The sequence below is a fragment of the Nerophis ophidion genome, linkage group LG09 (assembly GCF_033978795.1).
Source record: "Nerophis ophidion isolate RoL-2023_Sa linkage group LG09, RoL_Noph_v1.0, whole genome shotgun sequence".
Classification (NCBI taxonomy): domain Eukaryota; kingdom Metazoa; phylum Chordata; class Actinopteri; order Syngnathiformes; family Syngnathidae; genus Nerophis; species Nerophis ophidion.
In genome coordinates, this window is record NC_084619.1 from 16718101 (window position 1) to 16790189 (window position 72089).

Here is a 72089-nt window from a genome sequence, read left to right on the forward strand (position 1 = left end):
TATTACGGACCTAAGATGGTGAAATCCCTAATTTCCTTGCAATAGCTTGTTGAGAAATGTTGTTAAACAACTTGCTCACACATTTGTTTACAAAGTGGTAACCCTCGGCCCATTCTTGTTTGTGAATGACTGAGCATTCCATGGAAGTTGCTTTTGATACTCAATCATTGCACCGACCTGTTCCCAATAAGCCTGTTCCCCTTTGGGATGTTTCAAATAAGTGTTTTATGAGCATTCCTCAACTTTCTCAGTCTTTTTTTCCACTTGTGCCAGGTTTTTTTTTTTTAAATCTTGCAGGCATCAATTTCTAAATGAGCTAATATTTGCCAAAAATAGTGTTTCTCAGTTTGAACGTTAAGTATCTTGTTTTTGCAGTCAATTCAATTGAATATAGGTTGAAAAGGATTTGCAAATCATTGTATTTTGTTTTTATTTACGATTTACACAACATGCTAACTTCACTGGTTTTGGGTTTTGTCGACTACCTGTCTAATCATTCATGAAATGTATTAAATTGTACGGTAGTGATGCTGACAAAATAAAATTGGGATTAAGTCTAAGCCTTATTTTAATGTAAAATGGGACTTTTTACAATGTTGAAGTATTATGCGGCCCTGTGATGAGGTGGCGACTTGTCCAGGGTGTACCCCGCCTTCCGCCCGATTGTAGCTGAGATAGGCGCCAGCGCCCCCCGCGACCCCGAAAGGGAATAAGCGGTAGAAAATGGATGGATGGATGGAAGTATTATGCTATGGTGCTGTTGGTGTTGCATTTCTACCTTTCTGGCTATTTAAGTTAATCTATCAATAGACCACCGCTATCACTAAAGGATTAAATATCCGCATCAGCGGGAGTTTCTGAGTTCAATACTTAGTAACTGTTTTCTAATAGCCCCAAACAGCCCAAGTGTTATTGCCAGATATATGTATATGCCACATAAATATTCATGCTGTTAATAAGCAATATCCCCCTTGAGCGACCAGCAAATTATGAGATATCTACTCAAATTCAAAGAGGGCTCAATATGTTTTTGCTTACCCAGAAAATAACACTTTTCCACAAGAGACGCTTGTCCTGAAGGGCCAACAAACTGATATTTTACCCCGTTTAACTGCTATTTGTAGAAAGACCTTGTTATAGTTTGGTTTATTATCAGTTGCCAACATGTTGATGTAAGTGTTTGACACTAATAGGCATTTTAGAAGAGTTTATAAACCTCTTCTTTAAAATAATATACTAGTGCAAAAAACATGCAACAAAGAGTACATACTCAAATATCCATAGAAGTAGTGAAGGACCGGTGTTGACCCGATACCAACATTTTTTTGATAGTTTTCTAAATAAAGGGGATTGCATTATTGGCTTTAATTGAACAAAAAAAATTGACGGTACGTTAAACATACATTTTTTACTGTAAGTTTGTGAAAATACAAGACAGCTTGTGTTTTATTAGTAAGTAAGCAAACAAAGGTATGTCATAATATATTGTGTCATTTTCCATTCTATTATTTTGTCAACATCATCAAGGACAAGTGGTAGAATATGAATTAGTCATCCACTTGTTCATTTACTGTAAATATCTGCTTACTTTCTCTTTTAACATGTTCTATCTACACTTCTGTTAAAGTGTAATAATCACTTATTCTTCTGTTGTTTGATACTTTGCATTAGTTTTGGATGATACCACAAACTTTTCAGAGGCGGTGCAGTACCGAATATGATTAATTAGTATCACGGTACCATACTAATACCGGTATACAGTACATCCCTATTATGGACATTAGTGTCTCTCACAAAATGTTAACAAGAACCATTTTAGGAGACATTTTATGTACAGTGTCATCTGCAACTTCAATATATCAGCACTTGTGTTTAATGGTGGCACTTATTTTGAGTCACTATAATGATACCGCATTTAATACGGTGCGGTATAACAAAAACATTCCGTTACTACAATCGTCATCATCAAATGTTATTTCTTTTTTTCACAATGCACAATACTGTAGGTTGAATCCCAGTTACTGTGCTCAGAACATCAGCCAGGCATGAATTAATTAAAGCCTTCTGCTCTGATAAGTACCAGCCAAGGAGTGAGGGTGCCCTGTTTCATCTTACCGGAGTTGTTAAATGTACAATGAAGGGAAAACCACTCTTTACATTTGCTTCCTCAGGAGCAGGATTAAAAAGAGAAGAAAAAAAGACTTGAAAAAGAAAAAACAATCTTCAATAAAAGTAAAACAAAATGTAAAGTTTTCATTTGTTCATTTAGTTTATTATTTATGTACATATTGCATTGCTTTCTGCATGTAAAACATATGGCTTGCTATATATATATATATATATATATATATATATATATATATATATATATATATATATATATATATATATATATATAATGTTTATGTGTTAATATGTTAGGGTGCCAGGAAAAAAAAAATATTGGATTTGCATTGTTTCATGTTGTCAAAATAGTTTCAGTTTTCATATGATACCTTTTTAAAATAAAAATTTTGTGAATACATGAAAATGTGCTGATGAGCAGCGTTGTGTGAGTTCAGGGCATTGTCCTGATAAACTTATTTTGACTAAGACTGCGTGTACAGTTAATAACACGTGCAAAAGTGGTGCGGACCAACCTATTTAGATTAGGTTTTCACTTGTTTACCGGCTGTCACCATGGAAACACTCATTTCCCTCCACATTTATGGCATTATATTCTCCAACCTACAAACCCCGTTTCCATAAGAGTTGGGAAACTGTGCTAGATGTAAATATAAACGGAATACAATGATTTGCAAATAATTTTAAACCCATATTCAGTTGAATATGCTACAAAGACAACATATTTGGTGTTCTAATCGATATTTTTTTTTTGTGCAAATAATCATTAACTTTAGAATTTGATGCCAGCAACACGTGACAGAGGGTTGGGAAAGGTGACAATAAATACTCATGAAGTTGATGAATGCTCATCAAACACTTATTTGGAACATCCCACAGGTGTGCAGGCTAATTGGGAACCGGTGGGTTACCAATTGGTAAAAACAGCTTCCCAAAAAATGCTCAGTCTTTCACAAGAAAGGATGGGGCGAGGTACACCCCTTTGTTCACAACTGCGTGAGCAAATAGTCAAACAGTTTAAGAACAACGTTTCTCAAAGTGGAATTGCAAGAAATTTAGGGATTTTAACATCTACGGTCCATAATATCATCAAAAGGTTTTAGAGAATCTGGATAAATCACTTCACATAAGCGGCATGGCCGGAAACCAACATTGAATGACCGTGACCTTCGATCCTTCAAACGGCACTGTATCAAAAACCGACATCAATATCACCACATGGGCTCAGGAACACTTCAGAAAACCACTGTCACTAAATACAGTTCGTCGCTACACCTGTAAGAGCTAGTTAAAGCTCTACTATGCAAAGCGAAAGCCATTTATCAACAACATCCAGAAACGCCGCCAGCTTCTCTGGGCCGGATATCATCTAAGATGAACTGACGCAAAGTGGAAAAGTGTTCTGTGGTCTGATGAGTCCACATTTCAAATTGTTTTTGGAAATATTTGACACCGTGTCATCCGGACCAAAGGGGAAGCGAACTATCCAGACTGTTATGGGAGTGCATTAGTACCCAAGGCATGGGTAACTTACACATCTGTGAAGGCACCATTAAGCTGAAAGGTACATACAGGTTTTGGAACAACATATGCTGCCATCTAAGCGCCGTCTTTTTCATGGACGACCCTGCTTATTTCAGCAAGACAATGCCAAGCCACTTTCAGCACATGTTACAACAGCATGGCTTCATGAAAAAAGAGTGTGGGTAGTTTCCTGGTCCGCATGCAGTCCAGAGCTGTCTCGAATCGAAAATGTGTGGCGCATTATGAAGCGTAAAATACGACAGCGGAGACCCCTGACTGTTGAACGACTGAAGATCTACATAAAACAAGAATGGGAAAGAATTCCACTTTCAAAGCTTCAACAATTAGTTCCTCAGTTCCCAAACGTTTATTTAGTTTTGTTTAAATAAAATGTGATGTAACACAGTGGTGAACATGCCTTTTCCAACTACTTTGGCTCGTGTTGCAGCCATGAAATTTTAAGTTAATTATTATTAGCAAAAAAAAAAAAAAGTTTATGAGTTTGAACATCAAATATCTTGTCTTTGTAGTGAATTCAATTGAATATGGGTTGAAAAGGATTTGCAAATCATTGTTTTCCGTTTATGTTTACATCTAACACAATTTCCCAACTCATATGGAAACGGGGTTTGTAAGTTCATGAATCCAGATGGATCTCTATTACAATCCCCGAAAAGGGCACTTTAAGTCGATGACTACTTCTGTGTGTCGAAATCTTTATTTATAATTGAAGTATTTGTTTATTTTTCAACATGTTTTTAGTTATTTTTATATATTTTTTTCCAAATAGTTCAAGGAAGACCACTACAAATGAGCAACATTTTGCACTGTTATACAATGTAATATATCCGAAACTGATGATATAGTGCTGTATTTTACTTCTTTATCTCTTTTTTTTTCAACCAAAAATGCTTTGTTCTGATTAGGGGGTACTTGAATTAAAAACAAATGTCACAAGGGGTACAATCACTGAAAAAAGGTTGAGAACCACTGCGGTAGAATGCGGATGGATGGATTAAATGCATGAGAATGTTTTATTTTTTGAATGTTGTTTTTAACACTGGATTACCAGCGGAATTATTCATTACTTATCGTGTTAAGCAATGTCAGCTAAGATTTATTTGAGAGCCAGATGCAGTCATCAAAAGACCCACAGGTTCCCTACCCCTGCTCCACGGTCATAATGTTGTTTTCCAATAACAAGCATCATACTACTAAGCATCAGTGAAGTGATTATTTTCTGATAAAATCCCCAAATTGTTGTGTTTTGCTTCAAGCTGGCCTATTTCATGTTATTCAACGTGCGGCTTAAATCTCTAACTTGAGTCCACTCTTCAACAATGGTGTTTCTTAATGCTTATTCACCGTGTAATTAATTTTTTTTTTTTCATTTGTGTAACAGGTGTGAGCTTGTGTTGAATTACAGGAAGGCACCAGAAGGAGGATTCACTGATAAATAGGCTTATCTGTCAGACAAACACAAAGTGATAACTGCCGCCACATTTTAATCCCCATGTATTCTGCACGGTAACCATCGCCATAACTGCCAGCTCTAAGTCAGTGCAAGTTTGTGAATACAGATCCAACTGTTTTATCATCCATGCTTCTTCTCATTGAAAACATGCGTCATAGCACAAGTTAATATGAATTTCTTGCTGCCGTAACTGTGGAAATAATCATTTCAAATAATAGTGAGGGGAGGAGGTGAGGGGTTTGTTACTCAGACAGAAACTATTTTAATCTTTGTCCTTGAGAATAATCTTGCCCGCGTTCACAATGACTCACTTTATCAACGTGGTGGCAGGCTGACCCGCCTGTAGTCTGAAGATGGCTAAGCAACACCAGCGAGGCTTTTTATCAAGAGAGCTCATGCGGAAGCAGGCTATCACCTTCTCCTCGGGGAACACAACTTCACCAAGAGTGTCTATGTTGCTTGCATGCTCTCGCTTATCCATCAAGGGATATAACTGCTGTCAATGGAAGTCACTTTCAATTCGATCATAGGTTGCTTGGTCCGTTCCCATGTTTGATGGAGTTGTGATTAAACAAAAAGGAATAAGTCGTGTTTCACAGATGGATGTGATACAGTCTCAAATTCATTTATGTTCATGTTTTGGTATTTAATATTTTACATCTTGTAAAACAAATTTGTTAAAAAGCAAATTGGAGCAGGGTTGGCAAAGTTTTTTACATGCGCTCTGAATACGCACTGTTGATTGATTATTTGAAACTTTTATTAGTAGATTGCACAGTACAGTACATATTCCGTACATTTGACCACTAAATGGTAACACCCCAATAAGTTTTTCAACTTGTTTAAGTCAGGGTCCACGTTAATCAATTCATGGTAAAAACGTAATGAGTGGATTTGAACCAGTGCCCTAAGGAACTCAGCATAAGCAACTACAGTCCTCCACTCTACCAACTGAGCTATCGAAAAGATTCGCTGTTACTGCTTTTTAATGTAAGCAGATGGTTGTGTGGGCGGGACAATGCTGGGTGCTGAGGCAGAAGAAGCAAAGCAGGTTGTTAAGACTTTAGCTTAGAAAACCCCCCGTACCGAAACAGTTCAATACAAATACACATACCATTACAGCCCTACTACTAACAGATCGAGTCGAAACTTTGACAGAACAGGATAAAACGACAAGGAAATGAACACAAATATTTTTTTCCGATAGATGAGTAAAATATTCCCACACGGCGGAAATGATCACCGACGACGTTAAATTACAAATGACCAACGACAGAAGTGTGGCGATTCTGTTGGCAGCAGCATCTCGTTGACAGATGTGCTTCCTTATAAACACAGTTTGGCGCGCACGAGTCAGTGCGACACAGTTCGCATATCGGTCACGTGACTTTCGAATGCATCACTACTAGTTTGTATTCCAAAGCCTCTTGAGAAGAACCCGTATATGCCACAAAAATAATTTGTTCCAGGGTCAAACTGTAGGGGCAATCGGGATGTTACAAAAACTTTAAACCTTATCACGGGACCCAGGCAGAGTGGACGGACGAACCCGACACGGGGGTACGGCCATGGTACATGCTGACTGAGATCCAAGTGGGCCGCTTTAAGCCGGTCCAACGTGATTCGTTCAGATTGATTCAACCGGAAATCTTTGTCTCTGCTCCCCAAGATGCAAAATGGCCCATCTTAAGGAGGCTGAAGGGGGCGTAGGTGGGCATCGTGGCAAAAAAAAACACATCCCGCCCTTCGTAAAGGAGCGGGAACATGAGACAGCGTTAGGCCGTGTTGGGAAGTGGGGACGGAATTGAGGAGAGCAGCTCGCTGTTCACCGGCGGATCAGGGTGCCGTAGTGTTAGGAATAAAGTCACCTGGCAGTCGCAAAGGCTGGCCATACACCAACTCTGCCAAGCAAGACTGGGGACAGTCCGAAGCCCCGGCATCACCCAAGGGTGTTTGTCTACCCAACCGCTGTCTTTTAGGGACGCCCTGAGTGCTGCCTTCATAGACCGGTGAAACCGCTGACACAATAATCTCCCGTCCAAAGGCAAAACCCAGTAACTCAATTTTGGTCAACACTGAGCTGATAATAATTTTGGAGTTCCTAGGTGATATGCTTTACATTAGTGTATGCGATATTGTAATTTGTTCCGTAAGTAAGCTGTTACGCGCATGGCAGGACCTAGCAACTACCACATAACCGCAAAGATACAACAGAAAAACCTAGTATCTCAAGGGACCAATCAAAGCTTCTTTTACAGTCGCCTTACTGTCTTTAATGAGACATTTGCACGAATGGGGGCCAACGGTCAACCTGATTATGTGATATTATGGCACGAGGGGATATTTGGAAGATTAGCCCAGGACGTTGCAAGCACCTTCATTAAATGTATTGTTCTTGATTCTTCCCCTTGCATACTCTTTTGGCCAGATAACTTTGGAGGTCAAAATAAAAACTGGATGCTGTACACGGCTCTTGCCCAATGTGCAAACGCAGAATGGGGCCCACCCGAGATTGTGATAAAATATCTGGAGAAAGGGCACACGTTCATGAGAGCAGATTCAATCCATGGCTCAATCGGCAAGAAAATGAAAGCTCAAGAAAACATCTATACGTTTGATGACTTTGTAGATCTTTGTAAGACAGCATCAAGATAGATTGGGTTTCCTTTGTTTTCGCAAAATCAGCTAGAAGTGAGTTACTAGGTTTTGCCTTTGGACGGGAGACATACCATTGGACTGTGGGTGATACGCCGTCGTGTGGTGGAGTTTCACTCCCAAGCTCTCCGCCACAGCAGAGCTCAGAAGTGAACTTGGAGTCCCGGTCGGATGAGATGTCTGACAAGGTACCGGATCAGGAATCCCACGTCCCAATAATTGCGCTCCACCCCTGTAGAGGAGCCTGACTTCAGAGGTACTGCCTCCGGCCAGCGGGTGGTCCTGTTGACCATCGTGAGGAGGTATTCGCAGCTGCGCAAAGATGGGAGAGCCCCGACCAGGTCCACGTTGACATGGTCAAAAAGTGAAAGGTACCAGTGGAGCCCTGGTGTGCCAGTCCACTTTTGAGCGCCAGCCCCCAACGTCCTTTTTCAGTCCACGTCAGACGAATTTTGCGGTTACCAACCGCTGGGAAGGTTTCCTCCCAGAATGGGAAAGGCCGTGGATTGAGTCGAACTCTTAGCGATGTCACAAAGAAGCGTAACACGTGTGTCCTCAAATGGAACTTCAGACAACTGTAGCCCTGTTGCGGCAGCCTTCAGAGCTCGGATGTCTGGGTCGTCGGCGTGGTCACCCGCCAAATGTGAAAAATCGAGCCCCACATGGACAGCGCCCGTAATGGCTCGGCAGTGGCAGTCAGCAACGATATTGTTCTTGCTAGCAAGATGCTGAATGTCCGTCGTAAACTCGGAGACTTAGGAGAGGTGCCAAGCCTACCAGAGTTCGGCCGTCTTGGCCATCTCAAAGCATATTTGACACACAAATGTGTGCACCGTTTATTCCAAACAAAGAGCAGAAGTATATTTTTACATAAGGCAACTCAAAATGCCGGTCACAACAAACCCCTGGTTTTGGGTAAAACTCTTGACGGTTACTTAAAGGAGCAGCACCAAATTACTAACTCTTAACTGCTTATACAGTAGGAATGGTAAACAAGAACAACATTGTTATGTGCACAATAGAACAATAGCAGTGAATAATGACAACAAACTCAAGTAAACAGGTGTGGTGAAATTTGTCCTTTAAAGCAAAGCTACATCACTCCATCCATCCATCCATTTTCTACCGCTTATTCCCTTTCGGGGTCGCGGGCGCCTATCTCAGCTACAATCGGGCGGAAGGCAGGGTACACCCTGGACAAGTCGCCACCTCATCGCAGGGCAGCTACATCACTCATATTAACCAAATGTTATGTTGTATGAAAAAAATGTTATGCTATTTTTCTAGTAATGGTTGAATTGACTCTACACTGTTACTGTGTTGGTGTTTCATAATGGTCATCTGTCATCTGATGGATTAAAAAAGACACCACATTTGACTTGCAAAAAAGTTTTTAAATTGGCAAGTATAATTCTTAATCAAACACTTCACCCTTGCTCCTGATGGGTGCTGGTTAGCGCCTTTCTTGGCAGCTCCCTCCATCAGTGTGTAAATGTGTGTGTGAATGGGTAAATGTGGAAGTAGTGTCAAAGCGCTTTGAGTACCTTGAAGGGAGAAAAACGCTATACAACCCATTTATCATTTGTTTATTATTAATTATTTTTAGTTTCTAGTTTTAAGGGTTTTTTTCTTTTATTTTGACTGAGCCAGATTATTGCTCGTGTTTTGCTTCGTACCTCAATGCTACATTACTTTCTCCATGCTACCCTGGATGGGATAGACTTGATTTATCCCCCAATGGGAAAATTGTGTGGTTGCAGTGTGGATTCAAAAAGTCTACAAAAATAAGTAAAAACATATGAAAACAAGAGGGGAAAAAAATCAAAGAACAGAAAGGACAAAAATACATTAAAGAAGCACAAAGTTAATGCAACCATCAGCCACTTCAGTGGCGCCACGTATACATACAACAACAAAAGTAAAACACGATAAAAAAAACAAAAATGTAAACATATTCTACATTTTTGTGTGCACTTCTCTACTGCACTTTTTTAGTTGTGTCATCAAATACATTTTCACTTGCACTTTACCTGCCATCTCTGTGTACCGGGGTCATGACCAACACAACACCAACACAAACATAGCAAAACATATGCAGAATGGAATATGAAATGCACAATTCTGGTTGATGAGCCAAAGAGTAAACAAGAAAAGAATAACATGTTCACTTATTTGGCGCTATAACATCTAAATCATCCCACACTTTGGAATGTTTCCTTTTTTCTTAGTTCCATTTAATTTATTTGTTCGGTTTCTTAGTTCCATTAACACAGTTTGGTGCTTTGCAGTCAAATGTTTTTGATGAGTATTTTATTTTTTGATGCTATGAGGCACACAATATCACTTCTTTGTTTCTCAAGGCATCATACAAGTATTTTTTTAATGTCATTTATCTTCTGATAAGAGAAACAGTCCTACCCATTTTGGACACAATTCTTTTTTTTAGGACAAGCCTAGTTCAATTGATTATTTATGGTTAACCCTAAGAGCTGAGTTTCATGCAGCTGCTCCAAAGAAATACCTTTTAAAGGCTGTACATTTTTAATGTTTTTTTTAGAGCCCAGAATAATGTATTTTGTCACTGTTATTTAGAAGGAGCTCGTTACTGTCAACCCAACTGGATACCCCATCCAATTTACTATTTTTTCCTGGGTGAACAAATGTTTGCTTGACAAATTTGGTTTGAATACACTGGTCATAAAAATATGTTATCCTGTTTTTCAGACTTATTCCATTGTCTGAAATAAAATTAATTTTTCCTCGTCATTGGGTTAATTACATGTTTTGGTGTTACAGTGTGAGCTTAAAGGCCTACTGAGATGAGATTTTCTTATTCAAACGGGGATAGCAGGTCCATTCTATGTGTCGTACTTGATCATTTCGCGATATTGCCATATTCTTGCGGAAAGGATTTTGTCGATAACATCGACGATAAAGTTCACAACTTTTGTTTCGCTAATAAAAAAGCTTTGCCTGTACCGGAAGTAGCAGACGATGTGCGCGTGACGTCCCGGGTTGTGGAGCTCCTTAAATCCTCACATTGTTTACAATCATGGCTACCAGCAGCGAGAGCAATTCGGGCCAAGAAAGCGACGATTTCCCCATTAATTTGAGCGCGGATGAAAGATTCGTGGATGAGGATAGTGAGAGTGAAGGACTAAAAAAAAAAAAAAAAAAAGACGTCAGTGGGAGCGATTTAGATGTTATTAGACACATTTACTAGAATAATTCTGGAAAATCCCTTATCTGCTTATTGTGTTACTAGTGTTGTAGTGATATTATACAGTCGTACCTGAAAGTCAGAGGGGTGTGGCCACGGGTGTGGTGACCGCCATTGTCTCTGAGGGAAGTTGCCTCTTTGACAGGTGTACGATGAACGACGCAAGCTCAGCTCATGTCTACGTTAGGAGCCGACTTATCACCACAATTTTCTCACCGAAACCTGCCGGTTGACATGTGGTCGGGAACTTTGTTCGCTTGACCGCTCTGTTCCATTGTAAAACTTCACCTTCGGGAATGTAAGCAAGGAAACACCGGCTGTGTTTGTGTTGCTAAAGGCAGCTGCAATACATCGCTTCCCACCTGCACCTTTATTATTTGTAGTCTCCATTTTTAATTGAACAAATTGCAAAAGATTCAGGAACACAGACGTCCAGAATACTGTGTAATTATGCGATTAAAGAAGACTACTTATAGCTGGGATCGGGCTGGAAATAAATGTCCGCTACAATCCGAGACATCACGCGTACGTGTCATCATACCGAAGTTTTCAACAGGATACTTTGCGCGAAATTTAAAATTGCAATTTAGTAAACTAAAAAGGCCGTATTGGCATGTGTTGCAATGTTAATATTTCATCATTGATATATAAACTATCAGACTGTGTGGTCGGTCGTAGTGGGTTTCAGTCGGCCTTTAAAGTGGGGTAAGGCAGATAGTCACCTTACTGCGTGCACACACACACACACACACACACACACACACACACACACACACACACACACACACACACACACACACACACACACACACACACACACACACACACACAAGCAGGTAGAAGAACAGTGGAGAAGAGCCTTTAAATCAGGTCACCGTGCCTTTGGAGCAGATTGCTCTCTGCTGGCCTGCATCCCATAACAAGCACCTTTCAAAGGCAGAGAGCTCCGCATGAACACCCTCGTGGTCACCCTTCATATCCCCCTTGTGAGATTAAAATAAAAGCGGGGTGTGGGGGGTTCGATCAAGGGAGCTGCCTCCACCCCCTTAACCTTGTGGTCAAATGGACACCAGCAGGCTTCTTCATGTCCAGAGCCCCCTGTTTGAAGACTGAACCCAATTAAAGCGCAGTGAAGCTTCCAAGATGGATCGGCCTCTCCGCTTGGAACCAAATTGTTCTCGTTTAGTACTCGTGTGACTGCAGGATTGAATGTAAAGCCCAATGATCATTTACATAATGACAATCCTCTCTTTCCAGAAGAAAAAATGTTTCTATAAACGAACGAGCGTTACAGTATAATAGTCCTTACAATGTGTTAGCAATCAGTAAATGTCACATTGAATCTCAAATACCATCTAAAGAGCAACCGGGCTTCACGGGGAATCAGTCTGACATTCCCCTCTGTTTGCTTTGCTGCTGCTTTCAAACTCGTGTGTTTAATCACAGGACCGGTTTGCGGTAAACACATCCAAGACCGGAGTTAGTAAAACACATATGTTTTGTTTTGATCCTATTTGGAGCGTGGTGGAACCGAAATGGTATACAAACATCTGCCCAAAACATCACCTACAGCTGTGGTCAAACGTTTACATACACTTGTAAAGAACATAATGTCATGGCTGTGGTCAGATGAAACAAAAATTGAGCTGTTTGGCCACAATACCTAGCAATATGTTTGGAGGAGAAAAGGTAAGGCCTTTAATCCCAGGAACACCTTACCTACCGTCAAGCATGGTGGTGGTGGTAGTATTATGCTCTGGGCTTGTTTTGCTACCAATGGAGCTGATGCTTTACAGAGAGTGAATTGGATAATTAAAAAGAAGGATTACCTCCAAATTCTTCAGGACAACCTAAAATCATCAGCTTGGAGATTAGGTCTTGGGCACAGTTGGGTGTTCCAACAGGACAATGTGTCACAACATGGCTTGGACGTGGATTGTTTCTTCGATGCAGATGAGGATCAGCACGAGCGAGGCGTGGACGTGAGTACATGACATTTATTTAATAAACAAACAACAAAAAGCGCTCACAATGGAGGTTCAAAACTTGGCTACACAATACAAACGTGAAACAAAAACACCTGCTCGATGGCATGAAATGATGGACATAAACTAAAGGACTTCGCACAAAATCAATTGGCTATGAACTATAAACAAAGACTTACTTGGACAAAATGAACGACGTAGCAAGGCATGAAGCAGATAAACGAGGACGTGAAGGAGGTGCAGCATGGGTAGCGTGTGTGAAGATCCCAGGACGAAGACAAGAAAAAGAGTGACTTAAATAGCTATGATCATTAGTGAAAACAGGTGTGAGGCTGAGAACGGGGACGTGACAGGTGAAAACTGATGAGTTGGCATGGAGACGAAAACAAACCAGGAAGTGCCAAGACAGAACTAAATGTCCAAAATCAAAACATGACAAAACAAAACATGATCCATAGGTGTGACACAATGACCCCAAACACAAATCAAAAGTGGTAAAGGAATGGCTAAATCAGGCTAGAATTAAAGTTTTAGAAAGGCCTTCTTAAAGTCCTGACTTAAACGTGTGGACAATGCTGAAAAAACAAGTCCGTGTCAGAAAACCAACAAATTTAGCTGAACTGCACCAATTTTGTCAAGAGGAGTGGTCAAAAATTCAACCAGAAGCTTGCCAGAAGCTTGTGGATGGCTACCAAAAGCGCCTTATTTTAGTGAAACTTGCCAAGGGACACGTAACCAAAATATTAACATTGCTGTATGTTTACTTTTGACCCAGCAGATTTGGTCACATTTTCAGTAGACCCATAATAAATTCATAAAACAACCAAACTTCATGAATGTTTTTTTGTGACCAACAAGTATGTGCTCCAATCACTCTACCACAAAAAAATAAGAGTTGTAGAAATTATTGGAAAATTAAGACGGCAGTGACATTATGTTCTTTACAAGTGTATGCAAACTTTTGATCAATCAATCAATCAATCAATATTTATTTATATAGCCCTAAATCACAAGTGTCTCAAAGGGCTGCACAAACCACAATGACATCCTCGGTAGAGCCCACATAAGGGCAAGGAAAAACTCACCCCAATGGGACGTTGACAATGATGACTATGAGAAACCTTGGAGAGGACCGCATATGTGGGCAACGCAACAGGATAGTACAGTAAAAATAATAGCTATCAATACTACTTACAGCAATAAAAACTAACAAAAAACTACTAATAATAATCACAACAACAATAGGATAGTACAGTAAAAACAATATCTATCACTAAAACTCACAGCAAAAACAACTAGTAAAACCTAACAAAAAACTAATAATAATAATCACAACAACAATAGATTAGGACAGTAAAAACAATAGCTATCACTTAAACTCACAGCAAAAATAACTAGTAAAACCTAACAAAAAACTAATAATAATAATCACAACAACAATAGATTAGGACAGTAAAAACAATAGCTATCACTACTACTCACATCAGAAATAACAATTAAAACTAATATTACTACAGCTACTGCTAATATCTCAATAACAACATTAATAAATCACTGCAATGAGGTGGCGACTTGTCCAGGGTGTACCCTGCCTTCCGCCCAATTGTAGCTGAGATAGGCACCAGCGACCCCAATTGCAGCGACTTGTCCAGGGTGTACCCTGCCTTCCGCCCAATTGTAGCTGAGATAGGCACCAGCGACCCCAAAGGGAATAAGCGGTAGTAAATGGATGAATGGATGGACATTAATAAATATTATTACCACCACTACTACAAAATAATAATGATAACAATATTAACAATGATCAATCAATCAATGTTTATTTATATAGCCCTAAATCACAAATGTCTCAAAGGACTGTACAAACCATTACGACTACGACGTCCTCGGAAGAACCCACAAAAGGGCAAGGAAAACTCACACCCAGTGGGCAGGGAGAATTCACATCCAGTGGGACGCCAGTGACAATGCTGACTATGAGAAACCTTGGAGAGGACCTCATGAGGGGGAGGGGGTATGGGGTTGACTGTATATGCCTACCCAAACACCAAAAACCAGTGAATAAAAAACAAAAATAACACCCACAGTAAATCAAATGTGTTATAATATGCGACTGAGATTTTGCATTCTTGTAGGAGAAATTCACACCATGGTGGTGCGTTATCATCCAATACATTATTCATCCATTAATCATCACATTTCCATCATTTCAATGTAGACTGTAGAGGCCACTGAGCTAGTTTTGGACTAAATGAGCTATATTTTGTCTCGAGCTGCAGGGGTCATTCTGAGTTCACCTATTTTGGTGCTGAGATGTCGTGCTGCCACCTTCTTCTGAGGTTTGAATATCAGCCTATGATAAAATACAGAAGAATGTCAGAAAAGGTGAAAAGAAAACCACAAAAAGAGAAAAAAATAGCAAAGTGTTCTAAAATGTCAGCAGTATTATTTTAAGTCAGAATACCTGTCATTAGGGTTCAAGGCAACAAAAGCATATTTTTGCCACCTTGCATGCCATAGAAATGTTGGAAATACTAAAAAATATTTAGAAAAAAACTTTGACATAGTTAAATTTGTTAGTCATAAAATGTTTTTAAATGTTACCCAATAATTAATAAACAGTGGAAACTCAATTTACGAATTGAGTTGGTTCATGAACAGGGTTGGTAAATAGAAAAGTGTGTATATCTAAACAAATTTCTTCACAAGAAACGAAGTAAAGTGTTATGGGCTCCCATGACAATTATTATTCGTTTCAGGTATTTTGTTTTATTTTCTGTTCAGCGCTCTTATTTTTGTTTCAATTTCCTGTTTGCCTCTTTTCATCACTGCAGAACTTCTCTTGTCTGAGCACTGGCTTCCTCACCTTCCCCTGATTGGCAATCAAGACAAATTCACTGTTTCCGGTCAGGAGGCTGTTTATGTAAATTTTTTCATCTGAACTGGAATGGATTGTTTTGCTTTTTGCTTAGCTTTGTACCTGAACATGCATAGGCAAGGCAAGGCAAGGCGGGTTTATTTATAGAGCACAATTGGTACAAAGTGCTTTACAGAAAAATAAAAGAAGGCAAAAATAAAAATATAAAATTATATTTTAAGTCTAAGTCAGAAAATACAACGATCGTAAAAACATACAGAATTAATTACAATTAAAATCAATCAAATACTGTGGAAAACATACAGTTGACATATTCACAATTAAATATCAATCAATCAATCAATGTTTACTTATATAGCCCTAAATCACTAGTGTCTCAAAGGGCTGCACAAACCACAACACAAACCACTACGACATCCTCAGTAGGCCCACATAAGGGCAAGGAAAACCCACACCCAGTGGGACGTCGGTGACAATGATGACTATGAGAACCTTGGAGAGGACGAAAGCAATGGATGTCCAGTGGGTCTAACAGCGGAGAGAGCAGGAAACCATCCCAAGCGGAGGCGGATCAGCAGCGCAGAGATGTCCCCAGCCGATACACAGGCGAGCAGTACATGGCCACCGGATCGGACCGGACCCCTTCCAAAAGGGAGAGTGGGACATAGGAGAAAAAGAAAAGAAGCAGCAGATCAACTGGTCTAAAAAGGGAGTCTATTTAAAGGCTAGAGTTTAAAAGGGTGTTCAGCTTGGATTTGGACATTGCCAACAATGAGGCCTGTCTCACATCATAAGCAGACTTTTATTTACGTTTGTTTAATGTTTCAATCAATCAATCAATCAATCAAATTTTACTCATATGGCCCTAAACCACAAGTGTCTCAAAGGGCTGCTTTGAGACATCCTCGGCTCGGATCCCACATCAGGGCAAGAAAAAAACTCAACCCAATGGGATGACAATGAAAAACCTTGGAGGGGACCGCAGAGGTGGGAACCCCCCTGTGCGACCGGTGCAATGAACTTCGGGTGGATCTAACATGATAGAGTTAGAATCCAGTCCATAGTGCATCTCGCCCGGAAAAGGGTGGAGTGCCATCTCCGGGTTGGGGAGGAGACCCTGCCCAAGTGGAGGAGTTCAAGTACCTAGGAGTCTTGTTCACGAGTGGGGAAAGAGTGGATCGTGAGATCGACAGGCGGATCGGTGCGGCGTCTTCAGTAATGCGGACGTTGTACCGGTCCGTTGTGGTGAAGAAGGAGCTGAGCCGGAAGGCAAAGCTCTCAATTTACCGGTCGATCTACGTTCCCATCCTCACCTAATGTCATGAGCTTTGGGTCATGACCGAAAGGATAAGATCACGGGTACAAGCGGCCGAAGTGAGTTTCCTTCGCCGTGTGGCGGGGCTCTCCCTTAGAGATAGGGTGAGAAGCTCTGCCATCCGGGAGGAACTCAAAGTAAAGCCGCTGCTCCTTCACATCGAGAGGAGCCAGATGAGGTGGTTCGGGCATCTGGTCAGGATGCCACCCGAACGCCTCCCTAGGGAGGTGTTTAGGGCACGTCCAACCGGTAGGAGGCCACGGGGAAGACCCAGGACACGTTGGGAAGACTATGTCTCCCGGCTGGCCTGGGAACGCCTCGGGATCCCCCGGGAAGAGCTAGACGAAGTGGCTGGGGAGAGGGAAGTCTGGGTTTCCCTGCTTAGGCTGTTGCCCCCGCGACCCGACCTCGGATAAGCGGAAGATGATGGATGATGGATGGAGTGGATCTAACATAATAGTGTGAGAGTCCAGTCCATAGTGGATCTAACATAATAGTGTGAGAGTCCAGTCCATGGTGAATCTAACATAATAGTGTGAGAGTCCAGTCCATAGTGGGGCCAGCAGGAGATCATTTTGAGTGGAGACAGGTCAGCAGTGCAGAGACTTCTCCAACTGATGGACAGATGAGTGGTTCACCCTGGGTCCTGACTTTGGACAGCTCATCTGTGGTCTACTGAATCTGTGACCCCCCTCTCCACAAAGGAGAGGGGGGTCAAAAATAAACAAGTGATTCAATTATAAATAAAGATGGCTACACATAGAAGAATTCATCAACTTAAAGTGCCCTCTTTGGGGATTGTATTAGAGATCCATCTGGATTCATGAACTTCATTCTAAACATTTATTCACAAAAAAATAGACCTTTAACATCAATATTTATGGAACATGTAGTTGTCAACACTGAATATTGCATTGATGCATTTCTTTTCAGTTTATGAACTTACATACATTTTTTTGTTGAAGTATTAGCCAATACATATATTTGTAAAGGATTTTTGAATTGTTGCTATTTTAGAATATTTAAAAAAAATCTCAAGTACCCCTGGGCATACCTTCAAGTACACCAAGGGGTATGCGTACCCCCATTCGAGATTCACTGCATTAAAGGGCCACACACACATATGCTACTCTCATAACAAAGTGTTTAAAAACGAGTATGCAAGTTAGACAAATGAGATGCCAAATCCAACCACTTTCACGTGGTATTGGACAGAAAAGAGGACTTTTTTTCTCCTCCATTTGAAAAATGCGAAAGTTATCAGCACCACTGTCTGATTCCAATCAATGCAAGTCATCAGAATCAGGTAATACACCAACTTGTATTCTTGTCTTCGTGAAAGAAAGGAATCTATATGTGTTAAACATGCTTGTATTATCATTAAACACCATTAAGTTGTTAACAAAAATGTCCCTTTCATAAATAAACAAATATAAATTATAAATATGAATGAGGTAGATCTCTTCGACTTGGTCAATTGAAAAGTAGCTCGCCTGCAGAAAAAGTATGAGCACCCCTTGGCTAGAGTATACAAATTAGTTTTAAGATGGGACTTACTGTAAATGCTTCTACTTTGGAATGCATAAAAAAAATTTAAAAAAACATCCCATCCTCATGTCTTTTATAATAATTGAAAGTGATAGGAAAAATTCCAGAATAAGTCCAGTACGCCTTTTAAAAGAGCAATCATTTGCCCATTCCTTGAATACTTTGTATAGTTGAAAAAGCAGATGATTGGCCATTTTTCCCCCAGATTTTTTATCTTGCATCATACCCTTTGTGTAATGCTTTACCAAATCTGTTTGTACTGACAGTGTGCAGGTCTTAGAGACAGCACGTCTCTGACAGTAACACCCAGGCTTTTATAAATAATGTGTATCCAATACGTGCGATTTCCTTCTTATGTGTGATCACACTGCAGCCATTTTCTGTCTGCATATTCTGATCAGTCCTCTGAAAGGGCTTGAGCCTATCCCAGCAGGAGGTCCACACCCTGGACTGCAGCGGTGTGACAAAATGTGCACTGAATCACATCATTATTTTTGGTACACGCCTGTAGATACAGTACGGGGGACGGCGTGGCAAAGTTGGTAGAGTGGTTGTGCCAGCAATCTGAGGGTTACTGGTTCAATCCCCACCTTCTACCATCCTAGTCACGTCCGTTGTGTCCTTGGGTAAGGCACTTCACCCTTGCTCCTGATGGGTCCTGGTGAGCGCCTTGCATGGCAGCTCCCGCCGTCAGTGTGTGAATGTGTGTGTGAATGGGCGAATGTGGAAATAGTGTCAAAGCGCTTTGGGCTCCTTAAAACGGGTAGAAAAGCACTATAAAAGTACAACCCATTTACCCATTTTACCCATTTACGTCTTTAAAAGGGAAATTGCACTTTAGTAAAGTCCTTGTGTCAGTTAAAGGGGAACATTATCACAATTTCAAAAGGGTTAAAACCAAGAAAAATCAGTTCCCAGTGGCTTATTTTATTTTTTAAAGTTTTTTTCAAAATTTTACCCGTCCCGGAATATCCCTAAAAAAAGCTTTAAAGTGCCTTATTTTCGCTCTCTCGAAGCCACTGTTCATTTTCCTGTGACGTCATCCAGTGATGCCAATATAAACAAACATGGCGGATACCACAGCAAGATATAGCGACATTAGCTCAGATTCAGACTTGGATTTCAGCGGTTTAAGCAATTCAACAGATTACACATGTATTGAAACGGGTGGTTGGAGTATGGAGGCAGATAGCGAAAACGAAATTGAAGAAGAAACTGAAGCTATTGACCGAATAGCTATTGACGCTATTCGGCCATGTTTGCCTTAGCATCGCCGGTAAAATGTGCAGACCAAACGATCAGGACTTTCGCATTGACACTGGAGCAACTTAAATCCGTCGATTGGTAAGTGTTTGTTTCGCATTAAATGTGGGTGGAAGGAAACGCTGGATGTAAATATAGTTTCAAATGTACATACAGTGAGCCTATATAGCATTTTAGCATCGATTAGCTGGCAGTCACGCCGCGACCAAATATGTCTGATTAGCACATAAGTCAACAGCATCAACAAAAATCACCTTTGTGATTTCGTTGACTTTATCGTTGGGAATGCATCTGCTTTGAGTGTCGCAGGATATCCACACATTCTTGCCATCTCTGTGCCATCTCTGTCGTAGCATCGCCAGTAAAAACCAAACGAGGGACTTTCGCATCTTGTGACACTGGAGCAACTTAAATCCGTCGATTGGTATGTGTTTGTTTGGCATTAAATGTGGATGGAAGGAAAGGCTGGATGCAAGTATAGCTACAAATGAGGCATAATGCTGCAATATGTACATACAGCTGGGCCCAAATAGCATGTTAGCATCGATTAGCATGCCCTGCTAATCGATGCACATTCTACGTAAATCAACTTAAATCCGTCCCTGATCGTGTTGTTACACCCTCCAACAACACACCGACGAGGCATAATGTCTCCAAGGTACCGGAAAACAGTCGAAAAAACGGAAAATAACAGAGCTGATTTGCCTTGATGCGTGTGATGTGGTAGGGAAGAATGGCGTTGACTACCTAGGTGACGTCAAGTTCTGACGTCGTCGCTCAGAGAGTTTAATTTGCCAAAATTCACCCATTTAGATTTCGGAAATCGGTTAAAGAAATATATGGTCTTTTTTCTGCAACATTAAGGTATATATTGACACTTACATAGGTCTGGTGATAATGTTCCCCTTTAAGAACACCTGTGTCTTTCCTTTTTTATATGCAATGTAAATAGTATAAAACTGCTAGTGTAAGGCGGCTAACAATGCCGGTTATTGGGAGTCGTCTATGCAGCCTGTAAAAACTCTCAAAAAACATCCTAAAACCACCAACAATGCTCTCTGCATAGTGACCAAGCTTTAGCAACATTGTTTTTGTAAGAACTAACACAGAGGAACTATTTTTCTGGCGTTGTGACACATTGCTTTGCTGACACTGCTCCTCCCACCACTAGCAAATAGCCAGCTTGAGCTGCTAATAAAATAAATAATAATAATGAGTTTGAGCTGCTTCTGTTTCTCTTGTTTTGCCTTTATCTTAGTAAAAGTTAATTATGGGTTATAAGTCATGCATCTCACGTGCATAGAAGAAGGATGTGCACCAAGTCGACAATTTGGTCAACATTGAAAATCCTCTAACTTAACACTATATGGTTCTCAAGGACTATTGTATAAGGCTATTGCAACATCGCCAAAAAGCCTTTTTTTATCTGAAGAGTGAAGATCATTTTGATTTTTTCTGCTCTGAGATAGGACTGAAATAACTGAAAGATACAACCATCCCATCAATTGGCATCTCGGTGTGAGCGGACAATGTAAATCAGTTTTTTGTTCTTATTTGAAACGTTTAGCAATAGACCCTTTTACAGCCTATGCATGCGGCCCTTTATCACCGCCCAGTTACTCCCTGGAGAATTTTAAAAATGATTAAAAATGGAAAATGATGGTGGCAATATTTTGTTTTAGTATGTTTTTTGTTTGAGGAAGAACATGACACAAACCTTCCCAACTGTTAGAAAGTGTCATGTTTTGTGGTCACGTTCTGTTTTGTTTTGGATTCATTGGGCACTCATGTTTGTTTTTGTCACCATACCAACCAATCAGTTCACTTGTCATGTCATGCACCTGGTTCATTTGGACTCATATACCTGCTAATCACCACAGCATTATTTAAACAAGTAGTTGCCAGGCAGTCAGCCTGGCAAAATGACCTACTGCTCATCCTTGATACACCCTTGTAGTCCATGCCGATGATCCATGTCCCGTTCTCGTTCCGTTCCAAGTACGTTTTTTCGTTATTCATGCCATAGTGCAAGTTTTTGTTTTATGTCCATAGTTTGTTTTATTGCAATTTTTGTTTTCATAGCCTAGTTTTTAACCTCCACTGAGAGCGCCTTTTGTTTACACCCTTTGTTTTTGTAATACCTTTTGAGTGTTAAGATTCAAAGATGCCCTTACCTTCACATCGTGTCCGATCCAAACGCTTTGCACAACGGGAAAACAAACCACACCATAGTCCAAGTCTTGACTGAAAAGCCCACTGTTCAATATGTTTGTGTGTCTACATCACTGATGAGAGTATTTGGTGAACATCGTTATGTCCTACTAACATTGGTGGTTCTTGAACTCACCATAGTGTGGATCGTGAAACAAAAGTTTGTTTACATGTAAAATCTTCCACTCTTTCTTTGTCTCTTTTTGTCCCCCAAACGTGTTATGCTGTGCGTGAATGCACAAAGGTGCACTTTGTTGATGTTATTGACTTGTTTGAGTGGTATATTTGAGGTCATTTAATTTCCTTTACTTTTATCCTCTTATAATTTACTTTTGCATGTATGCAAAACTACATACAAAACTATTCACAATCAAAACTATTCACACATTATTTAAATGTGTGAATGTTCCATTTACACATTTAAAAGAAACACTTTAAGACCAACGTCTTTATCACACATTTAAAAAACACTTTAAGACCAATGTCTTGGAAAAATATATCCCTCTTGAATCAACAAAGTAGTTAATACTATGATCAACGTAAATTACCAACTAAATATGGGATATAAATAATAATGGAAGTATAATTGTTTGTAAATAATATATAATTGGTACAAAGGTTTAACTAACACGTGTACAGGGATATTTCACATGTCTTTACTGTGTATAAAATTGTTATGTTGTATACAATGTGTATTTATAATATGTTGTACAAAGGAAATTTAATAATTTTTGGAAGCTCATATCGTATTTGACATTGTTTATAGGGTTAGGCGCAATAAGTGTTCAACTTCAGCCTAAACACTTTCAACCTGCAACATTTTTAATTTATGAAAGTACAACTGTTTGTTTATGTAAAACTGTTTATTTTTTTGACCACTGACCAAAGAAATAATAAACTAACTAACTAACATATTATCTATATGTAATATTGACTGCATTTCAAATAGTTGTTTGTGTGCCATGTTGTTCCAGACCACAGCAAACATTACATAGCTTGCTAAAGACTGTATTGAATCTATTAGAAGAAGACCGCCTGCCATTACCTTTAACTTGGACACACAACTTTGGCCATTAAGAGCCAGTAATTTCCAGGAGTTATCCAACCTTCTAAGTATCCCCTCATTTACTAATGGTTTCTAATGTTGTAAAAATGTGTAGAATACATATTAGATTTCAATATGTCTGTCAACAAAGATTTGCCTAATCCTGCAACACATAGTCATTTTGATAGTAGGCTATTATAGCTAAAATAGACACTTGCGTCATGTGTTGCCTTCATTATAAGAGTTTTAAACAGTTTTTAATTTTTTTGCGGCTCCAGACAGATTTGTTTTTTGTATTTTAGGTCCAAAATGGGGGCAGCACGGTGGAAGTGGGGTTAGTGCATCTGCCTCACAATACACAGGTCCTGACTAGTCATGGGTGCAATCCCGGGCTCGGGATCTTTCTCTGTGGAGTTTGCATGTTCTCCCCGTGACCGCGTGGGTTCCCTCCGGGTACTCCGGCTTCCTCCCACATCCAAAGGTTGGTTGATTGGCAACACTAAATGGTCCATAGTGTGTAAATGTGAAAGTGAATGTTGTCTGTCTATCTGCGTTGGCCTTGCGATGAAGTGGCAACTTGTCCAGAATGTACCCCGCCCGAATGCAGCTGAGATAGGCTCCAGCGCCACCCAACCCCCAGAAAGGGACAAGCTGTAGAAAACGGATGGATGGATGTATGTCCAACATGGCTCTTTTAATGTTTTGGGTTGCTTACCTCTCGCCTGTGTCATCAAACATGCACACGTATTTAGGTCCGGGAAGTGAAACACTACTCAAACACTATTGCCGTTTATTCTTATGGATTGAGACAAGGAAATCGAGATTTAAAAAAATAGATTTTTTTTTTTTTTTAATTGATCTCAACTCTGTACACTGCTGCTGGAATTTTAATTTTCCTGAAGGAACCCTCCTGAAGGAATCAATAAAGTACTATCTATCTATCTATCTATCTATTAAAAAGTGAGTTCAGAAATATAATGTCAAAATGACAGGTTATTGTGTATAGGTTTTTTCTCACAATTGCCATACGTTTGTGTAAAGCTACAATTATATACCAGTGTATTTGGCAAGGGCTTCACGGTGGCAGAGGGGTTAGTGCGTCTGCCTCACAATACGAAGGTCCTGCAGTCCTGGGTTCAAATCCAGGCTCGGGATCTTTCTGTGTGGAGTTTGCATGTTCTCCCCGTGACTGCGTGGGTTCCCTCCGGGTTCTCCGGCTTCCTCCCACTTCCAAAAACATGCACCTGGGGATAGGTTGATTGGCAACACTAAATTGGCCCTAGTGTGTGAATGTGAGTGTGAATGTTGTCTGTCCATCTGTGTTGGCCCTGTGATGAGGGGGCGACTTGTCCAGGGTGTACCCCGCCTTCCGCCCGATTGTAGCTGAGATAGGCACCAGCGCCCCCCGCGACCCCAAAAAAGGGAATAAGCGGTAGAAAATGGATGGATGGATGTATTTGGCAATGGGAGCAAGGTGGGTGAAGTGTCTTGCTCAAAGACACAATGGCAGCAACTAGAATGGCAGATGCTGGAATCAAACTACAAACCAACACATTTCTGGACGAACATTCTCCCCGCTCAGTGACTCCATTCACACCTTTGTGATACCGTGTAAATGACAATACCATCCTGCCATGCTGGTACGGTTGGCTGTGAGTATGTGATCTTGTGATTTATTTACGATGAGCCGGGCTTCGTACTTGTCCGTCTAGCCTCCTTGTCTTGGAATTTTTGTACACCAAACTCTGACTGCGTGCCATGATATTTTATACTTCATCCATGGTCGCAGGTGACATAGTTATACACATCCAGTATGCCCGCAACCAAATAAACATACTTTAAAAAGGAACGGCGTGGCGCAGTTGGGAGAGTGGCCGTGCCAGCAACCAGAGGGTTCCTGGTTCAATCCCCACCTTCTACCAACCTTGTCACATCCGTTGTGTCCTTGAGCACGACACTTCACCCTTGCTTCTGATGGGTCGTGGTTAGCGCCTTGCATGGCAGTTCCCGCCATCAGTGTGTGAATGTGTTATACACATGAATGCTATACAAGTATAACCCTGTGACGTTCTTCTTAGTTCTGGGTTCTTCGAGGACCAACAATGCACATCCACACCCTTCGCTGGCAGAGTGACAACAGCTTTTTATTGATCTTTTTTAAAGTCTTTACGCTTTGCAGCAGTCTCACGCTGCTTCTGGGAATGTGCCTTTCTAGCAGTCTTGCTCTTCCTTCTTGTGTGTTTTTCAGCTGTCTGGTCCTTTTCCTTGTTGGCCGCCTCACCTGTGGTCACTCTCTGCCTCCCATGCCCCACCCCACCTCATGGTCTCTGACGCTGCTAATAAAGAGACAGGTGATTGGATAACTCGTTCCAGCTGAGATATCCACTCACCTGTCTGCTGCTTCACAGCCGGCTTCTGCACATGCCCTGCACTTGCCAACCTTCCCGGATTTTCCGGGAGACTTCCGAAATTCAGCGCCTCTCCCGAAAACCTCCCGGAAGACATTTTCTCCCAGAAATCTCCCGAAATTCACGCTCCATGCGGACATTAGTGGGGACAGCCCGTTTTCACGTCCGCTTTCCTGTTATACAAACAGCTTGCCTGCCCAATCACGTTACAACATCTACGGATTTTTAATAAAAAAATGCACAAACAATGGAGAAGAAGAAGAAGAACGAGGAAGTTACAGCCATGGCAACGCCGTCTGTAATAGAGTGATTCTATGTTGTCTGTTGCCATCTCCTGGTGAATGTTGGCTATAGCGTTATGGGGTTGCTTTTTGATTGGCCAACGATTTACGTGGTGTTGTGCACCTGACGGCAAATGACTCTCGCCAGTACGCAAATGGCAGAACAAAGGCTACTCAAATAATGAAAGGTAAGTGTTTTTTTTTTTTTTTTTAATAACCAGCAAGCACAGTACAGTTAGTAGCACAAATGTGTTTTTATTACTGTGTATTTGATAGGTGCCGTCTGAAATTCAACACTTTATTTTATTTATATATATAATAAAATAAATATATATAGCTAGAATTCATTGAAAGTCAAGTATTTCATACACATATATATATATATATATATATATATATATATATATATATATATGAAATACTCAAGTTGGTGAATTACACTCGTACCCTCTTAACCATGCCCCCTGCCCAAAACACGCCCTCCAAACTCGCCTGCTCCCCATCCCCGACCACCCCCCCCAAAATCGGAGGTCTCAAGGTTGGCAAGTATGCCCCCAGGGAAGGCGTGGACCACGCCCCCTCCACAAACCCATTTACCATTTATATATCTGGCGTGAAAAACACTCTAACCCTGCCATTTTTTAGGTTGATTTCAAAATATTTGCCCCGGAAAGAGCTTACAATAATTCTTAAATTATGTTATCATACTACCTCACACATATACTCACAGCATGTGTTAAACGATTTTAGATGTTTTTGGATGTTTTTTACAGTGTTTTATTCGGCGTAATAGTCTGTTGAATAGCTGCCTCTTACCCAAAAATGGAAATAAAAAGTGTTAAATAGAATAAAAAGTGCAGTTCCCTGTTAAAGCTGCAGAAGAGAGTCATGTGATGGCCGTCTCATTGAGCACATTAGTCGCCTTTGACCTGACTGTCAAAGTGTAGCAGTGGTACCACAAGTCTGTGTGACCATGACACAGTCTGCTATTGGAGAATTAAGGTTTGTCTCAAAAATAGTGGTTTTCCGGTCAGAGGGACCTGATGGTACTCCATGAATCCCGTGTTCCTTGTGTCCTGCATAGAACTCAATTCTAGGAAGCACCGTTAGATTTCCCAACAAAGGCTGACCAAAGCAAGAAAGGATGTACTGAGGAAGGCTGTTCATAGATGCTCCTCAGTTGAATGTGTGTGTTTACCTATTAATAATACTGTAATAAACTAAGGAGCCAATTCCAGTCTCACAACCCACATGTCTCAGTGTATTTGTTTACCTACAACACAGCTTGCAGTCGCCACTGCATACCAGAAGCCTTTTTCTTGCTTGGTTGATCAATATCAAATGATCTGCAATGAAGCAACCTGACCTGTGTTACAGTGTAGAAATTGTCTCATCTTATGTGCACTTTTTCAAGCTCGGAGAGAACAAGTTTAATTTTGAATGTAATCTGCAAAAGTCTCAAGCGGCGCTGGGAAATGATGCCCTCTCACTCCACACAAAGAGAACGATTAGAGGTAATTAGCTTCGCCCTTTGTATTCAACCTCGCTTCTTCATACACTGTTTACTATGAAAAAAACATCCATCAAAGCTTCAAGGGTGACACAAGTGCAAGGGCAATGCCAAAGCAGAAGGTTTCCAGGAACAATTAACCTATACACAAATATAAGACACGTATTCAGTAATGAGGTGAAAACGTACGGACAGTAGTGTAACACATGTATTATTAGATGAGGTGGTGACTGGCAACCAATCATAGGGCAAATACGCGCAAACAACCATTCACACTCAATCATTGACACCTATAGTCTCCAATTAAACCAGTGCTTCTTAAATATTTTCTGTTACAACCCCCCCTGAGAGAAGAAAATATTTTGTGCCCCCCTCCATTCTCCATTGTGACTATAAATGGTATACATTACGTCAATATATACCTTGATGTTGCAGAAAAAAGTCCATGTATTTTTTTAACCGATTTCCGAACTCTAAATGGCTGAATTCTGGCGAATTAAACGCCTTTCTGTTAATCGGTCTCGTAGCGATGATGTCAGAATGTGACGTCACTGAGTTAATACACCCGCCATTTTCATTTTTCACATTACAAACACCGGGTCTCAGCTCTGTTATTTTCCGTTTTTTCGACTATTTTTTGGAACCTTGGAGACATCACGCCTCGTCGGTGTGTTGTCGAAGGGTGTAACAACACTAATAGGGAGGGATTCAAGTTGCACCACTGGCAATAAATCTGCCGCCAGGCCCCCATTGAATGTGCCGGAGTGTCTGCACATTTTACCGGCGATGCTACGACAGACTTGGCACAGAGATTTAGGAGAACCTGCAGATGCATTTGCAACGATAAAGTCAACAAAATCACAAAGGTAAGTTTTGTTGATGTTATTGACTTATGTGCTAATCAGACATATTTGGTCGCGGCGTGACAGCCAGCTAATCGATGCTAACATGCTATGCTAATCGATGCTAACATGCATTTAGGCTAGCTGTATGTACATTTGAAACTAGATAACCACATTTAATGCGAAACAAACACTTGCCAATGGACGGATTTAAGTTGCTCCAGTGTCACAAGATGCGAAAGTCTTGATCGTTTGGTCCGCACATTTTACCGGCGATGCTAATAAGGCAGCCATGCTATGGGCCACTTCATTAGGTACACCCATGCTATGGCCGAATATCGTCAATAGCTATTCGCTCAATAGCTTCAGTTTTTTCTTCAATTTTGTTTTCGCTATCTGCCTTCATACTTCAACCATCTGTTTCAATACATGCATAATCTGTTGAATCGCTTAAGCTGCTGAAATCCGAGCTAATGTCGCTATATATTCTTGTGCTATCCGCCATTGTTTGTTTGTATTGGCAGCACTGTATGACGTCACAGGGAAATGGATAGTCACATCGCAAATAGCAAAAATCAAGCACTTTAAAGCTTTTTTAGGGATATTCCGGGAGATGTAAAATTTTGAAAAAAACTTCAAAAAATAAAACAAGCCACTGGGAACTGATTTTTGTTGTTTTCAACCCTTTTGAAATTGTGATAATGTTCCCCTTTAACCTAACATGCATATTTCGGAGATGTGGGCAGACTCAGAACATACAAACACATTGGACATCCGAACCAGGATCTCCTAACTGTGAGAAATACTCGTGCTAACCACTACACCACCTTGCTGCCCAAAGCAAAAACACAATCTGCATTAATTATTCAAAAACATAAGGGATTATATAGACATTGCAAATATATTTATGTGATATCTGGAGGACATGTATGGGTTTTGGGTGAAGCATTTCACACACGTTGCCCGAGGCTGACTGGAGGTGTCTCTGACCGACACTGCTGTCTTCTTGTATTTGCACTGTGGTTCACAAATTAAGTGTAGACATATCTTTGTGAAGACAAGGCTCTAAAATTAAAATGCTTGCACGGAGGTGACAAGGCGTGGAAATAACAAAGCTGTGCGTAATTCATTGTATAGTCCTTTTCGAGCATGATGCACTTCACAAGTGGAGCAATATCAAGACAATTTTACTTAAAGGAGCCCTATCATGCAAAACCGTGGTTTCTTACCTAATGCTACTTGTTTTTGTGTATTTTAGATCTGTATAAGTCCCGAAAATTTGAAATCAAACCATAGAGGCATTGCAAAGCTATTTATAAAATAGTCTCGCGTTCCTTCATTCTTACTCCAAACAAGTTGTTTGGAATTTGCACGACAACCTTTAAGCTGGTTCAAGCATGGCGTCCCTTCTCTCAAATGATAGCATCGAAAAATGCTATCGTCGTCTAGCTGCTTCTCATTTAACCACACTAACAACAGCTGGTCTTGCACTTTCTCTCGATCTTTGTGAAGATATTTAACCCTTTTGGCAATGTCCGCAAATATATAAACATCCTTTTTTGATAATGGTTGCAATTGTGGACATCCATCCATCCATCCATTTTTTACCACTTGTCCCGTTCGGGATCTTGGGGTGTGCTGGAGCCTATCTCAGCTAGATTCGGGCGGAAGGCGGGGTACACCCTGGACAAGTCGCCATCTCATCCCAGGGCCAACACAGACAGACAACATTCACACTCACATTCACACACTCGGGCCAATTTAGTGTTGCCAATCGACCTATCCTCGGGTGCATTTCTTTGGAAATGGGAGGAAGCCAGAGTACCCGGAGGGAACCCACGCAGTCACGGGGAGAACATGCAAACTCCACACAGCAAGATCCCGAGCCCGGGATTGAACCGAGGACTTTTCAGGACATTTGTGTTGAGAGGCACATGCACTAACCCCTGTCCCACAGTGCTGCCTCAATTGTGGACTTGTTTCTTCTATATATCTGAGCCAATCCCTGCGCCGCGGCCACCGTGTACTCCTCACAATATGCAAACAGGATTTGACGTCGGGGGAACGCTTCTTCAAAATGGTGTGCACAGGAAGCGATGTCATCAAAATGGCAGGCCCCATATAGCTTCCAGTGTCAAGCAAAATTAATAAATAAATGAATGACTTAATCATAGCCTGAATGTTGGGAGATAGAAAAGAGCGCAGATAGAGGTGTTTGTAAATCAATTTTACACTGTAAATTTACAGTATTCAGTGTCACTGCCGGCAACGCCAGAGTGGAAGAGGGTCCAGTCCCTCTCGAGAGAACTGGTTCCAGAGCCCTTGCTGTGCGTCGAGGTGAGTCCGACTATATCCAGCCGGAACTTCTCTACCTCGCGCACTAGCTCAGGCTCCTTCCCCCCCAGTGAGGTGACGTTCCACGTCCCAAGAGCTAGCTTCTGTAGCCGAGGATCGGACCGCCAAGTGCCCTGCCTTCGGCTGCCGCCCAGCTCACAATGCACCCGACCTCTATGGGCCCTCCTATGAGTTATGAGCCCATTGGAGGGATGACCCACGTTGCCTCTTCGGGCTGTGCCCGGCCGGGCCCCATGGGGACAGGCCCGACCACCAGGCGCTCGCCATCGTGCCCCAACTCCGGGCCTGGCTCCAGAGCGGGGCCCCGGTGACCCACGTCCGGGCGAGGGAAATCTGGGTTCGGATTTGCGGCCTTATGTTTTGGACACTCGGGTGAAGAGAGGGGCGGAGCTTTCTCCTGTCAGAGAGAGTTTCAATTCACACCTCCGGGAGAACTTTGAACATGTCACGAGGAGGTGCGGGACATTGAGTCCGAGTGGACCATGTTTCGAACCTCTATTGTCGAGGCGGCTGATTGGAGCTGTGGCCGCAAGGTTGTTGGTGCCTGTCGTGGCGGTAATCCCAGAACCCGTTGGTGGACACCAGCAGTGAGGGATGCCGTCAAGCTGAAGAAGGAGTCCTATCGGGTTCCTTTTTGCTCATAGGACTCCGGAGGCAGTGGACGGGTACCGACGGGCCAAGCGGTGTGCAGCTTTAGCGGTCGCGGAGGCAAAAACTCGGACATGGGAAGAGTTCGGGGTAGCCATGGAAAACGACTTCCGGACGGCTTCGAAGCGATTCTGGACCACCATACGGCGCCTCAGGAAGGGGAAGCAGTGCACTATCAACACCGTGTATGGTGCGGATGGTGTTCTGCTGACTTCGACTGCGGATGTTGTGGATCGGTGGAGGGAATACTTCGAAGACCTCCTCAATCCCACCAACACGTCTTTCTTTGAGGAAGCGGTGCCTGGGAACCTGTAGTGGACTCTCCTATTTCTGGGGCTGAGGTCGCTGAGGTAGTTAAAAAGCTCCTCGGCGGCAAGGCCCCGGGGGTGGATGAGATCCGCCCGGAGTTCCTCAAGGCTCTGGATGCTGTGGGGCTGTCTTGGTTGACAAGACTCTGCAGCATCGCGTGGACATCGGGGGCGGTACCTCTGGATTGGCAGACCGGGGTGGTGGTCCCACTCTTTAAGAAGGGGGACCGGAGGGTGTGTTCCAACTATCGTGGGATCACACTCCTCAGCCTTCCCGGTAAGGTTTATTCAGGTGTACTGGAGAGGAAGCTTCGCCGGATAGTCGAACCTCGGATTCAGGAGGAACAGTGTGGTTTTCGTCCTGGTCGTGGAACTGTGGACCAGCTCTATACTCTCGGCAGGGTTCTTGAGGGTGCATGGGAGTTTGCCCAACCAGTCTACATGTGCTTTGTAGACTTGGATAAGGCATTCGACCGTGTCCCTCGGGAAGTCCTGTGGGGAGTGCTCAGAGAGTATGGGGTATCGGAATGTCTTATTGTGGCGGTCCGCTCCCTGTATGATCAGTGTCAGAGCTTGGTCCGCATTGCTGGCAGTAAGTCGGACACGTTTCCAGTGAGGGTTGGACTCCGCCAAGGCTGTCCTTTGTCACCGATTCTGTTCATAACTTTTATGGACAGAATTTCTAGGCGCAGCCAAGGCGTTGAGGGGTTCCGGTTTGGTGGCCACGGGATTAGGTCTCTGCTTTTTGCAGATGATGTAGTCCTGATGGCTTCATCTGGCCGGGATCTTCAGCTCTCACTGGATCGGTTCGCAGCCGAGTGTGAAGCGACCGGAATGAGAATCAGCACCTCCAAGTCCGAGTCCATGGTTCTCGCCCGGAAAAGGGTGGAGTGCCATCTCCGGGTTGGGGAGGAGACCCTGCCCCAAGTGGAGGAGTTCAAGTACCTAGGAGTCTTGTTCACGAGTGGGGGAAGAGTGGATCGTGAGATCGACAGGCGGATCGGTGCGGCGTCTTCAGTAATGCGGACGTTGTATCGATCCGTTGTGGTGAAGAAGGAGCTGAGCCGGAAGGCAAAGCTCTCAATTTACCGGTCGATCTACGTTCCCATCCTCACCTATGGTCATGAGCTTTGGGTCATGACCGAAAGGATAAGATCACGGGTACAAGCGGCCGAAATGAGTTTCCTCCGCCGTGTGGCGGGGCTCTCCCTTAGAGATAGGGTGAGAAGCTCTGCCATCCGGGAGGAGCTCAACGTAAAGCCGCTGCTCCTCCACATCGAGAGGAGCCAGATGAAGTGGTTCGGGCATCTGGTCAGGATGCCACCCGAACGCCTCCCTAGGGATGTGTTTAGGGCACGTCCAGCTGGTAGGAGGCCACGGGGAAGACCCAGGACACGTTGGGAAGACTATGTCTCCCGGCTGGCCTGGGAACGCCTCGGGATCCCCCGGGAAGAGCTAGACGAAGTGGCTGGAGATAGGGAAGTCTGGGCTTCCCTGCTTAGGCTGCTGCCCCCGCGACCCGACCTCGGATAAGCGGAAGATGATGGATGGATGGATGGAGTATTTATTGAATCAAGACTAGTGAAATTCCACGACATAGTGAATTTGCATCCATCCATCCATTTTCTACCGGTTATTCCCTTTTTTTTGGGGTCGCGGGGGGCACTGGCGCCTATCTCAGCTACAATTGGGCGGAAGGCGCTGTACACCCTGGACAAGTCGCCACCTCATCGCAGGGCCAACACAGATAGACAGACAACATTCACACTCACATTCACACAGTAGGACCAATTTAGTGTTGCCAATCATTCTATCCCCAGGTGCAGATCTAATTCCATAAAATATGTCAGTGCATTCAAAATAAAAATAAGTGCACACATTGTTTTTCCTGGTTAAATGTAATTACAAGTAAATCTGGTATTACAATTTTTTGTTTTTTTATATATATTTTTTTATTCGAAATTTTTTTTTTACATTTTCAATCTCAAATCTTTTTTTTTTCAGATTCATAATTGTGGCCAGAGTTTTGCAAAAAAGATATGGGGTATGCCCTATCGCATTGCCTTCAGGGAATGTTGGAACTAAAACAATTAATTATGTAGAATTTGCAAACAGCTAAAATTATACACAAGGCAAACTATGACCTGGTACCCAAGAATATACAACAATTCTTCTCAAAAAACACCTAAGACCTTCAGTGTATCTTTTTGTGGAATTAAATTATGGAACGGATTAAGCAAAGCAGTCAAACAATGTACTAATTTGATCCACTTCAAGAAACTTTTCAAACTTAAAGTGTTTACAAAGTACAAAGAAGAACCACGATAAACATTCAGAATTTTTCTCATCCATCCATCTGTTCATTTTCAAAATAATCTTACTCATCTCACCATATGAAATATAACTTACTTCACCGAGTATTATTTATTTATTTATTGATTTTTTTTATGATTACTAATGGAGTATTTTGTGAATAAATTGAGAACAGGAAGTGAACAAAACTTTTAGCAACTGTTATGTTAAAGAAAAGGGGTAGGATTAAATAAAATCTGTTTTTTCTTAAACCTTTTCGAACATGTTGAAAAGAGAAATTGGAAATTGTGATGTATCACGTTTTATTCTTGAATGTTTCAAATAAACTCAAACTCAACTCAACTCATATTTGTTAATATTGACAAACATAATGTTTTGGACTGCAATATTGTACAATTGAAGACTAATACCTTTTGTACTGTTGTGTGCATAGCGGAGGATTCATGTCCATGTACGAGCCAGCCTGCCCCACAACATGAAAACAGCAACACATACGTTTATTTACTACAGCGTGGACTACAATGGCATAGAGCATTTTGGGTAGATTTATATCGTATATGGAGATATTAGCTGACGTCACAATTTGGAAAACGTCACACATTGTGCAAATTCCAATCGCCTCGTTTAGTATGAAGTATAAAGGAAGGCCCATCCATCCATCCATCCATCCATCCATCCATCCATCCATCCATCCATCTTCTTCCGCTTATCCGAGGTCGGGTCGCGGGGGCAGCAGCCTAACTAAGCAGGGAAGCCCAGACTTCCCTCTCACCAGCCACTTCGTCTACCTCTTCCCGAGGGATCCCAAGGCGTTCCCAGGCCAGCCGGGAGACATAGTCTTCCCAACGTGTTCTGGGTCTTCCCCGTGTACCGGTTGGACGTGCCCTAAACACCTCCCTCCGGTGGCATCCTGACCAGATGCCCGAACCACCTCATCTGGCTCCTCTCGATGTGGAGGACCAGCAGCTTTACTTTGAGCTCCTCCCGGATGAAAGAGCTTCTGACCCTATCTCTAAGTGAGAGCCCCGCCACACGGCGGAGGAAACTCATTTCGGCCGCTTGTACCCGTGATCTTATCCTTTTGGTCATGACCCAAAGCTCATGACCATAGGTGAGGATGGGAACGTAGATCGACCGGTAAATTGAGAGCTTCGCCTTCCGGCTCAGCTCCTTTTTCACCACAACGGATCGGTACAACGTCCGCATTACTGAAGACGCCGCACCGATCCGCCTGTCGATCTCACGATCCACTCCTCCCCCACTCGTGAACAAGACTCCTAGGTACTTGAACTCCTCCACTTGGGGCAGGGTCTCCTCCCCAACCCGGAGATGGCACTCCACCCTTTTCCGAGAGAGAACCATGGACTCGGATTTGGAGGTGCTGATTCTCATTCCGGCCGCTTCACACTCGGCTGCGAACCGATCCAATGAGAGCTGAAGATCCCGGTCAGTTGAAGCCACCAGGACTACATCATCTGCAAAAAGCAGAGACCTAATTTCGCGGCCACCAAACCAGAACCCCTCAACGCCTTGACTGCGCCTAGAAATTCTGTCCATAAAAGTTATGAACAGAAACGGTGACATGAAGGAAGGCAAGATTGTTTTATAAATATCTGCACCATGCATCCATGGTTTGACCAAACATTTTCTGGACCTATGCAGACCCCAAATACACAAAAGTAGGTACCAATTAGTGAGAAAAAATCTATTTTTTGTATCCAAACACAACAACAACAACAGCTAGCTTAATTGTCAATGGGTCTGAACACACAAGTTCCTTTGATGCTCTCCAAAATGCTACCAAACATTGTACCCGGCACGTTTCGATTAATTCCACCTTGTATTCCCTGCTAATGTAAAGGGACGACCAGGACATTTTTCAAAACACGTAAGACTGCACATAAGCGAGTAAGGCTGCAGAATCAGGACAGTGTGACGTGTTGTGCTGTAAAGCTGTTTCAAACTTGCCTGTAATAGCATTAGTTGATGTAAACCAAGTCCCGAGCACACAGTTTTGTATACTAGGTAATAAACAATTTTATATTTTAACAAATAAATAGTATCAAATTATGGCGCTTGTTTTGATGGGGCTTCCCTTTCTGGCTCGTCATTGATCACCATCAGGAGTCTTCAGTAAAAGGTAGAATGGATGTTCAAACATTTTTCATCCATTTATAGGCCTGGTGGTTAGTGTCCGAGAGTAGTGGGCCTCATCCGTGACAACAACGACATGGACTACAAAGAGGAGGCGAAACATCTGGTTGACTGGGGCAGAACCAACAACCTGGCACTGAACATCGACATGACCAAAAAGATCATCGTTGACTCCAGGAGTCACCAGTCAAGCCAAACTCCACTCTCCGTTAACGGCAAAGTAGTGGAGATCGTAAGCAGCACCAAGTTCTTAGAGGTGCATGTAACTGACAATATGATCTGGTCCCTACACACCGGATCTCTCCCCCCACCCCCATTCTACAGAGGCACTATAGAGAACCTACGGACCTCGCATCTCTGTCTGAACTGAAGCCTGCAGTGCCTCAGACTGGAAGTCTCTGCAGTGAGTGGTTAGGACTGCGGAAAAGATCATCAGGACTCCTGTTCCTCGTATCCAGGAAATGCCTGACCAGGGCTCAGAAAATCTGTACAGACTCCTCCCACCACCGCCACCAAGGACTGTTTTCACTGCTGGATCCTAGAAAGAGGTTCTGCAGCCTCCATAGCAGAACCTCCAGGTTCTGTAACAGCTTCTTCCCTCAGGCCATCAGCCTCTTGAACGCTTCAAAATAATTCCCTCAATTCCACCCCAAAAAACGGATTAACTCGCTGGAATATAGAGACAATATAACCTACATCCATAAACGTGGATGCGTACGAAAAAGTGCAATATATTTATCTGTACAGTAATGTATTTATTTATACCTCAATCAATCAATCAATGTTTACTTATATAGCCCTAAATCACTAGTACCTGCACCTTATTGCTCTTTTATCCTCCACTACCATGAGCTAATGCAACGAAATGTTGTTCTTATCTGTACTGTAAAGTTCAAATTTGAACGACAATAAAGGGAAGTCTGTCTCTGTCTCCGTTTTTATATACAGTAGAAGCATTTAAGTCCCATCTTAAAACTCATTTGTATACTCTAGCCTTCAAATAGACCCCCTTTTAGACCAGTTGATCTGCCGTTTCTTTTCTTTTCTGCTCTGCACCCCTCGCCCTCGTGGACGGGGCAGGGGCACAGGTTCGGTGGCCACGGATGAAGCGCGGGCTGTCCAATGTCGGGACCCGGGGTGGACTGCTCGCGTGTGCATCGGTTGGGGACATCTCTGCGCTGCTGACCTGTCTCCGCTTGGGATGGTCTCCTGCTGGTTGTGGGGCGGTTTAGCTCAGTTGGTAGAGCGGCTGTGCTAGCAACTTGAGGGTTGCAGGTTCGATTCCCGCTTCCACCATCCTAGTCACTGCCGTTGTGTCCTTGGGCAAGACACTTTACCCACCTGCTCCCGGTGCCACCCACACTGGTTTGAATGTAACTTAGATACTGGGTTTCACTATGTAAAGCGCTTTGAGTCACTAGAGAAAAAGCGCTATATAAATATAATTCACTTCACTTCACTGGCCTCACTATGGACTGGACTTTCACTATTATGTTAGATCCACTACGGACTGGACCCTCACAGTATTATGCTAGATCCACTCAACGTCCATTGCACCGGTCGTGCTGGTAAGGGGGGGTGTCCCATATCTGCAGTCCTCTCCAAGGTTTCTCATTGTCCCATTGGGTTAAGTTTTTCCTTGCCTTGATGTGGGATCTGAACCGAGGATGTCGTTGTGGCTTGTGCAGCCATTTGAGACACTAGTGATTTAGGGCTATATAAATATACATTGACTGCCTCACAATACGAAGTTCCTGCAGTCCTTGGTTCAAATCCAGGCTCGGGATCTTTCTGTGTGGAGTTTGCATGTTCTCCCCGTGAATGCGTGGGTTCCCTCCGGGTACTCCGGCTTCCTCCCACTTCCAAAGACATGCACCTGGGGATAGGTTGATAGGCAACACTAAATTGACCCTAGTGTGTGAATGTGAGTGTGAATGTTGTCTGTCTATCTGTGTTGGCCCTGCGATGAGGTGGCGACTTGTCCAGGGTGTACCCTGCCTTCCGCCCGATTGTAGCTGAGAAAGGCGCCAGCGCCCCCCGCGACCCCGAAAGGGAATAAGCGGTAGAAAATCGATGGATGGATGGATGGATGTTTTGTATATTGTGTATTGTTTTCTGTGTGTAAAACTATTATTATTCTCTCTAAAAAGTGTTTTATTAGGTTGAGTACTCCAACAAACTTCCAAGTGTCCAAACTATCAAGTACATATTGATCTTAGTGTCCATGTTGAAAGGAACATGATTGACATGTCCACCCTTTTCTTCCATGCGCGGTCACTCACAGCTAACATGAACATCTTTTTTGACTGTATGCAACATGACAGGCGTGCTTAACCGTCGGGTTAAAAGGTTGCACTCTGACAGTTGCGTAGAAATTCAAACGTGATCGTACTTTGAGCGAATTTCTTCATAGTGTATATCTTGCAGCTGTCAACATGAGTATAGACCTCATGTGCAGCTTATCAAATATGAGCTCAACCAGACAAGCAATAGGAGTCCATTAAATGTTTTAGTATGGAAGAAGATTGTTATCGTGTCATTGTACTGATTAACGATAGAACCTCACACGCCCCATTGTAACCGATGTAATGTACAAAGCTCGCTCACGTGGTATTTCTGTGCCACACTGCTCTTTCAAGCAGAGAGCTGAACAGACAGACTGACCTTTCAGTCCCTTTGCTGTTGCAAGCCAGCACAGTCCCGGCCAACCATCACTGTAGATAAGGCGGACCAATTAAAACACAATCAAATATCCGCTTTGAGCCACGTTGCTAATGTCCCGTTTCATCATTAATATGAAAGAGCCGGATGCGATCACAGCCCAGTGTGATTTGTCAAGCATAAGCCAGTTGTTGTAGAGTGAGAAGACCTCATTGGACTTTGTCTGAGGTTTTTTCACCCATTAAGAGCGGTGTAGCTCGGTTGGTAGAGTGGCCGTGCCAGCAACTTGAGGGTTGCAGGTTCGATTCCCGTTTCAGCCATCCTAGTCACTGCCGTTTTGTCCTTGGGCAAGACACTTTACCCACCTGCTCCCAGTGCCACCCACACTGGTTTAAATGTAACTTAGATATTGGGTTTCACTATGTAAAGCGCTTTGAGTCACTTGAGAAAAGCGCTATATAAATATAATTCACTTCACAATTCACTTCATGTCAACACTGAAGGTCACTGGGGTTTTTTTATAACCTTTTTGAGAGGTCTTTTACACTGCTTGCAACCTACTTAGCTCACACTGCAAAAAAAGAGCTGTCAAAATATGTAAATGGAAAATAAATAAATGGTTGTACTTGTATAGCGCTTTTCTACCCCTGTTTAAGGAGCCCAAAGCGCTTTGAAAGTATTTCCACATTTACCCATTAACACACACATTCACACACTGATGGCGGGAGCTGCCATGCAATGCGCTAAACTGGTCCCATCAGGAGCAAGGGTGAAGTGTCTTGCCCAAGGACACAACGGACGTGACTAGGATGGTAGAAGGTGGGGATTGAACCAGTAACCCCTCAGATTGCTGGCACGGCCTCTCTCCCAACTTTACCACGCCGTCCCCATGTCAGATAATTAGACTAGATTTTAGGAAACAAACACTAAAACTAGCGAAATTACTGTATCTTGCTGGATGGCTAGATACAGCCTAGATCAGGGGTCGGGAACCTTTTTGGTTGAGAGAGCCATACAAGCCAAATATTTAAAAAAATATTTCCGTGAGAGCCATATAATATATTTTTTAAGACTGAATACAACTAAATGCATGCATTTTTAAGTAAGACCAATATTTTTAGAGTATAAATAAGTCTCTTATTCCTTTTAATAACATTGTTATTCTGAAGCTAACCAACAATAAATAAAATACTTCTTACTAGGGGTGTTGGAAAAAATCGATTCAAATACGAATCGAATCGAATACATTGTGCGATTTCATAAAAAAAAAAATCGATTTAAAAAAAATAAAAATTATATATCTTTTTTAATTAATCCAACAAAACAATACACAGCAATACCATAACAATGCAGTCCAATTCCAAAACCAAACCTGACCCAGCAACACTCAGAACTGCAACAGACACAAACACGACACAGAACAAGCCAAAAGTAGTGAAACAAAAATGAATATTATCAACAACAGTATCAATATTAGTTCTAATTTCAGCATAGCAGTTATTAAAAATCCCTCGTTGACATTATCATTAGACATTTATAAAAATAAAAAAAATAACAATAGTGTCACAGTGGCTTACGCTTGCATCGCATCTCATAAGCTTGACAACACACTGTGTCCAATGTTTTCACAAAGATAAAATAAGTCATATTTTTGGTTCGTTTAATACTTAAAACAAATTTACAATTTTGCAATCAGTTGATAAAACATTGTCCTTTACAATTGTAAAGGCTTTATTTAAAAAAAAAAAATCTACTACTCTGCTAGCAAGTCAGCAGACTGGGGTGGATCCTGCTGAAATCCTATGTATTGAATGAATACAGAATCCTTTTGAATCGGAAAAATATCGTTTTTGAATAGAGAATCGAATCGAATCGAAAAAATTGATATATTATCGAATCGTGACCCGAAGAATCGATATTGAATCGAATTGTGGGACACCCAAAGATTCACAGTCCTACTTCTTACCATTATTGCGACTTATTGAACAGGTGCGGTAGAAACCGGATGGATGAATTAAAATGCATGAGAATGTTTTATATTTTGAACGTTATTTTTGACACTGTTATTACCAGCGGAATTATTAATTTCTTACTGTGTTAAGCAATGTCAGCTAAGATTTATCTGAGAGCCCGGTGCAGTCATCAAAAGAGCCACATCTGGCTCTAGAGCTATAGGTTCCCTACCCCTGGCCGAGATAATATAAAGATGGATAATACAGCCTATATCAGACCTGGACAAATTAAGTCCCGGGGGCCACATGCAGACCGTTAAGCTTTTCAATCTGGCCCGCCGAACATTCCCAAATATTTTTTTTGGATGTTTAAGATGGAAAGTGTAGCTGCCATTATGATGTGCAGTCATGTTTTCTAATGACCGCAAGTCTTCAACTATAAAAAGTATTTTGAAATCTGCGCTTTTGAATGATATACCAGTTACTAGGGTAATCTGATTAGTTACAATGATAATCTAATTAGTTACTAAGGTCATCTAATTAGTTAATATGGTCATGTACGTCACAGCAGCTCAGCCGAGGAACCAAGCAGTGTGGGCGGGAAGCATTTCCACAAGAAAGTTCTAAAGCTTAGCGATATATCAGATTGTAGGTGGGTTTATTTTGTACCCTTCGCGTTCCTATTTCACTTTTTGTTGCATTTTTGTTGCGTTTCAGTTGATTGTAAAATAAGTTGATCGACAGGGGGTGTGACTTTCATAGTTTGTCGATATTCAGTGTTTTATCATTCATAGAAAAATGTAAAATTCCATTATGTTTTTTCAGGCGGTCTGTATTAAATTTTTTTAGCATTCAATCGGACATTATTGTGAGGTTTTGTATATGTCTTCTAAAAAACGGATATACCAGCCCCCAGGCAAATTTGTTTCTGTAATTGTAGCCCCCGAGCCCAAATAATTGCCCAGGCCTGGCCTAAATAATATAAATATGAGTATAATATAATATAAGCAAATATAATATAAGATAAAACATTTTTACTTGATAACACATCCTAAATTAAGATTTGTATATACAGAAATTCTTCATGATCTGATGTCCCTGGTCATGTCTTGTTTTGTTTTTTTCATGTTTTGCAGTTTAGGTTTGTGTTTTGTCCTCCTCGCTCCTTTGTTTACTTTTCTTGTGGCTAAGTGCGCTGATTAGAGACTCCAGTTTCTTTTTAGTAATTAGTTTCCTTACCTCTTGCTTCCGCGATGAGGTGGCGACTTGTCCAGGGTGTACCCCGCCTTCTGCCCGATTGTAGCTGAGATAGGCGCCAGCGCCCCCCGCGACCCCAAAAAGGGAATAAGCGGTAGAAAATGGATGGATGGATGGACCTCTTGCTTCCTCTAACCACTCCTTTTCATATTCTGTTACCCAGCCTAAGTTGATGAATCATTGTTTGCTTCATGCGTCTGTTAAGTTTGCCTCCTAGTTGTATGCTAACTGCAACAGCTTTTGTTACTTTTTGCTTCTAAATCTAAGCTTGCCGTGAACGTCAAATATTCTGACCTGCCCTCTGCCCCTTGCTTATCCTTAAATTGCATCCTGAGAAACATGACATTTGCCAATGTGACCAGTTTGTGACAGAAATTAACAGCACTTTTTAAGTAGAAATAAATATTTTATTCTGAAAACAAATAATCAACTTGCAATTCTTAAATTAAAGGTGCCATGTGTAATAATGTAGCCAGAAATGGTACTGCAATCGCAGTCAAACTTCTGTAGCCCCCTCCCACTCTCAATGACTGAGGTTGCCAGTTATGCAGCCGAATCCGAATCCTACTCCGATGAACGTCAAATGGCAATCGACCAGTCCTACGCTGTAGGTTTCTCTTGTTCATTCTTCTTGCAAGATGTTTTACTAGGTAGTTATGCCATATTTTACTGATGTCGATTCGCCAAATGTTTTTGTAAAGTTACGCGGCAATATTTTCGTCGGGACAGATTGTTGGCATGACCCTGCCATATAGTCTGGTTAGACCGCATTGACCACCACTTTAAATAAATTATATATCAACTTGCAATTCTTAAATTAAAGGTGCCATGTGCAATAATGTGGCCAGAAATGGTACTGCAATCACAGTCAAACTTCTGTAGTCTCCTCCCACTCTCAATGACTGAGGTTGCCAGTTATGCAGCCGAATCCGAATCCTACTCCAATGAACGTCAAATGCAATCGACCAGTCCTAAGCTGTAGGTTTCTCTTGTTCATGCTTCTTGCAAGATGTTTTACTAGGTAGTTATGCCATATTTTACTGATGTCGATTCGCCAAATGTTTTTGTAAAGTTACGCGGCAATATTTTCGTCGGGACAGATTGTTGGCATTACCCTGCCAAATAGTCTGGTTAGACCGCATTGACCACCACTTTAAATAAATTATATATCAACTTGCAATTCTTAAATTAAAGGTGCTATGTGCAATAATGTGGCGAGAAATGGTACTGCAATCGCAGTCAGACTTCTGTAGTCCCCTCCCACTCTCAATGACTGAGGTTGCCAGTTATGCAGCCGAATCCGAATCCTACTCCGATGAACGTCAAACGGCAATCGACCAGTCCTACGCTGTAGGTTTCTCTTGTTCATGCTTCTTGCAAGATGTTTTACTAGGTAGTTATGCCACATTTTACTAATGTCGATTCGGCAAATGTTTTTGTAAAGTTACGCGGCAATATTTTCGTCGGGACAGATTGTTGGCATTACACTTCTAAACAGTCTGGTTAGACCGCATGGACCACCACTTTAAATATATTATATATAATAATACATTATATAATATATGTCGCATAGGCCTACTTTGATGGCAAGCCAAGGTCAACATTAAAATTAACGCCACACTTCTTTCAGCATAACTCCATGTTGCAGCCAACTTGATGCGGTGCATTCTCTTCCATGTACGCACATCACCATCTTTCCGTGCAGTGTGCAATTCTGTGAGCCAACCCACGTTACACATAAACCACGTTACGCATCAATCCTACTACCATGTCAATACACAAAGTAGAAAATCATTACATGTAATGCATTATATTATGACAAGCATATACCACCTCATATGTTTGATGCACATACAGTACCAGAAATCGCAATTAGCTGACCTAATGTTGGAACCCATTTCCTCAGCATATCAGCATCTTGAGAACGAAATAGGCACTGACACTACCCATATCCACATAGGTTTTATTTGTCGAAAATACATATTTGCCCTGTCAGTTGGATGACACATCGACATACATGCTAACGGGCATATATTCCCCTGTTAGCCTATATGTCGATGTGTCATTGACCGGTCTAGCATGCTAATTAAGCATTACAGTCCTGTGATGGTGCTTCGCTCTTAAGCATTCGTTGCTGGATTATACTGTAAAATCCTGAACAGAAGAGGTGGTTTGCTACACCACCTATGTCCTACTTACAACACTGTCCTTTCAACCATTCCTAAAAAACTCTGCAATTTAGCCTCCAACAAATAACAGGAGTTAAAAGCATTCTGGTCACCATCTGTGACCAGAACGCCATTTGTGCCATTTGTTTACAACTGAATGGAATGCTAACGTGGGTAATTCCGACTATTTTAGACTGCCACACGGTACCTAAATGCTAACGATGGGAAATCCCACTTCAACAACTGTTATTACCTTTGACAGTAGGATTGTTTGTTTGCATTTCAACAGTTGTTCTTCTCACTACGATAGGGTGAAACCATCTTTGCCCAGGTACACCCTCCTGTTTCCTGAAAGATAGGACTAGCCTCGACACTTGAAATGACCAATCTAAGTTTAAGACTAGGGCTGACCAATATAAGTATGAGCATGAACTGATGAAGCCTACTCGGATGAGAGGCGAAACGTCTTCTATGACAAACCAAACAGTCCAGTTGCGATCGAATGCCCTGAGATTATGTATGTACAGTATGCATATATATATATATATATATATATATATATATATATGTATATCAGAGTTAGTTTGTGATGAACCCCAAGATGCAGAGATGGATGCAGGCATCAAGTGAGAAAACATGATTTAATTAAAATACTAAGATAAAAACAAACAAAGGGTTCAAACAAAAACGCATACTTGGGCAGATAACAAACAAAAGGCCTAGCGTGGGAGCTAACAAGTATCTAGCAGGAAACAGAAGTCGTACTTGTAAAATGAAAGAACAAACTGGAAGCAGGGAACAAAAAACAGTAAGCTACAAACATCAAACGAATTTAGCTTACCGCTACGCTTCGAAGACACGACAAGGTACGACACGACAGGAGCGATAATATATGACAAAAGCGACAAGAAGTGACATCGACAAATCAATAATCCAGCCCGGACTGGATGACCAAGCAGGTACAAATAGGAGCGGGCTGATTGCCAAAAGGTGTGGCCAGGTGCCAATCAGCCGCAGCTGAGGGGAAACAAAGCACTCAGGGAGACAAACAGGAAGCTGAACCAAAATAAGAGTGCTGACAGGAACTAAGGACAGGAAATACTAAACACACAGAGGAAAAACTAAAACACAAACTAACTGTCAGTGGCAACCCTGACAGTAGCCCCCCCTCCCATAACGGATACCAGACCTTTTACAAACCCACCCATCCCCTAGAAAAAAAAAAACAGTCCAAAGTCAAGGGAGGGTTGAGGGAGGACGAGGCGGTGGGCCGCCAGGCCAAGTGTCTCCGCTCCCAGCAGGGAAGAGTCAAGTGGCGACGGCGAATAGAACGCCGCTGCAATTTGCGAAGCGGTTGCCCATGAAACGACCACTTCTGTGGCCGACAAGAGTATGGTGGCGCCCTTAGCTGGCCCACCGGACAGCATGGTGGTGGCGCCCCCTGCTTGCTGGCCCACCGGACAGGGTGGTGGCGCCCCCTGCTGCTGGCCCACCGGAGAGGGTGGTGACGCCCCCTGCTGCTGGCCTACCGAAGAGGGTGGTGGCGCCCCCTGCTGCTGGCCCACCGGAGAGGATGGTGGTGGCGCCCTGCTGCTGGCCCACTGGAAAGGACGGTGGCGGCGCCCCCTGCGGCTGGCCCACCGGAGAGGATGGTGGTGATGCCCCATGCTGTTGGCCCACCGGAGAGGATGGTGGTGGCGCCCCCTGCTGCTGGCCCACCGGAGTGCGTGGTGGAGTCTGGTGGTCCACCGGATTGGTGGTGGAGGGGGAGGAGCTTGCAGGGACGACGCGTCCTGTCCGTTCGCGGAAGTCTTCCCTGACGTCCTTCGTCGGGGGCGGTGCTTCCGGGACTGCGGTGACACGGCGCTGATCGGCACCAGTTTGCCGGTCGGACCCCACATGAGGTCTCTGTGCTCCACGCAGGAATAACGCAGGGTCTGTTCCTCCATCGCACGCAGGACCGCCCACACTCCATCGTCCAACTTGTCCACTTCCTCCAACTTTCTTGCCGAAAAACGTTTCTGCTGGAAACATCTGTCACGACTTGGACTAGGGCGTAAGTAGTGATGATGAAGATGTAAGTACATCTTTATTTCTTACACTGACAAACTATAAAAAAAGTAAGACAAACAAAAGACGCGCACAATGGCGGTACAAAAACTTGGCTGTGTAAACAAAATTCGCACTAAGGCAAAACTATTACCATCAAACAAAAACTTGCACTGTGGCCTAAATAACGAGAAAACTTACTTTGGAATAGAACGAGAACGGGACATGGATCATTGGTATGGATTACAAGGTGCGTAGCAGGTGATGGAGGGTGTGAAAGAAGTGATGTTGCCAGCACGAAGAACAGAAACAGACAGCTTAAATAGCAGTGACATAATCAGTGAAAACGTGAGACAGGTGAAAACTAATGAGATGCTGTGGTAACAAAACAAACCAGGTAGTGCAAAAACGTGGCAACAAAACAAACCAGCAAGTGCAAAAACAGGAACTGAGTGTCCAAAAAACAAAACATAATGACGCAGACATGACAGTCTTTGTTTCTTATGTCTTGAGAATTGTATGTTTTAGTTTGAAAAATAACTCCTCTCATTTCAGACCACTTGCCCTTCCTTTTTTGTCATCAGTCTGACGTCATCCCTGACCCCTGATTGTTTCCACCTGTTCCCCGCTACCCTCATGTGTCTTATAATAAGCCCACGCCTCCCTTTGTTCTGTGCCAGATTGTTTCGTCCTGTCCATACCTTACCTCGTCTCGTGTTTTAATATTTTGATCCTGAATTCCTTCGTTGAGTTTTTGAGTTGTCTTTCTCTCCTCCTCAGCAGAGTGATTTTGTGTTATTTAGTTTTTTCCCAAATTTTTTGAGTGACATTTTTTGTTAACCTTTATTAGATTAGAGACAGTGTAGAAGTTTCATGTTTTTTCCTCCTGTTGGAGCGTTTTGTGTTTATAATGTGTTTCATAGACTATACGGCGCCAAGTATAGTTCGTCATTGTTTTTGTGTTTTCCTCCTTTGAAGTGATTTTCGGTCGTTACTTTTTTTTGGAGCTTTTTTCGCCGAGTAGTTTAGTTATAGCTTATATGGAATTGCCCTGACTCTGGAGGTGAAAGGAACCCTTCAAAATAAAAGCCTGCTGAATTATTCCCTACTCTGCATTTGAGTCCTATCTTTTGACCAAGCCTGACACCGTTTCTGGAACAAAAATGGCGGTGACGAATTCAAGACATATGTTTAAACAATGTTCATTTTCAAAAGATACATTTTGATCCTCATGGGGAGGGCGGAACGTCTACAGAAACAAACATCTTGCAGACAGACTCAAAAAAAGGGTTATGAATGTGACTGTGAGCAACAATTACACTAAAGCACTTCCAAGATATATTATCAAGACAACAAGGAAGCGTTTTAAATGTAAATTCAAATCATACTGTAGATCCCCTTCAATAATTGCATATCTGAGACTTTATGTTCCTGTTTTTAGTAGTAAGTTATGGAATAGAACCCAGACCTACTAAACCTAATCCCCCAAAATATGTGGGTTAAACTGTGCACTCATAAAACAGTAATACTGTAAATTGAGCAGTTTTGCAAGTAAGAGTACAGTCAGTGGTATGTCAAAATAAGAGTGCCCCAACTCAAAGTTTTTTTATCTCTCGGCTAATTGTTAAACCTTGAGAGGGAAACAAAACATTTAATCACAAGTATCCCTGCCATTAGCTGGCCTAGCTAATGTCACTTTGAACCCCGAAAGATCTACCAAAAACATGTTGTCTTACTTGCCAGCATTAGCTAATAGTTAGAGACGGATATACCTCTGTTTTCCAACCATAGGAAGAAAGAAAGTGGCTGTGAAAGACAGCGCTGAGATGAAAGTAGTGGATGACAATTATTGAATTAGAAAAATAAATCATCAAAAGCATGACCAAGCGTGTCGCCAACTTGGCGAAGCAATTCGAGCGTATCACTGCAACGGTGCACAGTACTGAAGTAGAATTAGTTGATAGTGCCAGCCAGCAGTATTGAAATAATATCTAAACTGTGGACATGTATCCATGAAAATATGGAAAAGCTGCTGTTGGTCTGTTTGACGGAGAAGCAGCTGTATAGAGATACCGTAGAAATCCACTCTCTAAGGTAAATGCTGTACATTATTATAACCGTATTGTTCTTTTTAAAAGTACTGTAGTTGTTAGTAGTACATTCTATTGCCATGTTTTATATAATATTTATTAGCTAAATGTCTGTTTTTCATGACAAAAATATTGACCAGTCAATGCTGGCGCAATCTTTTTGTAATTCATATCTTTTTATATATTATACCCAGAGGTGGGTAGAGTAGCCCGAAATTATACTCAAGTAAGAGTACTGTTACTTTAGAGATTTATTACTCAAGTAAAAGTAAGAAGTAGTCACCCAAATATTTACTTGAGTAAAAGTAAAAAGTATGTTGGGAAAAAACTACTCAAGTACTGAGTAACTGATGAGTAACCTGTTTGTTTAATGATTACGGCAACAAATAATGCACAAAAACATAAAAATAGCAATGAGCAAATTCACAGCCAGGAATATCTCTTAAGCAACTAAAACAATATTATATATTAAATAATAATACATTAAAATAAAATAAAAATTAAGGCAAATTGAGCCACAATAACTTAACAGCACCATAGGCTCAGTAGGCCTTGATTGATTGAAACTTGTACTAGTAGATTGCAGTACAGTACATATTCCGTACAATTGACCACTAAATGGTAACACCCCAATAAGATTTTCAACGTTTATCAATTACTTAATAAATGACCAAGTCGAGGTGATCTACCTCATATATACATACACACACACATATCATATATATATATACATACCTTTCTATATACAGTATATAATTTATATTTATTTATTTTGCCGTTTTTGTTCACATGTTAAAGGTGTTTTAATGAATATACATTCATGTTTAACATATAGATTCCTATCTTTAATGAAGACAACAATATAAGTTGGTGTATTACCTGACAGTCGTGCTGATAACGTCCCGGTTTTCAAATGGAGGAGAAAAAAAGTTCCTCCTTCCTGTCCAATACATCATGAAAGTCGTTGGTTTTTGGCATCTTATTTGTCCAGCTTCCATATTCGTTTTTATACACTTTACAAGAAATACATTGGCGGCAAACTCCGTAGCTTGCTAGCTTGTTTGCTCTGGGTTTCGGAGACTCTTATTTTGTTAGCACAGGCGCGATGGAGCGGCACTTTTATTGTGAAGACAGAAACTGTGCGATCAGTTTTTGGCTTAGGGTTGGAAGTACGGTTGAAATAAAAAGTGACTTTTTTCGTTTACACTTTTGATTGATTCATTGATAGATTGAAACTTTTATTATTAGATTGCACAGTACAGTACATATTCCGTACAGTTGACCACTAAATGGTAACACCCCAATAAGTTTTTCAACATGTCGGGTTCTACGTGTGACGGTCACGTGACCACCTGGCTCTGTTTGATTGGTCCAACGTCACCAGTGACTGCATGTGATTGGTGAAACGCAGGCATGCGTAGATCCTACTTTGAATGCGTGTCTGACAAAATCAAAACAAACAAAGCGTGCATTAACAGATCGATAAAAAAAAGTAGCGAGTAGCGACCTGATTGCAGATAAATGGAGCGGAGTAAAAGTAGCGTTTCTTCTCTATAAATATACTCAAGTAAAAGTAAAAGTATGTTGCATAAAAACTACTCTTAGAAGTACAATTTATCCCAAAAGTTACTCAAGTAGATGTAACGGAGTAAATGTAGCGCGTTACTACCCACCTCTGATTATACCGTGAACATTTGCTTTTTTTCTAATTTCATTGTGTTATTTAAATGTCACATTATGTTTTACAAAATGTTTGGAAATTATTTATCATGGTCAAAAATGCTGGTGCAATTTTTTAGAAATTCATATTTTTTTTGTTATCCCGTGAACATTTGCATTTTTTTTAAATTTCATTATGTTTTACAAAATGTTCAGAAATTATTCATCATGGGTAAAATTGGATTTGTATTTACAGGTGGTCAATTAAAGCTATACTTATTCCCTGAAACTGATTTTTTTTTTTTTAGGGGAAATACATTTAAAATCTGCCTGGAAACAAGTGGCCATGCAAACGCGACCTATATATTTCAGATGAAAACTATTTTGAGAGAGTACTGCAGTTGTCGGGGTACTAGTGTGGACGTAGTTTAGGTGCTCTCACACATATTTACAAACACTTGCTGACATTCTACATGAGTGCTAATTTATGTGAGCACCGGTGCAAAAGAAACATATGGCCACCTGCAAATTATTCGTACAAATTGCACAGTTAAAAAGAAAAAAAACAAAACTAATAAAGGTTGCTCAGTGAAGCGAGCTCTATTTTACAGTACATTACATTTGGAGCTTGTGACACAGAGAGAGAGCCACATGAAGAGAAAAGGGAGACAATGTTAGGTTATTATAAAAAAAATACCAGTTGCCATTATCTTCTCTCTTCCACCTTGCAACAATTGCGTCATCCTGCTAACTAAACTAAATGTAAAAAAAGTGCTATATCCTTTACTTATTAATCATTATTCAGTTTGTTTGGCTATGCATGATTATTTGTAAAAATGTTTAGTGTTTTAATCAATAAATAAAAGTGAGCAATCAACCCTTTAAAGGCCTACTGAAACCCACTACTAGCGACCACGCAGTCTGATTGTTTATAAATCAATGATGAAATATTAATATTGCAACGAATGCCAATACGGCCGGTTAAGTTTACTAAATTACAATTTTAAATTTCCCGCGGACTTTCTTGTTGAAAACGTCGCGTGACATCTCGGGTTGGAAGGGACATATAAGTCGTCTCTTTTCATCGAGCAATTACACAGTATTCTGGACATCTGTGTTGCTGAATCTTTTGCAATTTGTTCAATTAATAATGGAGAAGTCAAAGTAGAAAGATGGAGGTGGGAAGCTTTAGCCTTTAGCCACACAAACACACAGTGATTCCTTGTTTAAAATTCCCGGAGGTGAAGCTATACTATGGATCAGATCGGTCAAGCGAAAATGGATACCGACCACTTGTCAACCGGCAGGTTTCGGTGAGAAAATTGTGGTAAAAAGTCGCCTCTTACCGGAGATCTGCGGAACCTTGCGTCGTCCATGCAGCTAACGTGACTTCCCTCAGAGACTGGACACACCCCTCCGACTATCAGGTACTATTTAACACACTAAAACACTAGCAACACAATAGAAAGATAAGGAATTCTCCAGAATTATCCTAGTAAATGTGTCTAAAAACATCTGAATCGCTCCCAATGCAATCGCCTTTTTTTTTTTTACTTTATTTATTCATTTATTTTTTTCTAGTCCTTCGCTATCAATATCCTCAGCCACAAATCTTTCATCCTCGCTCAAATTAATGGGGAAATTGTCGTTTTCTCGGTCCGAAAAATTCTTGCTGCTGGAGGCTCCCATTATAAACAATGTGAGGATGTGAGGAGCCCTCAACGGGTGACGTCATCGTCTGCTACTTCTGGTAAAGGCAAGACTTTTTCATTAGCGACCAAAAGTTGCGAACTTTATCGTGGATGTTCTCTACTAAATCCTTTCAGCAAAAATATGGCAATATCGCGAAATGATCAAGACCGACACATAGAATAGACCTGCTATCCCTGTTTAAATAAGAACGTCTCATTTCAGTAGGCCTTTAATATGGAAGAGTCATAGCGAGGAGACTCCTTTTGGGCTGTAGTGCACGCCCTCAGCAGCATTTTTGAAACTCACCTGACACCATATGCAGCCCTTGAAATATTGCAAACCCAAATATATGTGCATATGTTTGCATGCTAACACAAACCTTGACTTGAGCCGGGGCTTTCGTAACTAACACTGGTTGATTAATGGGGAGCCGGTCGAGCTCCAGGAGGAGATAAGCAGCCACTTTCTGCTTGACCTTGAGAGGCTACACTGTACATGGAAATAGACCTTGGGCAGCTATTAGTTCAGCCCTCCGCTCATTTGCCCCAGCGCCGGTGTAAAAACCAGTGTATTACAACTTCAAGAGCCAGCCGTCGAGAAATGTTACTGGAGAGATTTGGAACTGGAAAACAGGAGCCTCTCGTTCATACATGCATGATTAAATAAACCTCAAGGGTCAGTTCACCCGGTGCGCACAAATAGCCTTCATATCCTCAATTCACGGCAAGGGATCAAATCTATTGGCCCTGCGATGAGGGGGACGACTTGTCCAGGGTGTACGCCGCCTTCTAGAAAAACTAAACAGTACCAATTTTCAGTCCTTTGTGTGTGTTCATGCGGTAATAAATGTTATTTTGTTTCATAATATTAAACATTTACCCTGAGTTGATAGTAATGGTGCTGTCCAGTTGTCAAAGCTTGTTTTCTTACACATTTTCTTCACATTTTCAAGTATGCATTGATTTCAGTGTGTCCTACGGTATGCCAAGAAGCCTCTTGGCATTAAGTTGAAGGTGACAGTCTTGTCTATTGTTGAGCCCAACAAGGAGTTTATTCACACCAGCTGTGTTACTTGTACAACAGGGGCGTAGTATCTGGCTCTGTGTTTTATTTATATATAAATAAATGATAAATGGGTTGTACTTGTATAGCGCTTTTCTACCTTCAAGGTACTCAAAGCGCTTTGACACTACTTCCACATTTACCCATTCACACACACATTCACACACTGATGGAGGGAGCTGCAATGCAAGGCGCCAACCAGCACCCATCAGGAGCAAGGGTGAAGTGTCTTGCTCAGGACACAACGGATGTGACGAGGTTGGTACTAGGTGGGATTTGAACCAGGGACCCTCGGGTTGCGCACGGTCACTCTCCCACTGCGCCACGCCGTCCCTATGTGTATGTATATTATTTATAAAAAATGAATAATAATATACACAAACAAGGGAAATGGAGTGTGACAAATCCAAAGTGTCTGTGTGTGAGACTATGTGTGGGGATTAGCTGTTGAGTGTTACCGGTAGTAATGAGCGAGTGGCGGAAGATCAAGAGGGACAAGGCAGCGCTCGGAGGTCTGTGAGAAGGCAGGAATTTGGGGCTATAACAGGGTGTTGAAGGTCTGGGTCCAGGCGGAAGCAGAGGGAACGCGGGGAGACGAGACGCACAGCTCGTAACGTGGGAACGGATGGAGGCTGCTGGATCGACAAGAATACACGAGACAAATCAGCACAGAGGGGTAGAAGCACAGAGAGAGAGTATGTATAGAGCGAGGCTGATTTGGCTTACTGTACAGGACAGGTAGCTACGTAGCAGGTTGTGCAAGCTTAAGAAGCAGGTCCTCTGATCAGTGACAGGTGCGCTGGTTGGTGGGGATTGATTGCAGCTGCTTTCTCCAGCCGGACTGACACGCATCCGGCGCGCTCCCGGAGGTGTGCTCAGTGCAGCGCACACATGAATGCGCACTAAGGTGCACTCGGGATGTGACAAGCTGCAACCTGACAGAGCTTTATTTTGTGAAGTGTAGCAAAGCCTTTTTTGTGCATAGCTGTCCTCTGTGAAGTGGTGGGTGTATACGGATCTAGTCATGGGCAGGTCACATCAAAGAAGAACTTTAAAACAGACCATTTGAGTGCAGCTTCTCTTAAAAGTGGCGTATCCAAAGTGAGAGAGATGATGTCATACAGAAAATACTTCTGGGAACACATATTACTTGTAGAACATCATTAAACAGTTTTTACTAGAGGACCTTGAAGAAATACCTACTGAAAATGTGAAATGCATATAAAATGGTAAGCTGTTGTCTTGATAATATATATTGGAAATGCTTTAGTGTAAATGTTGCTCCACAGTCACTGTCAAAACCTTTTTTTTGAGTCTGTCTGCAAGATGTTTGTTTCTGTAGACCAGGGGTCTCAAAGTCAAGGCCCGCGGATGAATTATCTATGGCCCTCGGGATGATATCTGATTAGTATTAGAACCGGCCCGCAGGCCACAGCCGCCTGCTGCTGTTTTGCTTGAATCCTCAGTGTTGGCGCTAGGAATTTTCAAAATGGGGTCCCAGGGACTACATCAAGTCATAGAAATGGGGTGCCACAATACATTTTTGGGGATCCCACTTTTTTGTAACCGTTTTATATCTCCCATTCTATATTGTGTTTTGGAAAAAGGTTGTCATGAACGTTACTTTATTACCATCCATCCATTTTTTACCGCTTATTCCCTTTCGGGTCGCGAGGGGCGCGAGTGCCTATCTCAGCTACAATCGGGTGGAAGGCGGTGTACACCCTGGACAAGTCGCCACCTCATCGCAGGGCCAACACAGATAGACAGACAACATTCACATTCACATTCACACACTAGGGTCAATTTAGTATTGCCAATCAACCTATCCCAAGGTGCATGTCTTTGGAGGTGGGAGGAAGCTGGAGTACTCGTAGGGAACCCACGCATTCACGAGGAAGACATGCAAACTCCACACAGAAAGATCCCGAGCCCGAGATTGAACCCTGACTACTCAGGACCTTCGTATTGTGAGGCAGACACACTAACCTCTCTTCCACTGTGAAGCCCTCCTTACTTAATTAATGAAACAAATACAAACACAAACAAAGCCCACATTTTTATGTAAATATATAAATTTGTTCTGTTTTAAACATTCACTCACTTTCTTTTTTCCTTCATGGATCTGTCAGGCTTGCCCCTGACAGTTTGTTTGTGTTTTAGTTTTTCCTGTGTGTGTGTAGTTTTTCCTGTCTTTAGTTCCTGTCAGCGCTCTTATTTTGTCTGTTTCCTGTCTTTCTCCCTGAGTGCTGTGTCCCCTCAGCTGCGCACCTGGCCACACCTGGTGTCAATCAGCCCACTCCTATTTAGACCTGTCTTCCCATCCAGTCACTTCTGTATTGTCGTTCCTGTCGTGTCGTTTCGTGTCATGTCATTGCAGCAAAGCGGTAAGCTATATTTCGGTATCTGTTTGTAGCTTACTGTCTTTTATTCCCTGCTTCCGTTTTGTTTTCATTCTACAAGTAACAACTTGTTTTCCTGCTTGCTACCCGCTACCTTCCACGCTAGGCCCTTTTGTTTTTGCTAGCTTCCCTTTAAGCTCCTTTTGTTTTCTAGCTCCCATGCTAGCTCTTTTAGTTTTGTTATCCGCCTCGTGCGCGCTTTTTGTTTCCACCCTTTTATTCGGTTTTTGTTTTTGTGTTAAAGATTAAATCATGTTTTCTCACTCAGTGCCTGCCTCTTTCTCTGCATCTCTGGGTTCGTCACCAACTAACTCTGACAGGATCTAAACTTTACCGGTGCCGGTATTTTTAAAAATATTTTTATTCTCACAGTTTCAGAATGTGTTCGTTCTATTTTTGGCCAAAGTAAGACAAAGAAAACACTCTAAAGTTGTCTTTATGTTTTCTTTTAATGTCATGATTTTAATAGCCCGGCCCACGTGTGTACAGATTTTCCTCCATGCGGCCCCTGAGCTAAAATTAGTTTGACCCCCCTGCTGTAGACATTTTCCAAATTACAAATGAAACCATGACCCACATTCTCCATAAGAATCATAATGTATGTTTTGAAAATGAACATTGTTTAAAGGCCTACTGAAATGAGATGTTCTTATTTAAATGGGGATAGCAGGTCCATTCTATGTGTCATACTTGATCATTTCGCGATATTGCCATATTTTTGCTGAAAGGATTTAGTAGAGAAAATCGACGATAAAGTTCGCAACTTTTGGTCGCTCTTAAAAAAGCCCTGCCTTTCCCGGAAGTAGTGCGCGTGACGTCACAGATTGTCGGACTCCTCACAATCTGTGGGATCCATGATTACAGTCTGGACGCCAGCAGCGCGAATGATTCTGACCGAGAAAGCGACAATTTCCCCATTAATTGGAGCGAGGATGAAAGATTTGTGTTTGAGGATATTGATAGTGACGGACTAAAAAAAAAAAAAAAAAAAAAAGCGACAGCTCCGGGCGATGGCAGTGTGAGCGTTTCAGATGTAATTAGACACATGTACTAGGATAATTCTGGAAGATCCCTTATCTGCTTATTGTTTTAATAGTGTTTTAGTGAGATTTTAAAGATTGTAAAGTAAGGATTATAAAGCCATACCTCGAGGTCGGATGGCGGCGTTGAACACACTTTGTCTCAGAGAGAAGCCGAGGAGCCAAGCTCACAGCTGCTGCAGAACGACGAATAATCCATGGATGTCTTCGGTAAGATATATATCACAATTTCCCCATCCAAAAACATGCTGGTTGACATAGAGAAAACATGTTCGCTTGACCGCTCTGCTTTCACAACAAACAAAGAAACGCCGGCTGGGTCTCGGTGCTAAAGACAGCTGGAATCCACTGCTTTCCACCAACAGCATTGTTTGTTATAGTCTCCATTATTAAATGAACAAATTGCAAAAGATTCAGCAACACAGATGTCCAAAATACTGTGTAATTATGCGGTTAAAGCAGACGACTTTTAGCTGTGTGTGTGCGCAGCGCTAATATATCCTCACAGTCCGTGACGTCACGCGTATACGTCATCATTCCGCGACATTTTCAACAAAAAACTCCTGGGAAATTTAAAATTGCAATTTAGTAAACTAAAAAGGCCGTGTTGGCATGTGTGGCAATGTTAATATTTCATCATTGATATATAAACTATCAGACTGCGTGGTCGGTAGTAGTGGGTTTCAGTAGGCCTTTAAACATATGTCTTGAAGTCATCACTGCTATTTTTGTTCCAGACACGGTCAAAAATAAACTTCATAAACATTATAGATTCACCCGGTCACAACATTAGGTGCACCTGCACCCTTGATTCTGAGAGTGCATAAATGTCACCGCATGTCACACGTCGGTGTTATTATACACATGTCAAGATGAGATTAAATAATACTTAAGCCTACTTTGTGTGTTCCCTCACAAAAAGCGGGAGCTCATCCTCCTCTGGTTGACAGCTTGACTTAAGGTCTAAATAAGTGCTTCCAACTCATGGTGACGTCAAGATGTAGCAAGACTGATCCAAAACTGGGTGCAAGCTCTTGCCAGAATGCAGGACCCTGATGAGTTGACTCTGTGGCCTTGTTTAACGTGCGTATCCAACATTGTAACAATAATTATTAGCCAGAAATGATCATATTATTGAACTTAGAGAGCAGGGGTTACCAACCTTTTTGAAACCAAGAGCTACTTCTTGGGTACTGATTAATGCCAAGGGCTACCAGTTTGATACACACTTAAATAAATTGCCAGAAATAGCCAATTTGCTCAATTTACCTTTAATAAATAAATCTATATATATAGCTGAGATAGGCGCCAGCGCCCCCCGCGACCCCGAAAGGGAATAAGCGGTAGAAAATGGATGGATGGTGGATAAATAAAAAATGGGTATTTCTGTCCGTCATTCCACCGTACATTTTTTTTTCCTTTTACGGAAGTTTTTTGTAGAGAATAAATGAAAAAAAAAAAAATTAATTGAACGATTTAAAAGAGGAGAAAACACGAAAAAATAAATTAGAAAATAATTTTGAAACTTAGTTTATCTTCAATTTCGACTCTTTCCAATTCAAAATTCAACCCCCCAAAAGAAATGAAGAGAAAAACTAGCTAATTTTAATCTTTTTGAAAAAATTAAAAAAATTATTTATGGAAACATAGTTGGTAATTTTCCTGATTAAGATTGATTTTAGAATTTTGATGACATGTTTTAAAATCATTATTTCTTCTAAATTTTTCAGAACAAAAATTTTAAAAGAAATTCAAATGACTTTGAAGTAAGATTTAAATTTGATTCTACAGATTTTCTAGATTTGCCAGAATAATTGTTTTGAATTTTAATCATTATCAGTTTGAAGAAATATTTCACAAATATTCTTTGTCGAAAAAAACTGAAAATAAAATAAATAATTAAATTAAAACGTATTTATTGTTCTTTAAAATAAATAAAAAATATTACTTAAACCTTAATTTAAATTGTCAGGAAAGAAGAGGAAGGAATTTAAAAGGTAAAAAGGTATATGTGTTTAAAAATCCTAAAATCATTTTTAAGGTTGTATTTTTTCTCCAAAATTGTCTTTCTGAAAGTTATAAGAAGCAAATTAAAATATAAAATAATTTATTTAAACAAGTGAAGACCAAGTCTTTAAAATATTTTCTTGGATATTCAAATTCTATTTGGGTTTTGTCCCTCTCAGAATTAAAAATGTCGAGCAAAGCGAGACCAACTTGCTAGTAAATAAATGAAATTCAAAAAATAGAGGCAGCTCACTGGTAAGTGCTGCTAATTGAGCTATTTTTAGAACAGGCCAGCGGGCTACTCATCTGGTCCTTACGGGCTACCTGGTGCCCGCGGGCACCGCGTTGGTGACCCCTGTTCTAAAGCCACTAGTTAAAGAGCTTTAAAACACACATGCACATTTCAATGTAGTCACTAACATGACTTCCTTGACACCGAATATGTGCAGCCAGCCGAGAGGCCATGTCGTGTATTATGAATCAGTGGGTTTTTGGTATTCCCCCGCTGTTCTGAGGTCTCTCACTGTAAAGTAGCGCTGAAGGTTTGCTGCTGGCATGCTGCACTGGAGCCTTGTGCAAACTGCTTTGATCACATCTTCTCAATGACAGTCTTGTGTGTGATCCTGCTTAAAGCTGGCAGTGCAAATCTTAGGCTTGTGTCTGGCTACAGGGAAAAGGCCATGAAAAAGGATGAGGTTTGAATCAGCAAGGATTAGTGCAACGACTGAGTACAACTAGGGGCTATTCACATGGACAGGGAATGGGATTCTGAATTATGTATGGGAGATAGTACGTATGTATGAGAGATAGCTGCATGCACGGTGCAGCTCTCCCACATATATATTGTTGATGGATTTGTTTGTTTGTATTGTTCAGGGTTGTAGAAACGGCTTTTATTCATTCCAAATGACCAACAACAGAGAATCATGCAGCAAAAAAAAAACGACAATCCATCCTGAATGTGGGCATGGGAGAGAACGCGGAAGGGTTGCAGCTCGCTGACTGACCTTGAGCGTCCTTCAGGGATGTCACGGGGATGCCTTAATGGAATGGAGATGTCCCTGTAAAAGCTTTTACTCCACAGAGGCAGAGACGCCTCATAAACAGCTCATGCAGGACTGCCACTGTTCTGTTAGGGAAGCTGACAAAGTGTTCACTTTCACTTTGGGAGGGAAAACTTTAAAAGCGAGCAACACAAATCCTCCTTTGGTGGTCATACTTTCGTTTATGAGATTCCAAACAGCGCTGAAATGCCACTTTTTCCTGTCAAAAAAAATGCCAGGATACCTTCTATGTGTTTAGTACTGATTGGAAACAACATCTACCTCTTTAAGGCTTTTAGCCCATGTCCAATGATGCGCGGCGTTTTAGCTGAGTCAGCCGAAAGGATGGCGCCAGCTAATCTTATCCAGAACACTCATACAGAGCACACGGTTGGCTCTAGGTCTTTACTTTATTAACTTCCGAGAGGATGTTGTTCCATTCAAGTCCTTTAGGTGTCAGTAGCAAACATTTTGAATTGTTCCCAGACAAATCAAGAAGAAATAGTTTTCTCTGGCCTCAGTTCTGCCTTTATATGTGCTAACAATTCAAAAAAGTATAGACATATGGTATCTTCCCTTGTGTAAATTGTACTCCATTTATTGTGTTCTACTTTGTGCAAGTAAAACTTCTTCAATATTGAGATTTCCTGAAACAGTGGAACCTAGACTGACCAACTTAAAGGGGAACATTATCACCAGACCTATGTAACCGTCAATATATACCTTGATGTTGCAGAAAAAAGACCATTTGTTTTTTTAACCGATTTCTGAACTCTGAAAGGGTGAATTTGGCAATTTAAACGCCTTTCAATTGTTCGCCTGTCGGAGCAATGACCTTTCACCCGTGACGTCACATCGTGAAGCGACCCGCCATTTTCTCAAACACATTACACACACCAAGTCAAATCAGCTCTGTTATTTTCCGTTTTTTCGACTGTTTTCCGGTACCTTGGGGACATCATGCCTCGTCGGTGTGTTGTCGGAGGGTGTAACAACACGGACAGAGACGGATTCAAGTTGCAACAGTGGTCAAAAGGTGCGAAAGTCCCTCGTTTGTACTGCGCACTTTACCGACGACAGCTATGCTACGAGAATGTGTGGATATCCTGCGACACTCAAAGCAGATGCATTTCCAACAATAAAGTCAACGAAATCGCAAAGGTGAGTTTTGTTGATGTTATTGATTTATGTGGAGTTCTAATCAGACATATTTGGTCATGGCATGACTGCAAGCTAATCGATGCTAACATGCTATTTAGGCTAGCTGTATGTACATATTGCATCATCATGCCTCATTTGTAGCTATATTTGCATCCAACCTTTCCCTCCACCCACATTTAATGCCAAACAAACACTTACTAATCGTTGGTTAGAAGGCGATCGCCAAATTCGTCCGCGCTTCCTGCCGTGCCGCTGTCTGTCGTGATATGGTTCAAAAGCTTCTGTTTCTTCTTTAATTTTGTTTTCGGTACCTGCCTCTACACTCCAACCATCCGTTTCAATACATGCGTAATCTGTTGAATCGCTTACGGCGCTGAAATCCGAGTCTGAATCCGAGCTACTATGCTATACCTTTCTGTGCTGTCCGCCATGTTTATTTTTGGTGGCTTCACACAGTGACGTCACAGGACAATAGACAGGTTAATATAGCGATGGTGTAAATCAGGCACTTTGAAGCCATTTTTCGGGATATTGCGTGATGGGTAAAATTTTGAGAAAAACTTCGAAAAATAAAATAAGGCACTGGGAACTGATTTTTATTGGTTTTAACCATTCAGAAATTGTGATAATGTTCCCCTTTAAGGGTTTCTTGGAAATGGTTTGTAAATAGAAACATTTGTATATTGATGCAAATGTATCTATTAATTTAAAATATATAAGCACTTATACCCCTGCGACCATACTTGCCAACCTTGAGACCTCCGATTTTGGTTGGGGGGTTTGGTGGGGGCGGGAGGCGTGGTTAAGAGGGGAGGAGTATATTTACATATACAATTCATCAACTCGAGTATTTCATCTATATATATATATATGTATGAAATACCTGACTTCTAGGTATATATATTTATTTTATTATACATATAAATAAAAGTAATAGTTGAATTTCAGACGGCACCTATCAAATACACAGTAATAAAAACAAAGTTGTTCTACTAACTTTACTGTGCTTGCTGGTTACTAAAAAAACAACCACAACAACACTTACCTTTCACTATTTGAGTAACCTTTGTTCTGCCTTTTGCGTACTGGTGAGAGTCACTTGCCGTCAGGTGCGCAACACCACGTAAATCGTTGGCCAATCAAAAAGCAACCCCATAACGCTATAGCCAACATTCACCAGGAGATGGCGACAGACAACATAGAATCACTCAATTACAGACAGCGTCGACAAACCCCCAACCACGCCTCCGCCTCCACCTCCCACCTCCCAAAATCGGAGGTCTCAAGGTTGGCAAGTCTGGTCACAGGGGTATAAGTGCTTGTATATTTTAAATTAATAGATACATTTGCATCAATATACAAACGTTTCTTCTGCTTTGTCTCCTTGTGTGTGCAGTTTGTTATTAAAATCCGTAGATGTTGTAACGTGATTGGGCAGGCAAGCTGTTTATATAGTGGGAAAGCGGATGTGAAAACGGGCTGTCCCCACTCAGGTCTGCATGGAGCTGGAGGGGGCGTGGCCTCCAGCTCTGCTGAATTTCGAGAGATTTTCAGGAGAAAATTTCTTCCTGGAGGTTTTCGGGAGAGGCGCTGAGTTTCGGGAGTCTCCGGAAAACCTGGGAGGGTTGGCAAGTATGCCTGCGACCCCAAAGGGAATAAGCGGTAGAAAATGGATGAATGGATGGATAATGGCTTCTAGCCTATAAAAAGTCCAAGGAGGGGATGGATCCACTTTTTGTTTAATAACAAAGTCAATACAACAACAACTAGCTGAACTTTCTTTGTACGCACACACGCTGTCACTACCCAAGTGATGCACTCACTGTTTGAAATGTAAAACATCCAAAAAACTCCATTAGGGTTGTATATACATGATGTAAGTCTATTTGTCATTACAAATAGACTTAAATCATGTACATACAATTGGCACATTTACAATAACATTTAATATTTACTTATTTTAAGCATACGTGGCGCTTGAATTTCTTTTTTTTTTTTACTGATTTCTGCTCACTGCAGACTTTATGAGAGCCAATAATCATAAAAAAACATCACTTACTGTGCAAGGTCAGTGATCATTAAGATGCCGACTGCAGGTCTGTGGTCATTAAGATGCCGACTGCAAGGATATTCACATATTCCCATTTAGGTGCAGAATGTCTCATAATCCTTGCGAAGAAACAGGGTCGGAACAAGCACTTTTCATGTCGTTCACCAGTCCCAGGTCCTAAACTGCTGTCGAAGTGTCCCAACATGTCGGATTATATTTTCAGCCATCTACTTTCCAGGTGAGATGCATGATTTATGATCTACAGTAAACTTCCAGGGAGCAGGGAAGCGAAGAAGCAGCTGACCACTCAATGATGTAAACATCGGGACACACTTCTATACTACTATAAATATATGTTACTACTATACTACAGGGGATGGCGTGGCGAAGTTGGTAGAGTTGCTGTGCCAGCAATCTGAGGGTTACTGGTTCAATCCCCAACTTCTACAATCTTAGTCACGTCCGTTGTGTCCTTGGGCAAGACACTTCACCCTTGCTTTTGATGGGTCCTGGTGAGCGCCTTGCATGACAGCTCCCACCGTCAGTGTGTGAATGTGTGTGTGAATGGGCGAATGTGGAAATACTGTCAAAGCGCTTTGGGCTCCTAAAAAAGGGGCAGAAAAGCGCTCTACAATTACAACCCATTTACCATAATACTATAAACTGCTATTAATAGTTTGTCTGTATTAACACTTGTAATGACATAATCACCAATAGTTGGTTAATGTTCAAGTCACAAAATGTAAATTGAGTATTGTTGGTGCTTTTTGAGTTATTGGACTTCATGGGAGGAATAGAGGAGCTCCCATTGGCTTTTATTTAGGTTCATTTAATATTTAAAACAAATTTTAAAAAATCCATCCGTCATCATGTCTTTCATAATGATTTTGAACAATAGGTAACATTTCCAAAAAAAGTACAACTATGCTGCTACAATGGTTAAGAATAAAAACATTAAATACACCATACCTTGTGCAAATAGTTGAAACTTGATTTACAAACACCTCTATTTGCAAACTTCTCAATTCGAGCTGTAAGGACGCTTCCTTCATTGATTAATTTTGTGTGCTGCTGGAAGCCTTAGGGGGCCGCCAAATTTAGGATATCACTTCCTGTGCAGTACAGAACACACAGGGCGTTAACATCCTATTAACGCACTCCATTACTCGGTTGCCACTTCTCAGTTCTTCACCGTGTGTTTCTTTTCTTGCCATTCACCAAGTTTGTCTATTTCAATCCTCAGTATAGGTAAAAAAAAAATACAACAAACCAGCCTAAAAAGATGCATGGAATCGCTGTGGACTTAGACTTAGAGAGAAGAGGGAACCCACACACATTGCCCTTTGTCCACGCCCCCTACTCTCTCAACCTCACTCCCTTTCGCTGCCTCATGTTTTTGCCGTTGTCTCCTCTTGTCGATAACATGCCACAAACATTTGCCGACAGCAAAACAAAAATGATTTCACTTTTTAAAAATTATTTCAACAACATTGTTGTTGAGAGCACCTAAGGGACATTAGTGTGTTTGCATGCATGTTAACAGTACAGCTTGCCGGTGTTGTGCAATTCTAATAATAGAGATTGTGGAACCTTTTACCCCCTTGTGATTAAGGTTTCTCCCAAGGCTTGCAGGTTTGGCATGACCGACGTTTGTTCCTTCCAGCAGACTTTTGTGCATTCTGAGAGGCACATTTACAACGTTCTTTGAGTTGTGACTTCAGACTCTTCACATATTAAGAATTTGAAGAAAATGGGGAATCTTCTTTCAGTGGTAGTCCAAAAGCCATGTCAACTAGGGGACGGGATTGACCGTTCAAAACGGAGTTGTACGCGTAGACTAAGGTGTTACCATGTTCATTCCAGATTGAATTTTGCTCGTTTGCAAGTGTTCACGGCATACTCAACAGTGTCCGGTGGAACGGTTCGAATGGGTTTCCTCAGGATGATATGGAGTGATCCTTTTTTTGGGGTTTTTTTGATACCAGTAATGTCACAAAGCTCCTTTATTAGCTTTGATTCAAAATACCTTCCTTGGTCAGTGTGCAACCATTTGTGGATACCATAATGTACCATGAAATAGTTTCACAAAGATATTGTTACAGTTTTGGCTTTTTGATTTAGAGTTCCGACTGCCACAGCAAATTTGGTGCAATGATCGGTTAACGCTAAGATGTCTTTGATGTTGGTGCTATCTGGCTCAAGCGAGAGAAAGTCCATGCAGAGAAGTTCTAACGGTGAACTGGTTTGGATTTAACAAGAGTAGCTGCTTTTTCTGGTAGGGTTTTACGCCAGACACAGTGACCAGGGGTCTTATAATAATAATAATACTTTACAACAGATAAAAGATCAATCAGTCATGTGACAAACAAATGTATATACACGTAAGAACAGTGCAAATGAGAAGTTACATGGAGGCAATTGATTGACATGAGTAAGCTCGTTTAAAAATATGTTTTCAGGCGGGATTTTAAGGTCGCAATGAAAGAGGAATGTCGAATGTCTAGAGAAAGAGAGTTCCAGAGGTGGGGGGCTGAGTGATTAAATGCTCTTGATCCCATGGTAACCAGACGTGTAGGTGGGAGGATGAGCTGGTTGGAGGAAAAAGACTGGAGAGAATGGGAGGGTGTCTTGATAAGAAGGAGATCGGTGAGATACGGAGGGGCAAGATTGTTGATGGCCTTAAATGTGAGAAGAAGGATCTTGTAGTAGATGTGATATTTAATGGGGAGCCAATGGAGTTTCTTCAGGACAGGTGTTATGTGACTAGTGGAGGAGGTTCTAGTAATGTCACAGGCAACAGAGTTTTGAAGCAGTTGTAGTTTATGTATGGACTTGTGAGGTAAACCAAAGAGTAGAGAATTACAGTAGTCCAAACGGGATGTGACCAAGGTGTGAACCAGAATTTCAGCACTGCTGAGGAAGAGAGATTGGCGTAGGCGGGAGATATTGCGTGGATGGAAGTATGCTGATCCAGTGGCATTATTGATATGGGACGTGAGTGAGAAGGTGCTATGCAGGATGACACCCAGACTCTTGACCTGGGAAGAGGGGGAAACTGATGAATTGTCAATAAAGATGGAAAAGTCGTTTATTTTAGAGAGTGTGGAATTTGTACCAATAAGGAGGAGTTCAGTTGTATCACTATTTAGTTTGAGAAATATGTACTGCTCTACTGGGGACGGCGTGGCGCAGTGGAAGAGTGGCCGTGCGCAACCCGAAGGTCCCTGGTTCAAATCCCACCTAGTACCAACCTCGTCACGTCCGTTGTGTCCTGAGCAAGACACTTCACCCTTGCTCCTGATGGGTGCTGGTTGGCGCCTTGCATGGCAGCTCCCTCCATCAGTGTGTGAATGTGTGTGTGAATGGGTAAATGTGGAAGTAGTGTCAAAGCGCTTTGAGTACCTTGAAGGTAGAAAAGCGCTATAAAAGTACAACCCATTTATTTATTTACTTCAGCTACCATCTTGGGCCAGAAGAAAACTCTTCTGCACCAAATTCTCTGTCCGCTCCATTCCCATTCATCCATCCAATTTCCACCCCTTATTCCCTTTGGGGTCGCGGGGGGCGCTGGTGCCTATCTCAGCTACAATCGGGCAGAAGGCGGCGTACACCCTGGACAAGTCGGTACCTCATCGCAAATCCAACACAGATAGACAGACAACATTCACACTCACATTCACACACTAGGGCCAATTTTAGTGTTGCCAATCAACCTATCCCCATTCCCATGTGTCCCATATCATTGTGGAGACACTTCAGGACAGGAGGCAGGACCAACTGCAGAAGCTGTTTGTCCTTTTCTTGTCTCTTCCAGTGCAGGACTCCATTCTCTAGCTTTAGCAGGGTCCGCTCCCGCAACAGCAGAGGGAGCTCAGGATGTGTCTGACGAGCAGCAGGGGTAACATTTTCTCCAGTTTTAAAACTGATGGATGACTTCTTTAATTGCTGGGTCAGCACATTGTTGTTCCCTCTGGTCATGGTGGGTCAAGGATGGAAGAATTGTCAGAACTCCTCCTCCGTGAAACCGTCAGAAAGGACATCAGCAGAGACTGTCACTCGTTATGTGCACATGGACACATTTAATCGGATTAAACAGGCTATTGGAATATTCCGATTGGATCACACACATTCGGATCAAAATTTTATCCCGATCGAGACGGGAGGTTTATGCCAAAAATCTTTTGAATTGTAGCGCAGTAAAACAAATCTTCCGAAATTCGGGTTGTAATTATCTTCACTGTGTATGCCTTTGATGTCAGCTATACTATGGTGGTGGGGCAGGAACTAAATTTAATAGTCTCAGAATAAAGCGATTGTCTTGCTGCTGACTCCCCTAGTTCAACATGTAGAGTAGTAGCGCTATATACTGTTGAGTTTGTTGCTTTAAAACAAGACTAGCGAAACCAAAAGTATGGTCTCGAGTGTCATGTGTCGATGTAACAATAAGAGAAGGGATCCGGTCGTCGTCTTAACGAGCTGTTTCATTCAGGACATTAAAGCAACTCCAAGTGCTAACTGCTAGCCTCAAACACATACACAGAATTGTGTAATATAAACACACGCAGCAACTCGTACATAATCCCAACATCAAAAGTATAGAACAGCTCCATTTAAAAAAGGGAGGTAAAACAAAAGTAGTGAACAAAATGAACATTTGATAAGCAAATCAAAACCATGTTTGTTTATGGTGTAAAGTCTCTGCTTATTCAGCACCTGCAGTGAGTGAACTCCTCCAAAAGATGGCGACTTCGGACAAATAATAACTCACCTTTTAGTTTATGGTCGGTTCTCCGCATGTGCAAAGTATTCCGATTGAATGTGTAATGCATGAAAATGTACACCATAATCAGATCTTTTTTTTCAGGTTCCATATACACAGTAACATTCTAATCTGAATAATGATCAGATTAAATAAATATTGTTCATGTACACGTGACTACCGACTCAACCAGAGTGATATTCATCATCATTATAAGGGTTGATTTAGCTTTTTAAGGTAACCTTCTGCAGTTTGTATCTATTGGTGTCTATCTTCAGCATGTCTCTACCAAGTGAGGTTTATGTGTTGTGTATATTCATCGTTCATAACCTTTTATGAATCAATGATAATATCCAGTGAAACCTAAAAATAAACGCAGTTCTTTCAGATTTTGGGTTGTTGGTCAGAATTTTTAGGTCGATATATTTTCAGAAACAGTTGTTAACACTGCATTCTGACCCGACATGTCGCGCACACTTCATTGGAAAAATGAACACTTTTCTGTGTTCAACTTTAACCCAAACTTCTTTGGTCTTTGCAGCACCCTCAGGAGACGCTCCTCGTGTTCCTCAAGGGTGGTGGAAAAATATAATGTCGTCATCAAAGAATACAAGGAGTGCCTTGAGGTTACGTCTCCCACACACTTCTCCGTGAGTCGCTGAACAGTACTCGGAGCATTAGTCACTCCTTGAGGCATGCGGTTCCACTCCTAGAATCATAATGGGGTAACAAATGCAGTTTTAGCCTTGTCAGCATTGTCCATTTTAATTTGGTAGTATCCAGACTTCAAATCTAAAACTGTGAACAACCTGGAAAGGGTGCAGGCATCTTTAACAATTAGTAAATTAGTAAAAAAAGTCTGCGGGCTATAGAGCGTTTTCCGTTCGGGCTCCAGTACTCTGGAATGCCCTCCCGGTAACAGTTCGAGATACTACCTCAGTAGAAGCATTTAAGTCTCACCTTAAAACTCATCTGTATACTTTAGCCTTTAAGCTGTTGTTGAGCCTTTGATTAAAAAAACAGGTCTTGATCCGACAAGTTTGTCAAATTATCGGCCCATTTCCAAATTACCTTTTGTGTCAAAGATTTTGGAGAAATGTGTTCTGGCACAACTGCAGCCCTTTTTAGATGAAAATAGCACTTTAGATCCATTTCAGTCTGGATACAAAGCTTTGCACAGTACTGAATCTGCACTTTTAAAGGTTTTTAATTACTTGCTTTTAATGTCTGATTCTGGCAGCTCTGCCATTTTAGTGCTTTTAGATCTTACAGCTGCCTTTGACACAGTCGACCACGCAATTCTTTTAGACCGCCTGAGAGACTGTGTGGGTGTCAGGGGGACTGCGTTAGAGTGGTTCAGATCTTACCTGTCTGAGAGGTCCTTCTCTGTCAGGCTGGGGGACGCCACCTCCTCTTCTGCCCCGCTTTACTGTGGTGTCCCCCAAGGCTCTATTTTAGGCCCCATCCTGTTCGCTCTTTATCTCCTCCCTCTTGGAGATATTTTTAAGAAACATGGAGTGTTTTATCACTTTTATGCAGATGACTGCCAAATGTATATGCCGATTTCAAAAAGCCACGGCCCCCTGACACCCCTTCTTAACTGTCTATGCGACGTCAAGGCTTGGTTAGCCCAGTATTTTTTTAATAATGAATGAGGGAAAAACGGAAATTTTAGTTTTTGGTCCGGCCCTCACTGACTTGGGACCATTGCAAAATGATGTGCGTCCCAAAGTCACCAGCCTTGGCGTCACTATAGACAGCGATTTTAAACTAGACAAACAAGTCAATGGCGTTTTAAAATCGTGTTTTTATCACCTTCGTCTTTTAGTAAAGGTTAAACCGTTTTTATCTTTTAACCTTTTTCAACAAGTCGTGCATGCTTTTATTTCAAGTCGCCTGGACTACTGCAATGCACTTTATGCTGGCATTAGCCAAAAAGGGCCAGGAAACGCCAGCATATAACCCCAATTATTCAGAGTTTGCACTGGCTCCCTGTTCATTTTAGAATTGAATTTAAAACATTGCTGTTTGTTTTTAAATCTTTACATGGACTGGCACCTCAATATATCTCGGACCTCATCCAAATTAACATTCCTGCGCGCGCTCTGAGGTCCGAAAGCTAGCTCCAGCTCGTGATGCCCAAGACCAGACTTAAGACCAGGGGAGACAGGGCCTTCTCTGTGGTCGGACCTAAGCTCTGGAACACTCTGCTCCTCCATGTTCAAACTGCTTCCACAGTGGAGTGTTTTAAATCTCGTCTTAAGACCCACTTTTATTCTTTGGCTTTTAACACTACGTGAGTTGTGTGGTCCTCTGTCCTCTGTTGTCCTCTGTGTTTTTTATACACTTTTATTTTTATTTTACTGTTTTAATTGATTTTACCCTTTAAAATAGTTTTTAATCATATTTGTTTTTATATTGTTTTTATTGGTTTTATTTTTATTAATTTTTTGTTTTATTCAGTCATTCGTGGAGCATAATATTGTTTTTAACATGGCTGTGCAGCACTTTGGAAACGTTATTGTTGTTTAAATGTGCTATATAAATAAAGTGGATTGGATTGTATTGGATTTAAATAGACCTCCATTTTAGACCAGTTGATCTGCCGCTTCTTTTCTTTCTCCTATGTCCCCCCCCTCCCTTGTGGAGGGGGTCCGGTCCAATGACCATGGATGAAGTACTGACTGTCGAGAGTCGAGACCCAGGATGGACCGCTCGTCGGGAGCCAGGATGGACCGCTCGCCTGTATCGGTTGGGGACATCTCTACGCTGCTGATCCGCCTCCGCTTGAGATGGTCTCCTGTGGACGGGACTCTCGCTGCTGTCTTGGATCCGCTTGAACTGAACTCTCGCTGCTGTCTTGGAGCCACTATGGATTGAACTTTCACAGTATCATGTTAGACCCGCTCGACATCCATTGCTTTCGGTCCCCTAGAGGGGGGGGGTTGCCCACATCTGAGGTCCTCTCCAAGGTTTCTCATAGTCAGCATTGTCACTGGCGTCCCACTGGATGTGAATTCTCCCTGCCCACTGGGTGTGAGTTTTCCTTGCCCTTTTGTGGGTTCTTCCGAGGATGTTGTAGTAGTAATGATTTGTGCAGTCCTTTGAGACATTTGTGATTTGGGGCTATATAAATAAACATTGATTGATTGATTGATAAATTCAACTTCCCATAATAAAAGCATAGGCACGCGTCTATTCTGTTTTCTTACAACAACATTTCGGGAGGCGAAAGCTGACTCCAAATCCTTAATTATTCCAACTTTGAGCAGGTCTTGTAAATGGCTCTGCACAGCCTCAATGTCACATGGGTGTATCGGCCTCACTCAATGCTTAAAAGGGGTAGGACGGTTGGAGGTTGGCTCTAACGGCTGACCTCCTAATTTGAACTACACAGCAGACATTCTAAGGGCCTTACACATGCATTGGAGTACGGAGCCCCTTATTACCTCCTCGGCCAGCGCGGGCTGCGGTCTGGTGGCAGCGGTCTTACCGTCCGGTTGTAGGGAGTTTCTTGGCCTGGGCGTCCCGTCTTTCTGCCCGCGTGGGGTGTGGTCTCTCGCTGGCTTGGGGATTGGCTGTGCCCTGCTTCTCCCATGCTTTGTCCTCGGCCGGGCGCGTATGTCCATGGCCTGCTGCTGGCCCTTCTGGGCAGCAAGGCGGGCCCGGCTCTAGTGGTCCTGTCACTGACCGGCCTGGCTGCGTGGGGCCAGTGGTCCCTTGTTCCCTGGGCGCCACACCTGCTGTTTCGGGTGAGGCTCTCTGGGGCCGTACTCTGGCTCCCGCACATACTGGAAGTCAAATATACGGTACATACAAATACACATATATACTCACAAACACACAATTATTCATACATACAGTAGGCGCCTAAGCTCCCACATACATACACAAATACTGTACATACCTACACAATTAAAGTTTGTACATCCACACGCACATTCACTGTACAAACATACACATACACAGTGTACATATGCAAAAACACACTCATGCATATAATCCCGTTTCATCAAACATATATTACCGTTGTTTCCCTAGTCGAAACTGGGTAACACACAGCACACTGACAGAACTTAACCTATTGTTACTATAACAATCTACAAGGTCAATACAGTTCGGTTCTCCCTCCTTCCTCCCATTTATCTGCTGTCTTTTGTATTTCAAGTTAACATTACTTATATGTATTGTTGCATTTGAAACAATCATATTTTGGATAATAGACGTAATTATTGTTATTATTCATGATCAATAGTGCTATTTCTATTGGTATTTGTATTGCTCCAATTATAGTGTAATATCGCTCATTGTCATTTCTGTGTTATTAATATTTATTTCACTGACTGCTTCTTTGCTATCACTTTTACCATCATATTTGAAAATATCTTATGTGTTGATGCTGTTCTGTTGTTGTTGTTATTGTTGTGATTGTTGTTGTTGTCTCTTTGTCTTATTCCTCTCTTGTCCCCGCAAATTCCCCCTCTGTCTTCTTTTTCTCTTTCTTTCCCCTCCTGCACCAAATAATATTATACATTAATTTAGTAGTACCGATGACTGTCATAAATGATAAATGGGTTGTACTTGTATAGCGCTTTTCTACCTTCAAGGTACTCAAAGCGCTTTGACACTACTTCCACATTTACCCATTCACACACACATTCACACACTGATGGAGGGAGCTGCCATGCAAGGCGCCAACCAGCACCCATCAGGAGCTAGGGTGAAGTGTCTTGCTCAGGACACAACGGACGTGACGAGGTTGGTTCTAGGTGGGATTTGAACCAGTGACCCTCGGGTTGCGCACAACCACTCTGCCACTGCGCCACGCCGTCCCTACATACGCCGTCATACACACACAAGGTGTGGTGAAATGTGTCCTCTGGATTTGACCGATTCCATTGTTCACCCCCTGGGAGAATAAAGTCAAATACAAGTAAGAGACAAGAGAAGTATCCCACAATTGTCTTTTATAAAGT